Source organism: Sus scrofa, chromosome 13 (assembly GCF_000003025.6).
Source record: "Sus scrofa isolate TJ Tabasco breed Duroc chromosome 13, Sscrofa11.1, whole genome shotgun sequence".
Lineage (NCBI taxonomy): Eukaryota > Metazoa > Chordata > Mammalia > Artiodactyla > Suidae > Sus > Sus scrofa.
In genome coordinates this window covers 203,324,965-203,383,699 of record NC_010455.5, presented here as the reverse complement: position 1 = coordinate 203,383,699, position 58,735 = coordinate 203,324,965, and the positions used below count along the sequence as shown (strand labels likewise).

The following is a 58,735-nucleotide window of genomic DNA, read 5'->3' as shown; positions in this document are numbered from 1 at the left end:
ATCACAACATAAAGGTTTGGAAGCAAATGTGGCCCCCCATCCGCAGGATTCTTCCGTGGTCCCAGAGAAGCTGTGTCCCCATGCAACTCAAGGGCTTAACTTAGAGGTCAGATCGTCCATCTGATGATGATAAATCTCTCCTCAGCTATTCATTTATAATCTTTAAATCTCGCTCACGTTTGCTGACTCACACGACAGAAAAGGTTTTATTGAAGTTGTCCTCCATTTTTTTTAATTAACACAAATCACGTCATAGCAACAAGTATTTAAAAAACAGTTCTTGGAATTCCCATTGTGGCTCGGCAGAAAAGTCTCTTCAGAAGGGCTGGCACAGGGATGTTTATGTAAACAGCCAGAAAATAAACCAGTTAACTCTTAATACAGGCTAGGACATTTATAGAGAAGTAATGCGTGTGCATAGAGGGTTGTAACGTCAGCTCGGGTGCCATTCCATTGACCACAGAAGGGCAGCTCTAACCACAGAAATGTGTTTGCTCACAGTTCCAGAGGCCGGAAGTTCAAGATCAAAGAGCCAGAAAATTCGATTCCTGGTGAGCTCTCCCCGTGGCTTTCCGAAGGCTTCTCTTTCTGTGCTGAGGGCCTTTCCTCCATGGGCATGTGCTCAGAGAGAAATTTTTTTTTTTTTTTTTTTTTTTGCTTTTTAGGGCCACACCCATGGCATGTGGAGGTTCCCAGGCTAGGGGTCGAATCAGAGCTGCAGCTGCCAGCCTACACCACAGGCACAGCAACATGCAACCTGAGCTGTATCTTCGACCTACACCACAGCTCATGGCAATGCTGGATCCGTAACCCACTGAGTGAGGCCAGGGATGGAATCCATATCCTCTTGGTTAGTAGTTGGGTTCTTTACCGCTGGGCCACAGTGGGGACTCTGAGAGAGAACTCTTTGTGTCTCCTCTTCTTATAGGGATGCCACCCCCACTGGATCAGGGCCCCACCCTTAGGACCTCATGTAACCCTAATTACCTCCCAAAGGCCCCACCTCCAAATACCATCATATCGGGGCCAGGGCTTCAACACATGAATTTAGGGGGAGATACAATTCAGCCCATGGCAATGGTCCTGCCCTTTGATGCAGTAATGTCTCTTTTTAGAATCTATCCTAAGGGATGATTCCAATCTATGGAAAAACGTGTACATAAAGATTTTTCCTTGCAGAAAAAAAATACAGAACTCACCTAAAATGTGCAACAGAGGTAAGGGGCCTGAGGATGACAAAGGCACCCAAAGAAATAGTGCGTAGGCAGTAACCATGGCAGTTACAACGATTGGGCAGCAAGAGGAAGAACATTGATAACTCAACGACGGGCGATTTTTTTTTTTTTAAGTGAGACGGGTTGAGTAAATCTGGTTAGGATTGAACTGAGCTTGGGTTGTTTTAGTTATTGTTACCATTAGGGACTAAACTCCCCCTCTCCAAACCCATATGTGGAAGCCTAACCTCCAGTAACTCAGAACATCACTGCATTTGGAGATGGGACCTTTGAAGAGGGAATAAAAGTTAAATGAACTCCTAAGAGAGGACACTAATCCAATCTGACTGGTGTCCTTGTAAGAACGGGAGAGACACCAGGAATGCGATGTATAGAGGAAAGGGCGTGTAAGGACACGGTCAGAAGCCAAGGGGAGACCAACCCTGCCGACACCTTGATCTTGGACTTCCAGCCTCCCAGAATGGTGAGAACAGAAATGTCTGCTGCTTTAAGCCACCCAGTGGGTATTGCTTTGTTAACAGCAGCTCAAGCTGAAGAATCCAGTTATCTTCAGGGAACCAGCCTTCCCTAAAACGCCCTGGGTGCAGGTGGGGCTGGGGTGCAGAAGGGTTTTCCTCCATGTTCCTTCCCCACCCGCAGCTTCCACTGAGTTTTCCCGGGCTTCTGGGAGCTGGCGGGAGGAGGTGGCAGGCATCGCGGTCCACCAGCAGGGTGTCAGATTGGGATGGTCCTGTGTGCGGGTGACTGGAGCGCCTGTCTCTGAGCCCCCTTCCCAGGAAGGCCAAGCTGCTCTGTGTCCGCAGGGAGTCTTATACGAGAGCGCTCCCTCCCCAACCCCAGCCCCAGAGATGCTAAGAGGGCAGGTGTCCTGTAGGATTCCAGGCCCACTGCTGTCCCCGCCCCGCCCCACCCCTTCCCCCAGAGAGAGGTCTCTCTTCTTGCCTTCCCTAGGCAGCAGCAGGTGCTACCTGCCCCTGGGAGGCTACAAAGCCTGCTGCCTCCTCTCCCTGCAGCTGAAGGCGACTGCTTAGAGTGAAGGACTAGGCACGGGGGTGGAGCTTCCTGCCTGCCCCCGCTCCACCTCCTACACACCCTGCCTCCCCGCCACCCAACATTGTCATCTGCAGACGGGCCCCAGCCTTCCCTAACAGGGTCCACAGAAGTGAGTCTGGGGGGAGTGTGAAGCCTCTCCCATCCCAACTCTCGCTGCAGCCATGCTGGTCCATGCTGGGCTGTGGCAATTATTGAAAAGTTCTGCTGGTTTCAGAGTTCCCATTGTGGCTCAGAGGGTTAAGAAGCCAACTAGTTATCCATAATAATGTGGGTTCCATCCCTGGCCTCACTCAGTGGGTTAGAGATCCCGCGGTTGCCATGAGCTGTGGTGTAGGTTGCAGATGGCTCAGATCCTGTGTTGCTGTCGCTCTGATGCAGGTTGGCAGCGGCAGCTCGGATTCCACTCCTAGCCTGGGAACTTCCATATGCTGCGGGTGCGGCCCTAAAATGCAAAGTTTTGCTGATGTCTTTGAAACACGTTTGTGGCAGAGGTGACTTCCTCTCTGTTCTGACGCAGTCCTTGTGTCCTGACTTTTCCAGGGGGACAGACTCTGCCCCCTTGGATTTCAGGTTACTCAGCTGCCCCTCTGATGGGTTCGAGACAAGCTGTGATTTTGTACTTATCTGGCTTTTTCTCAAGAAAGTCTGTGGGATTTCTTTCTAGCTCTCTATATCCTAGGCAGAAGGGAACCCCTACCCAATTTTAAGTGGTGCGTTTGCCGCAAGGAAAGGCTGAATTCAGTACCTACAGAAGTGTGTTTTGCAGACCAGACAATGTTCAGCCCAGCACTCTAATTACCAAGAGGCTCCAACGTCAGTGATAATTCTCCAGCGCTCAAAAAAATTCGAAGGAATATGCGACATCCGGTTAAGAAAGCCCACGGATGGGTAAAGACGAAATGGATACTTAAACACTGCTAAATAATGTGTGTGGGGGGGTCCCTCTCTTTTCCCTCTGCCAAACCGCCTTCAGAAGCCACATGTGATGCCATGGAATGGGGGGAACACAGAGATACCTTAAAGCTAAAAGGACATTCACAGGCGGAGAGTCACAGGCAGAGAGTCAAAGGCGCTCACGCTTTCAGATGCAACGCCATATGTGTAACCATTACTTTGCAATGGCCATTTTACTTTTCTGGAATGAAAGTCATGGATAGCATAACTACTTGCCTACATTTCGAGATTAGAGGCGTTCTCCTTGTGGCTTAGCGGAAATGAATCTGACTAGCATCCATGAGGATGCAGGTTCGATCCCTGGCGTCACTCAGTGGGTTAAGGATCCAGTGTTACTGTGAGCTGTGCTATAGGTCACAGACGCAGCTCGGATCCTGAGTTGCTGTGGCTGTGGCATAGGTTGGCAGCTGTAGCTCCAATTCGACTCCTTGCCTGGGAGCCTCCATATGCTGCAGGTGTGGCCCTAAAAACAGACCAAAAAAAAAGATTAGAAAACTCCCAAATGTTCTATGATATAAAGGAGATAGAAAAGAGAAGTTATTTATAAAACAGCAAAAATAACACCCAGTAGGACTACACTAGCAGACACAGGAAGCAGTCACATCCCAGAATCCATGCTAAGAATTGCTAGGGAGGTGGCGACTTCAATCCAGATAAATCCCTGTGCGTTGTATGAGCAACTCAAACCCCCTGACAGGCAGCACGATTCGTGACTCGGTTTCCCAAAATGGCTAATAACCCTTGAGGAAGCTCCTCCCCAGACCAAGTTTAATTTTCCCTTGATTTTCAAGGCAGCTGCGTTTGTGGAAAATCCAGTGTACTTTCATGCATGGCACATATACTTCAGGATTTTATTGATGGTGAAATAGGTCTTGTGAAAAATGGGCTCAGATTTATCAGTCATGGAGACAAATGTCCGATGGGACATTTGCAAGTTACGCAGGCTTCTCCCAAGTACTGTAGGACATCTGACCCCCGCCCTCAACTGAAAGTCACCAGCACCTGCCAACCAGTAAGAAGTTCAAGCACCGCCCATGCAGACCGAGGCGCCACCCCTTTGACCAAGAGGCCCTGACTCGGCCGAACCAGGCAACGCAGCCAAGGTCACAGGGCACGTTGGCTACAAGCCCGGTTTGCTCCTTTATAGGCTGTTTCCTCTACATCATGCATCTGGGAGCCTCCGGACTCTGCAAAGGGAAGCCCCAACTCTGCAGTGACCCCACCTGCCAAACCATCACGGTCACAACCTTACAGGTGCACCTTTCAGGCTCAGGTGTGTCCCCTGGCTGGAGGTACAGGGGGCTCAGGTGAGCCACCGAGGAGAGAAGAGAGGGGCCACTGACATGCATTAGTCAACAGACCTCAACAGCCTAAAGGTTCTGACTCTGCCCTTGGCCTGAAAGTGGCCGCAGAAAACGCAGAAATTCTGGCTGGATATGATAAGACCTCACTTGCGGACACTAAAATTTGAATTTCACAGAATTTTCACATGTCATGAAATAGTCTTCATTCAATTTACTGTTTAGTCACTTAAAAATGTAAAAACCATTCTTAGTTCATGGGCCCTGTAAACATAAGCAGTGGCTGACTTTGGCTCATGAGCTGTAGGGGGCTGGCCCCCATGGTAGACAAAAAACCCATGTCAGCCCCCTTCCCCTGGTCTTCACACACACACACACACACACACCAGAACACACACATCATACACACATACACAAACACAGAACACACATGTGCACTCACACACATAACACACACACATATACCACAAACACAGAAAACACGCATGAGTGCATCACATAGACACGCATACACACACCACGCAACCGTTAAGAGGCTACTGCTGTAATATGAGCCTTTTGCTGACTACATTTCACTTAATTCTGTCCAATTTGTACTTTCTGAGAAAAAACAAAACCAAACCAGATCAACCGTAATCCTTAAAATTAGTTTTTGATTTAGACAATAATGGGCTATTATTTGAACCACCCCAGACTTTATTAGCCATGAAATTGAAGCCTGGTATTACCAACAGTTCTCAAATTAAGTTACCCCATGAAATAGCATACATTCTTAAGCCCTCTGAAGAGACGTCTGTACTTCCTTCCCCCCCGCCCCCAGACCTGACTGCAATCTCATGAATTTCCTGCACTGTCAACACAGTATGATTACGAGGCCAGGCACGAATCTCTCAGTCCGAAGCCACTGGCTGAGCAATGATTTCCACAATCTTCCCCCCAGCCCGCGGATTCTGACTCCCATTGCAGTTTTAGAAATAACACGTCTCACCCAACGAACGAGGGAAGGCAGTGGTGGGGTTGTTTCAGCTCAGAACCCAGCCTGCTGCCTCCCTCCAGCTCTGTGTCTTCCAGGCTGGAGCACCAGCTTCATAAATGTTGGAGAGCAAGTCTCCCCCGAGGCCCTGGCCTATGGTATGATTTACAGGTAGCTGGGGTGAAAATTAAATATTTACCATCTGCAGGGGACGCAGCTCCCTCCAAATGCTGCAGGGAGTGGGTTGGAGGGGGAGCTGCGCACACTCAGAGGGGGCAGCCTTGTTCCAACAGCTGGAACAACTGGGCCGTGTCAGATGAGGACAGGGCTGGGGCGTGTGTGTGTGTGTGTGTGTGTGTGTGTGTGTAGGTGTGAACATCCACAGGAAGGTAAACACAAGAAGGAGGGACCCCAGGGGCCACCGTTCAAGCCCTTCATTCTCCCGATGTGTCACCAAAGACTTGACCCAAGACCGCTCAAGTTCAATGCAGCCAAACTCCTTTCCTCTCGTGTGTATCCTCTTCTGGTAAATGGATTCATCTTATAGGGAGGAAAAAGCAGAACCCTGCTAGGCAGACCCCTTTCCCTGTTCTATTACAAGCACGTTCGCCAAGGCTGATTTCTTTTCTTTTATTTCTTTTTACAGCTGCGCCTGTGGCACAGGGAAGTTCCCAGGCTAAGTGCTGAATCAGAGCCGCAGCTGAGACTCCACCACAGCCACAGCAACACCAGATCTGAGATGCATCCGAAACCTGCACTGCAGATTGCAGCAATGCTGGGTCCTTAACACACTGAGCCACAGTGGGAACTCCCCCCTGCCTTGATTTCTGTTTCCTAAATGTCGTCAGACCTTCCTGGCTGGGTATGTTCCGCCCGCCTCACCCACACAGTCACCCCTTCTCCCTCCTGTCTGAGGCCATCAATGGGCTCCCTGACCCAGTGGCTCTGGTTGGGCTTGGCGAATAGGACAGTAAAGAGGTGGCATGTTTGTCACCTGACTTCCTCCCTGCCAGGTTTCCATGGCTTGGCCATGTCACTCTACCTACAGCCCAGCAACAGTCAGGGGCCCTCTCCAGCAGCCTGGGATGCTCCTCTCCACCCCCCACTGCCAGGGATGGTGACAGCTCCTCAGACCTATGGGTTCTGCTGCAGTCCTGCTGGACCACCATCTAACCCATCCCACCTGCCCCTAGAATCTTCCTCCTGTCTTGTGCCCACCTGCTTCTCCTATCTCCAAACACCACCTTCTCACCTGCTCACCTCTTTGCAGAGGACAGGTATTCTTACCCAAGGGCATCATATGCGCATAAATGGTAGGTTCGGAGGCTGACACCGCATCTCCTATACACTCGGCAAAATCTATTCACGTTACGCCATCACCGTCTAGGAATTGGCCACCCAACTTTAATGCACCTGATGGTTTTTCAAGATCAAGACCACTCAGAACAAAGGAAGTGCTTCTGTTGGAGCTTTTTAATATCCTTGATGTTGACATTATGAGGTGAGTCCTACTCTTAAGTAAACCATGGAAGATTCTTGATTTTATGGGCATGCTTGGAATCTGACAGCATAACCAAGGTCAAAGACCCCTGGAAGGAGGGGGTGTGGTCTCCCTGCTGGGATCTTATGACTCAAGACTTGGAGGAATATTCGTTGAAATATCTGTAGCCTCATCAGCCACTCATTAGCAGAGAGCCATACTGATCTTTCTGAGAAACACCTTCGGCCAGGAGTTTTGACTCCTCTGGCTCCATCCCCTCCAGGCTGCTTCAGCTGTCTGCATTGCAGGAGTGAGAGATGAATTTACCACATCAGCAAAATCCCATTATCAGTTGAGAGCTGCCCTGGGGTTTGCAGGATCCCTAAATAGAAACTGGCAAGTACACAAACCTAACACTGAGAGGTTGCGTGTTTGTGTGAAAGGGCTCAGCCTCGACACCTCAAGGTCATTTCTAAGTAGCTGGCTCTTGGTCAGCACTGTCCAAAAAAACTTCCTGCAGCAATGAACCCTGTAGTCTTCGTCTCCAGTAACAGGAGCCACCAGCCACATGTGGTATGGAGCTCTTGCCACGTGGCTTGTGGGATTGAAGAAATAAATATTTTATTTGAATTCAAAACTGTTTAAATGCAAATAGTCCGTGTGCCTATGGTGTTGAACAGGGCAGCTCTAGAGAGTTCTGTTCATCAAATGTGTATACCTCTTGCGAAATAAGAACTAGCCAGGGATCCCTTTGAGAAAATGTACTCCTGGAATAAGTTACTGGAAAACCAATTCATTGGTGACCCAGGAAACGTCCCAGAGTCTGATAAGTGCAAAAATATTATAGACTGATTCATCAAGCATCTAGCAAGTTGGAGAAATTTCTAGCAAGATCATTTGGCATGGCTCTCCAGGCTTTAAACCTGAAAGTTCAGTTATACTCTAGGCAACACTCCCCTCTCCACCTGCCTCCTAAAATAACCACAGGAGTATGATTCTTATAGCAGGCAGATGGCAAATATTCATTATACTTCAGTATGCTGTCTTCCTCAGTATTGACCTACTTGATATCAGTATTGACTCAACACCTAGAGAATGCTAGGCTCTGTAAAGGTTACAAAAGGAATAAATGACATGGCATTTGTCTTGTCTTGGGATCTGGGTTCTGTTGCAATTTAGGGAGAGAAAACTATGAAGCAAAAAACATGGAGCTCACTCATGGAACAGCTTAGCTTCAAGGGTCCCCTGAACCTGGTGTTTCTGCTTGACTGGTACCCATTCAAGGATGGTGGCAGGAGACAGATCACATTGACAGGAAGTAAGGAAGTCCTTGTAGTAAGTCTGAGCTTCGTTTTTAAGCAACTGAACTGTTAAGTTCTCCAATAAAAAGGACTAAGGCTCTTAGGAAAGTGATATAGCATTATTCATGGGGTTTTGATATTTTGCATTTTTAGTTCCACTCTAAAGAAAGGAGGCTGTCCATTCTCTCACATTAGGGACAGTCTCCGAAGAGGTGATCCATTTTTCAGGATCCTGTAGGTGGCGGTGATATCTAAAATATACACCAACCTGTACGGCAGGAACATTACCCAGTCAGATATATCGGTACCACCCAATCAGAATGGATACCCCATGGGCACCGCCCAGTCAGAACAGATACAGAACAGAACTCAGCCCCATGTTGTGCTAGCCAATACTCCCTGAGCTTGTTGATTCATAGGAGAGGTCCAGGGTAAAGAGTTGAATGTGACTGAAGATAAAAAAATATCTTACCAATCACAATAGCGCACAGGTGCAGCTCACTTTATTACCCTTTGCTTTATGGCGCTTCATAAACATGGCGTTATTCATAAGGAAGGTTTCTGACAACCCAGCACGAGCCTATTCGCACCATTTTCTCAACAGCATTTATTCACGTCACGTCTCTATGTCACATTTTGGTATCTCACAATATTGCAAGCTTCTCCATGATTGTTATACTTGTTACCGTTGTGGATGAAAAATGTGGCCTGCCAAACCAGTGGACAAAGGAGGCTGTGGCCGTCCAGCCATGAGCTGGCCCCTCCTTCCACCGAGGTGATCCCTGAAGGAACTCGGGATGGGAAAGAACAGGACACCAGCTCTAGACAGCTGAGGTGCACATCAAAGGAATGACTTCACTGAGCCCAGACTCTTGCATCTTCCATGCGTAGAAAAGTGCTTCAAGACACATCCATCCAGTTTTCTTTAATTAACAGTAATCGTAGGATGTTCCAACTGCCTGGTCTTTGTTGCAAAACTCCTTTATATTTTGTCTTCTCCCTTACCTGTTTGGAGCCACTCCTTAGCACTATCTTAGAGGCGGACTCTCAGGCTTGAAGTCCTCAGAAAGTCTGCCAGAAAAACCATCCTTCTCAATGGTTAGGTTGTATTTTTTTTTCCAGTGGACGTGGTGATCTGTGATCTTTGATGCGACTATGGCAAAAACTGTCCCAACTCACGGAAGGCTCAGATGATGGGGAGCTTTTGCAATAAAATATTTTTTTAATTAAGGCACATGCACAGTTTTTGTAAACATAATGCTGTTGCACACCTAATCGTCTACCGTACAGGGCAACCCTAACTTTCACACGCTCTGGGCAACAGCAGACTTCATGTGACTGGCTTTATTGCTGTGGTCTGAGACTGAACCTGCAATATCGCTGAGGTCTGCCTGTATAGACTTCGCTCTCATTGGATGAGCGTGCAGGGGTGCTGCGTGATAAGGAACATCTCTGTTAGAAGGGAACCTCAAAGAGACAACAGGCCGGAGCGCCGAGACTTCAAGTGGGTGTTATTGACCAGCAGACTGGCCAGGAGCACTGAGCGAGAACTCAGGCTCCCTGCCCCTTAGGGAGCAGTTGGTTATAAAGGAAAAGGGGTAGTTTCTATATTCAGCACAGGTTTCTTCTTCTTTTTTTCATTTGTTTGTTTGTTTGTTTGCTGAGTCAGTATTCAAGGGTTGGGGAAGGCACTCCCCTTGGAATGTGGTAAGGGGTTGGGGTAGGGGGGTAGAGGGAAGTTGTAAAGGAACAGTCCATGACAATGACTGTTTAACTGGTCTCCAAGGCAACCCATTGTTGGGGGAGGGATCAGTCTTCTAGACTGTAAGTCTGATTAGAGTTTTGGTGGCGCCTCCTAGCAAGTCCTGTCCGATTCCCCACCTAAGCATCATCACGATGAATTTGTATCTTTTACCAGGTAACTTTAGAGAATTCACTAGAATCTTAATACTTTTTAAAAGTCCAATGTGGAGTCCCCATCATGGCTCAGTGGTTACACAAACCCAACTAGGATCCATGAGGATGCAGGTTTGATCCCTGGTCTTGCTCAGTGGGTTAAGGATCCTCCAGCGTTGCTGTGAGCTGTGGTGCAGGTCACAGGTGCAGCTCAGATCTGGTATTGCTGTGGCTCTGGCCTAAGCCGGCAGCTGTCGCTCCGATATGACCTCTAGCCTGGGAACTTCCATGTGCCGTGGGTGCAGCCCTAAAAAGCAAAAAATAAAAAATTTTTGAAAAATCAAATGTTACTTTGGCAATAGCGTGGTTGGGCCTGAGGGCTTCAGAGACGTTGCCAATCACCTACCATCATAGAAATCTATACCAACCAGGGCAGAGCTCAGCCAAGTAATCAAACAATAGTCTGGCCTCGAGGCTAAATGTGAACCAGTGGGATAAACAGTGAAATACACTGAGAATCTCTACACAGAAACAGAAAAAAAAAAAAGTTGTTCTTTTTTTTTTCCCCTTTTAGGGCCGCTCCTGTGGTATATGGAGGTTCCCAGGCTAAGGGTCAGATCAGAACCACAGCTTCCAGCCTACACCACAGCCACAGCAACGCAGGATCCGAGCCGCTTCTGTGACCTACACCACAGCTCATGGCAATGCCGGATCCTTTAACCCAATGCATGAGGCCAGGGATTGAACCCACATCCTTATGGATACTAATCAGGTTCTTAACAGCTGAGCCACAACAGGAACTCCAGAAAAAAAGAAGTTTTATGGAAGTCTCCTGCTTTGCTTCTTGGAAAATGCTTGATTCCTAAACTCTCTGATTCTTTAAACTACCACCTGAATTGTAAAGATTTAAGAAAACAACACATGGAGTTCCCATTGTGGCTTCGGGGGTTAAGGACCTGACTAGAGTCCAGAAGGATGCGGGTTCAATCCCTCATCTCACTCAGTGGGTTAAGGATCCAATGGTGCTGTGTGGCTGTGGTGGAGGCCGGCAGCTATAGCTCCAGTTCGACCCCTAGACTGGGAACCTCCGTATGCCACAGGTGTGGCCGTTACAAAGAAGAGAAAAGAAAGAGAGGCCGTACAAGTTTTTTGGTGTTTTTGCTTTTATTTATGAAAGACTATATTGCCCATCTCCAGTTTTTTCATGGCTGGGGGTAGGACGCCTACGAAATATAGGTCACATTTAATGCATCTGACGACATGAGAGCAAAACTGACAAGGCAGCAGATGACAACAAGGTCTTCACGGAAATACCCCCAAATCAGAAGATATTTTGCTTTAGTGCACATCAGCCTTAGCATTTAATACCATTTATAACCTATGAGTTCTGATTTTCTGGGCAATTTTAAATGTCTGATTGATCCTAAGTTTTAATCCCCCTTTTTTTTCACAAATAATATGCAATATTACCCACATATATAAAACATACATAAATATCATCTTCATGGGATTTAAGATAATAAAAACTTCTTCTTCTTCTTCTTTGTCTTTTTAGGGCCACACCCACGGCATTTGGAGAGTCCCAGGCTAGGGATTGAATCAGAGCTGCAGCTGCCAGCCTACACCACAGCCACAGTAACACCAGATCTGAGCCTCATCTGCGACCTACACCACAGTTCACGGCAATGCCGGATCCTTAACCCACTGAGCGAGGCCAGGGATCAAACCCTCAACCTCATGGTTCCTAGTTGGATTTGCTTCTGCTGCACCACAACAGGAACTCCTAAGATAATAAAATCTTCCTACATGTCCTGTGGGACATAGACTCATCTACCAGTTGTCGGGTTGCAAGCAGGAGTGTTGCGTGATGGGAAACACGATTGCAATGAATTTGCAGCTTGTACCCAGTAAATACGAAATGCGCTGAAATCTTGAAAAGTTCTAAAGGTCAAAATCCACTTTAAAAGCTGGGAAAGTGGATGCCCTTTCTCCCTCTGAGGTATCTGTTGAGACAACGCCAATGTCGCTTCTTCTGGGTCATGGTGGCACAGCTGGAGCCCAGCCTTAGGATGGCAGACAGCGATGATGGAACATGGGTCATCAGCCAAGAGCCACGTGCAGCCAAAGCGACGCCTGTACTATACCAAAGTCGCATTCCTGACCTTCTTAGGACTGGCCACGTTAAAGGACACCTGTGGACGACTTGCTGGGCCCGGCTGGCGGTGATCCAGTCCCTGGAGACAGAAAGAAAAGGGTCAATTTAGTTCGCCAAGATCCCGTAAAAGGCACATTTGAGAAAGAAGCTCCCCTCATCAGCTAAGATAAAACGAGGCTGCAGAGAAGAACGCAAGTGTCCACAGGTCTTTTTATGATTTTCAATAACACACACTCCAGACATTTCCCAAGATCGGGCCCTAAAGAGTGATCCTGTTCAAAGAATCCAGGATTTGTATGAAGGCAAATTATGGCCAAGAGTCACTGTTTTGTTTTATTTTCCAATATTCCTATGGAAATGTTCACCACTGAATGAATATATAAAATGTCTCTAGCCTTCTTTTGTGTGTGTGTGTGTGTGTGTGTGTGTGTGTTCTCGTCCACCACATGAGGAAATTCCTGGGCCAGAGATGCAACCCGAACTACAATAGCAACCCAAGCCACAGCAGTGACAATGCCAGATCCTTAACCCACTGCACCACCAGGGAACTCCAAAGCCTTCCTTAAATAATGCACAATCTCTAAAGGAAGGGGAGAAACTTGAAGAACTGACTCCTTGTCAATCACCCATCTATCTCCTTGGACAGCGTTCCTGGGACTTCCATCCTCAGTCTGGAAGGTCCTCGCAAGCGTACCACTCGCTCCGCTGAGGGGCCGATGCCCATGGAAGAATGGTGATGGATTGAAAGGCATGCAGCTTATTTTCCTGCCCGTCCTGAGCACGCCGGCTCAGCTCCCAGGGCACCACGGCTGCACTTAACATCATAAATAATGTAACTGAGCACCATCAATAATTGACAACACAATGGAATGTCAGCGAGGCTCAGGAAGGGAATCACTCTGGTCTGAATTCATTGACTCCCAGTCACAGCAGGAAAGCTTGGGGCTGATGGCGCTGCCTCAGCATCACACATTAAGGACGATGCTCCAGATGTGACCACGCCTGGGATTTTTGCTGTGGTTCGCCCTTTGTTCCCATGGTTGCACAAACAATCGTTACTTTCTAAATGTAGCAGGAGTTGATTTCTGGGTTTCTCAAGAGAGGCGAGATTTGTTAGGAAGACAGGATCTAGGTTTCATGTTGTTCATAAGCTTCCCCCCAAAACTGATGCACTTGGGAGGAAAGACACAGAATTGCTTCAAAATAGCCAGGAAAAAAAAAAAAGATGGACTGACAGTGAGTCAAGGAGAGGAAAAGGAGGACTCTTTGTTTTAAATATTCATCAAGATGGGAAATATTTCCAAACCCCATGGCTTCATATAAAAATAAAAGTCCTGTAGTTTCCACTGTGGCTCAGCAGGTTAAGAACCCGACTAGTATCTGTGAGGACGCAGGTTCCATCCCTGGCCTTGCTCAGTGGGTTAAGGATCCGGGGTTTTTTATATCTATTCTTTTTCAGATTCTTTTCCCTAATAGGTTATTACAAAATATTGAGTATAGTTTCCTGTGCTGTCACGTAGGACCTTGTTGGCTGTCTATTTTATGTATAGTGTGTATCTGATAATCCCAAACTCCTAATTTATCTGTCGCCTCGCTTCCCCTGTGGTAATCATAAGTTTGTTGTCTAGGTCTGTGGGACTATTTCTGTTTTGTAAATAAGTTCATTTGCATCATTTTCTGCATTCCACATATAAGAATATCATATGATTCTTGTCTGTTCCCTCCCTCCTTTAAGTGCCTCGCAAGCGGCAACCTCCAGGGTACCTCTCACATCCACGTTCTCCAAATGGGCAGCCTGGAGACAGGGCCTGAGCCCAGGCCTGCAGGGCGCCCTTTGCTTAATGATCAAAGACGGGCCTCTTCAGAAATTTGCTCGTCCTGGAGTTCCCACTGTGGCTCAGCAGGAACCCAACCAGCATCCATGAGGATGCAGGTTTGATCCCTAGCCTCGTTCACTGGGTTAAGGATCTGATGTTGCCGAGAGCTGTGGTGTAGGTTGCAGACGGGGCTCATATCTGGCATTTTGCTGTGGCTTTGGCATCAGCCAGCAGCTGCAGCTTCGATTTGACCCCCTGGCCCAGAAACTTCCATATGCCGAAAGTGGGGCCCTTATAAGCAAAAACAAAAACAAAAAGAAAGACAAGAAAAGAAATGTGCTTGTCCTAAGTTCTTTTGCCTATAAACACCCAGCTATTTAAAAACGCTTTGTCAGAGTCCAGCTCAGGCAAAAATAGTTCCTCTTCCTCGCATCCTGTTTGTTTCTCAAGGACCTTGCTGCTCTGGCCAAGAGGCTCTGCTCCCTGAGAAGCCCTGCAAACACTTCAAGAAACACAGGAGTGTGTTATCAACTCCAGGGGCCCACACCTCAGTGGCCACTGCTCTATTTCCACCGATAGATTATTCAACTGGTTACATGTTTAAGTAGCAGAAACGTCTTCAATTTCTCACCCTGCCTATTTTCAAAACAACACTTGAAGCTTAAGACGCATCCGTTCAGGGCTCCCAACATCATTCTCCCTTCCTGTAGCCAAACGGATCTCGTGCCCCCTTTTCCCTCATTGAATCATCTGACGGGACCCCCTTCTGCATCTCCTCCCACCCCCGCCCCCTCCTCCACCCCAGACCTGTGTCCTTGGTGGAAGGACGCACAGCAGAAAAAGGTAACCACAGAAAAGCCAGAGAAACAGCAATTGGCTTAAATGTGTTCTGGGGGTGCCCACGCTTGGCGCTGGGGGGTGAGGGCGTGAGAACATCCCTTCTCAGCCCGCAGCCCCCACTCGGTCCGGGAGTGGGGTCTTGACAGGAAATACCCTTCACAGTCTGGCACTTACTCCCTCCTTCCACCCAATCACCCCTTGGAGGGGAAAGTGTTGCAATCTCGCCCACCAAAGATATCTGTGCCGAAGAGAGCTTCCTTAATGGGAAGGACTTTATCTCTCTTTTCCTGCCTCCCAGCCCGAGGAAGCAGCTTGAACGTCCGCGGAGCTCACGATCTGTCACCCAGACCCGTCTGCTTTTGTGCCACAGACCCCTCCTCCCCTGTCTTCCCGCCCAGCCACCTTAGTTGCAAATAGCATCATTTAGTTCCTCCCGATTCATGGCTGAGCATCAGTCCGAGCCCCCTCCCACCCCTCCACCCCCCTCAAAAGGCCTGGGAGGCACACATCACTGGCAAGATGGATGGAGGAAGCTGAATCCCAACGGCAGTGAGGATATTACAGCCTGGAGCAGCCTGGAAACGCCAGTGAACATCTATGCCAGGAAAGAAGAACGGCTTCGAAGGCTCCCGAGCAGCAGCAGCGCCTCAGGCCCACAGCGACTCAGAGACAGAACAAAGCCAAGACCACAAGATCCAGCGAGCTGCCCACACCCCTGTCTGTGGCTCTGGCTTTCCCGAAAGCTAAACGGGGGGAACAGACGTCCTTATTGGGGACACCACCGCCCAAGCACGTCCTAGTACTTCTCCTTTGAGGCTGCATCGGCATAGGCCAGAAAATGGTCCTGTTTAGGTACATACTCGCCTAATGCATTTTGGATATAACGAATCATATTTTCTGCATTTGAACCTAATTCATGAGTGACAACCGATGCGGACTCCATGTCTGAAAATGAACGTCCTGTGTCCTCAAGCTTCCTAATTAACTTTTATTTTCATTATTTTATTTTACGTTATTTTATTTTTTGGCTCCCCCGCAGTCCATGGAATTCCCAGGCCAGGGATCAGATCCAAGCTGCAGTTGCATCCTATGCACAGCCGGCCAGAGATCGAACCTGCATCTCAGCGCTACAGAGACACTGCTGATCCCCTTGTGCCACAGCGGGAACCCTGTTTTCTTTAAGTTAATGTCCCTTGGAAAGAAGGGCGCCCATCAAACATTTCTTAACAACCAGCAGTGTCTGCACTTGGGACTCTGCCTGGAGCCCCACACGCACATATCCGCATCTTCTGGGTGGATGTCTGACGGATACCGCAAGGTTACCAGCCCCCAACTAAAGTTCCCGTCTTTCCCTCCAAAACCCATTACCAAGGGACAGTCACTGCCTGGCCCCATTGGTCCGGGTGACTTGGAGGTAAGCAAAGGCCACGTGTTTCCATCATGAACAGAAAACGAGCACCGTTTTATAATCATCTACCACAAAGCAAGGGTTTTTAAATGGAAAAAAAAAAAAATCCCAAAGAAGGAAGAAGATCTGAATTGCCTGGTGAGGTGGCCTGCTGCCGCGCTGCTCGGGAACACTGGATTCGGAGCCCTTCGGAGGCAGAGAAGCTGCAACAGAAAAACGAGGTTTAGAGTCGTAAGTGACAAACCCACATCACCCGTTCATTCCAACCATTCTGATTTGGGAAGAAATACACCTGCTTTTACGTAATCCCCCTGGCCTCAATAATCCTCAACCACAAAGCTGGGTTTTTTTGTTTTGTTTTGTTTTTGAAGTTTACTTGAGGTTACACACTTTCAGGACTTTATTTTTCTAATGAGATAAAACTAGAGCAAGCTGGCTCCAAATCGATTCCCTTCTCGGCACGTTGGTCTCATCGAGAGGCAAGATGAACTCGTAGTTTTAACAGCTGACCGAGGACGAGGAACACAAGGGAAATGGGTGAACAGGAGCCAGAGAGCTTCAGTCTGGGCTATGATTCTGGTCAAGGTACTTGATTGATCGCTCAAAATACTAATGAAGAAATATTTTATCATAGGAAGTTTCACAAGAGGCCATGGTGGAATTATCAAAGGAAACTGTGCAGGCTTTGTGGAATTCTCTTGACTCTGAAGCACACAACTTGGAAGGTACATGGTGGCAGCCTCGGGAAAATGGAGAGAATGGAGCTGCCGAGAATGAGTCTCCTCAGAGTTCCCTGGTGGCTCCATGGGTTAAGGACCTAGCATTGTCATCGATGTGGTGCAGTTACTGCCATGGTGTGGGTTTGATCCCTGGCCCGGGAACTTCCACGTGCCGTGGTTACAACCAAACAAACCAACAAAAATATAGCCCAAATCCTAGTGGAAAAATGGTTTGGGAGCCTCTTCACAAGAACTGATTAGGAGTTCCCATTGTGGCACAGGTTCGATCCCTGGCCTTGCTCAGTGGGTTAAGGACCCAGCGTTGCCGTTGAGTCGTGGTATAGGTCACAACTCAGATCCCCTGTTGTAGGCCGGCAGCTGCAGCTCCAATTTGACCCTTAGCCTGGGAACCCCCATTTGCCATGGGTGCAGCCCTAAAGAGTGGGGGGGGGAGGAAAAGAAATAATTTATTAACCAAAAATTTTCCCATGGAATTTGTCTTGCCAGAAAATTTTTAGGACAGGGTCTTCCTTCCCAACTGCTAAGGAGTAATTTGTAGGGCCTCTCTCTCTCCCTCTCTCTCTCTTTTTCTCTCTCTCTCTATATATATATATACACACACACACACCCCGCTTTCAGAAGATCTCAGTTCAAATCCCATCCCTGCTGCTCACTAGTGACAGTGGCTTCAGAGACACCCCCTATTATTACTTTAAAATGAGAATTAAAAGATTTCTTGCTCGGTTTCAGATTTAATTGACATTTTGGGGAAGTTACCCTAAATATATTAAAATGCCTCCTCACAGACTTTAAGGTAGAAGAATTTTCCTTTAACGAGAAAGCATAGGGTGTTCCCTTTGTGGCTCAGGGGTAATGAACTTGACTATTATCCATGAGGATGCAGGTTTGATCCCTGGCCTCGCTCAGTGGGTTAAGGATCTGGCGTTGCCCTGAGCTGTGGTGGAGGTCACAGATGCAGCTCAAATCCCATGTTGCTGTGGCTGTGGCATAGGCTGGCAGCTGCAGCTCAGATTCAACCCCTAGCAGGAACTTTCATATGCCGAGAGGAGAGCCCTGAAAAGACAAAAAAAAAAAAGAGAGAGAGAGAGCGAAAGCATGAAAAGAAATATATATTATTTTTAAAAACTCTGAGATTTCCACCTCACTTTGTTTTAAACTTTAGACAGATAGGTGGATTTTTACTGCTATCTTCTCCTAGAATATGTCCAGTCCTGCAATGTCTCGTTCTCTAAAAGTTACCCCTAAAATAGGGACCACCAAAAGCTAAGGCAGCTGCCTCGAGAAGCCAGTGTTTGGTGAGCCGGTCCCTCCCCCAACACGTCCCCTCCCACGTCCTTCTGGCCCCAGCTGGTCACTCACTTGTGGTCCTTGGCTCGTCTGAGCTGTAGCCATAGTTTTCTTTTCCACTTTTTGTCTGAAAAGTTTCTGTGTTGGTCTTCACACTTGCAGATTTCCTAGAATTAGATCATTTTAAAAAGCCAAACATTAATCAACAATGGATGTTCAGATCACAGACTCTAGTCTCCAGATAGTACTCGACTCTCAGAAACCAGTGACCAAAAAAAGCAGGGTTGGCCAGCGAGACCCGCAGGCCAAATCCCGCCCACCCTCTGTTTTATAAATAAAGTTTTATTGGAAGCCCTCTGCCTCCATATCGTCCATGGCTGCTTCCCTATTACAGCAGCGGAGTCGAAGAGTTGTGACAGAGCGTGGGTGGCCCACACAACCAGAAACACTCGCTATCTGGCCCTTTATAGAAAAAGTATGCCAACCTCTGAAATAAAGCAAAAATTGGTGCAGTCTCCCTGAGGAAGGAAGTTGGGCAATGGCTATCCAAAATTGTTAAATATTTGTGCTTGACCCCCAAGAAATGATTATAGGGGGAAATAAAATAAGCAAGGATACGGACAAAGATTTACTTGAAAGAACTTCATTCCTGAGCTATTTTTACCAGCAAAACTGCAAACGGCCCATATGCCGTAGGGGACAACTACGGCAAATGACAACACACCTCTAAACAGAAGTCTGTGCCACCTGCAAAACTTGTCATTTGAGAGGTCTCATAAACTGCTGGTAGAAGGGTGAACTGCGACACCTGCTTTGGAAATGGAGAGACAGAATCATCCCGGGATGACCACTTGCCTCCCGGATGACCGACCAGCAGACGATCCCCGATGGACTACAACGCAGGAATGAGTACTGGTCTACACCTCGCCAAAGTCGCTTAGTGGATCTTTTAGCAACATTCGTCATGGCCCCAAATGCCCTTTTAAAAAAATCTTAGTGGAGTAGAGTTGAATGACAATGTTGTGTTAGTCTCAGGTGTACAGCAAAGTGAATCAATTATATATATACATACATATATATGTATCTGTATATATACATACACACATATATGTGTGTATATATGTATATATGTGTGTGTGTATACATAGATACATATATATATATTCATTCCTTTTCATTCTTTTCCCATAGAGGTTACTACAGTCTATTGAATAATGAGAACCTTCTGTATAAACAAATGCCTTTTTTTTTTTTTTTTTTTTGGTATTTTTCTAGGGCCGCATGTGCGGCATATGGAAGTTCCCAGACTAGGGGTTGAATTGGAGCTGTAGCCACCAGCCTACCCCACAGCCACAGCAATGTGGGATCCGAGCTGCATCTGCAACCTACACCACAGCTCACGGCAATGCCGGATCCTTAATCCACTGAGCAGGGCCAGGGATCGAACCCGCAACCTCATGGTTCCTAGTCGGATTCGTTTCCGCTGAGCCACAACGGGAACTCCTCTTGTACCTATCTTTATTTAAATCTTTTCTCTAAGATAAACATGCACAGATTCTCTAGGAATAAAGTACATATGTTCTTTTCGTGCAGAAGTCCACGAGCAGCTGGTGTTAGCGCTGTTGACACAGTGGGAGGGGAAGCGGATAAAATCTGGGGGCCTGGGGCAGGTGGGTCTCAGGGTGAGAGCTGCACTCAGGCCCTAAGCAAGATCAGCTGGTTCACATTCGGACCCTCCCACTCTCTGGACAAGAGCCCCGGGCACACGACTTTACCTCTCTGTATCCCCGTTTCTTCATCTACAAAATGGAAATGTAGCCTCCTAAAAATCATTGTGAGAATGAGGGAAGAAAACCTCCACCAAGGTAGACTAGGGCCTGGCACGCGTGTTAGGCTCTCAGCACATGCCAGCTCCTACCGTCACCACCTTTGTCGTGGCTATTGCTATTGTTATTATTGTCCTCTGCCCGTTGCCCTGAATAGCTGTTGATCCCTGTACTGTGTTTCAAAATCACCTAAGATCCCAGAGAATGGAAATGACATTACACAGTCAATAATGGTGGACTGAAGAATGCAGACTGCCACCCCGCTAGTGACAGCAGTCAAGAGAAATTCCCGAGTAACCACCAAGGTCAGTTTCCTGTCATCTCCTCTTGCCCTAAATCAGGCCCCAAAGGCGTATGTTCAGATTGCTGCTTTGCACATGAAAAATTGCTCAGCATCACCAATTATTAGAGAAATGCCAATCAAAACTACACTGAGGTACCACGTCACCGGGCTGAATGGCCATCATCAAAAAGTCTACAAACAATAAGTGCTGGAGAGAGTGTGTAGAAAAGGGGACCCTCCTACACTGTTGGTGGGAATGGAAATGGGTGTAACTACTATGGAGAACAGTGTGGAGTTTCCTTAAAGAGCTAATTATAGAACTACTATATGATCCCACAATCTCACTCCTGGGCATCTACCCAGAGAAAACCGTAATTTGAAAGGATACATGCACCCCCAATGTTCACTGTAGGACTATTTACAACAGCCAAGACATGGAAGCAACCTAAATGTCCATTGACAGAGGAATGGATAAAGAAGATGTGGTACACATATGCCATGGAATATTACTCAGCCATCAAAAAGAATGAAATAATGCCATTTGCAGCAACATGGATGGACCCAGAGAGTCTCATGCTAAGTGAAGTAAGTCAGACAAAGACTAATAAAAAATGATACAGGTTGCTGCTTTGTGGGGTCCTCAGAGAAAGGGAACACTATCCCCAGAGAGGGACTGGAGTTGAGGGAGAATTGATAACATCTGTTACGTGATGATCACATATTCCTTCTTTCTCCACATATAGCCCGAAGATATTTTAAATCCCAGCAGTTCAAAAACTAAAACTATCTAATAAAACACTGAAAACCAGCTGCAGTTATTTTCGTTTTAGCACCCTCAACAAAACCACAACGGTCTAAAAATCCCTCCCCTGTGTGCATTTATAATTATGTAAATAGTGCAGACATTCAAACTGGTGATCATACATCCTTGACATAGTTCCCTTTAAAGTGCTTGCAGCTGCTCCTGGACAGCTGTGAGAATGGCAGGAATTTTTCCATCCCTCCCCACTAGGCAGTAGAAGCAGTGAACACTCCTAGTCTGTCCACCTGGTCAGGTTCACTGCCTTAAGCCACCCAGCTGGTCTCACTGTCTCCACACCCACCCCCCAAATTCTAGCAGGACTACTGCCCTGTTGTTTAATGTCCTGGAAATAAATGGCCCTTGCATCCCTAGCCTTGACTCAAGCAGGAGGGCCAGCAGTGGTGCTGCAGAGCGTCCTCTTGTGGAAAAAGCTGCAAATGCCAGACACCAGGGAACAATCAGCTCCACTTCCCTAAGTGAGCAAGTCAAATTTCCACAGTAGGAACCCACCTATCTTATTCTACAGTTAATGTTGCCCTTTGAGTTTGTGATTGGCATACATGTTTTTCAGGGTTCTCTGTTTTCAATAACTAATTTTGAGTAACACAATCCTAAAATCCTACAACTGTGTGTGTACGGGTGGGTTGGTTTTCGTTCATGTTCTTATTTTCAGAAAACTGACATGATCTCAAACTCACCTTATTTGACTTTGATAACTAGACTCTGCAAAAAAAAAAAGGAAAAAAATTGCATTAGCAAAATCTTGGAGGTTACTCTGCAAATAAAATCTCATCAATTTTTATAAGCCCCCTGATTTTAAATACTCATATTACTGAGCAATTGTGACTCAGGAGGTATTAAGTTCCCTCACAGTGAACTATCAAATGACTTCCAAGCATAAGGAAGGCAGAATCCACTATTCACGGCCACAAACATGAGTGTTCATGATACCTGAGGGCCTATCAAGTACCGAGTGAACACTGAACTTGATTCCTGGGGTTATGAAGACACCATCCGTCCACCATGAAGAGATGTTCTGCTCCCAGTCCTTGCTGTCAATCATTACTCAGTGCTTGCTCTGTCCAAGCATCATGGAAGCACCGTGCAAGGTATCATCGCCTCATTTAATGGCCAGCACCAACCCAAGAGGCAGATGTTAGCATGAGAATATTTTTAACAACCGAGACACTATTCAGTGAGGACATATCCTTAACAGATAAGGAATTACGTGGCTTAAGCAGTACTTCTCTTTCGCTCTAAAATATATTTTCAATCCACATGTAGCAGTGCTATCCATTCATACCGTTGTGTCCACCGCCCAAACGCTGTCATTCAATTCTAACACGTTTAATCAGTGGGCTCCTGGACCGGAGGGAATTTGGCCTTTGACCATGGGACGTATCAGAGCCCACACTGCAATCCTCCTTGACGGTCTGATGCTAAAGCCACTGTGCTTGCTTTACATCTCTGCCTTCCTGTCTGGGCCTCCTAGGCATTGTACTTCACTGAGATCCAAAAAAATAGTCATTTTCCTTATTTTTAGATAATATTCTCACTATTTTCACTTCTAATAACACCTCCTGATTCACATGCCACACTGAAACTCAGATGCAATCTTACTTGAACTGAAGGAGAAAGACTGCCTGGTCGCCCTCTGGCAATAGAAGCGTTCGTGTTCCCATAGGGGGTGGGCTGCAGGAGAGGGGCCCCTGCTCCCCCTGCTCTGGAAGCTGCCACCCCAAGGCCTCCAGGCCAGGCTGAGTGGGGTCCCCAGCCGTCCTCAGTCCCCACTAAACCAGTCAGAGCAAGGAGAATTCTCCAGGCACCAATAAAACAGAGGACCTGGAAAGTCCTTTTGAAAACCCTTGGTGTTTAATATTTGTAAGCATGGAAATAATTGTCATGGGGAAATCCAGGACTTCACTGGATCCTTTATAAGTATGTCAAGGTGAAGGGTCGTGTCCATGGTGAATCAGCTTTTCAAAGTTAAATAAAGGGTAAAATCTAGGAGAGATCACACAAATTCTATTCATTTATTTAATTCCCATAACACATCTATAGCATAGTACTTTTCCCCATTTTGGAATCAGAATCAGAAACACCCACCGCCACCCCCGCCAGCCAGTGCATGTCCTGTGTGGGCCACCAAGCATCGTACACCTTCTCACTAGGCTGTGTGGATCAGACAAAAGCCTGAGAGGAGCAGAGATGCAGACAACCAGAATGTTCTCCATCAGGCTCTCACAGCTAATGTCGAAAATAATGATCTGAAGGCACAATTCTAGTGACTTCTGAGTTAAAATTTAAGTTATCCAGGAGTTTTCACTAAGATCCAGTGTTTTGTTTTGTTTTGTTTTTGAGCGATGCACCTGTGGCATATACAATAAAAATAAATTTCCAGGTAAAAACAAATTTCCATCAAATCTAGGTCAACACGTGCTGACGACTTTCCATTTCTGCTTTTTAGTAAGGGTATATCACAGAATAAATTCCCCAAGGACAGACCAAATCCATGCAGGAGCTGAGTCTAGATCATTAGCCAACTTAAGGCTGGACCATGCACTTCACACGAAATATCTCACTAAGGGAGCTCTTCCGAGAAAAAAGCGTTAGATAATACAGCCTGGCAGACACGCAAAACGGCTCATCGAATGGCAGTTAGTGTTAGTAAAAGTAAAAGCATACGTATCTGTCCTTGGCCCAGCACAGTGGGTTAAGAATCCAGCAGTGCCACAGCTGTGGTGTAGGTCACAGCTGCGGCTTGGGTTTGATTCCTGGCCAGGGAGTGTCCCTATGCCACAGGTGCAGCTGAAAATTAAACATGTTTTTAAAAAAGGGTAATTAACCTGACATGTAGCCAAACATCAAAACTCTGACTTTAAGAAAAATTTAACTATAGAAAATATTCAAATAGGAGTCGGTGAAGCTGTTAGGAGAGAAAGGCAAGGATAGACACACACACTCAACACCTAGACTGTGGTTTCTGACATCAAGAGCTAACTGATTCCAAAATACGCCCACCCTGATCTTGAGTCTACCCCCCACAGAAGGCCACTGCCTTCATGAATCTTGGAATAGCTCAGAAGACCTCATTCAGAAGACGTGTAATTATTTTTGCTAATTTTATTTGCACCGTTTTTGTTAACAAAAGACATATTTTGCTTTCTCCCACTACGACAATAGTTCCCTGCAGAAGGAGAGTCAGAAGTCTACGAAATAGAAAATAATCTTTTGGGAGTTCCCACTGTGGCTCAGCAGTAACAAACCCAGCTGGTATCCATCAGGTTGCGGGTTCAATCCTTGGCCCCGCTCAGTGGGTTGAGGATCCGGTGTTGCCGTGAGCTGGTAACAGGTGCAGCTCAGCTCCTGAGTTGCTGTGGCTGTGTCGGAGGTAGGCAGCTGCAGCTCCAATTCGACCCTAGCCTGGGAACTTCCACATGCCGCATGTTCAGCCCTTAAAATAATAATAATAATAATAATAATAATCTTTTGATGTGTTCAAGTAGATAAGTATTATTCTAGAAAAAAAAAGCAGCATCTACACAACAGATTACAATAGTCTTAGAGCCTTGCAAATAAGCACAAAACTCAAACAGTCAGTATCTTTGGTGAGAAAAGCACCACCTCTTCACAGTGTGAAGATCTGTCTTCCCAGGGGTTGCCCCGGGTCCCAGAGGAACGGTTTCCTTCCTTGAGAAAGTCATTTTCCGGTCTATGAATTTCACGCATTTCCTTTCGAGGACTCTAAATGTTACTATATCTTTCGAAAGAGTTGATGAGCCAGTGAACTACAATGCTTGTACCAAAAGTTCAAGTATACATACACATCTATATGAACAACAAAAAAAATTACCTTCTTTCTCTCTCCTGGAGGCACAACAGCAGCAGAATATTATAATCAGAACAATTATCAGGATGGAAAGCAATGACAGTGAGACTGCAAGTAGAGCTATGGCCCAGGTAGGCAAGGACGTACCTGGTTTATCAACACTGCCTATAAGGTCAAAAGGAGAAAAAAATATATTTTAGTGATGCTTGCCACTGCCAAGGGTGTGTAATCACTGATTCTGCCTACAAATTAGGTTATGTTTTCCAACTACGTTGTGACTCTTTGATCTGCTATGACCAAGTGTCAAAGGTCCGGTCCCTTTCAATGGGCTTAAATATTCAATGGGCTTAAATACTCAATGGTCTAGAGTACCTTCTATTATGGGGTCTGCTGCTGCCAGTAAATGCCTGCTTAGTAACGCATCCAAGCTGTCTTTGATTTACACCTCAAATCAAAGAGAGGTAGATAAGGCCAGGCTGGGCCATGACTCCTTGGGGTTGGAGCAGTGATTTCCATGTTCTGACAACCTTGACTTACACAGGAAATGCATATTGACCAAGGATATGCCCAGGAGTAGGACTGCTGGATAAAAACTATAATTTGAAAAGATACATGCACCCCAGTGTTCACTGCAGCGCTATTTACAGTAGCTAAGACATGGGAACAACCTAAGTGTCCATCAACAGAGGAGTGGATGAAGATGTGGTATGTATATACAATGGAATACTACTCAGCCATAAAAAAGAATGAAATAATGCCATTTGCAGCCACATGGATGGATCTAGAGATTATCATACTAAGTGAAGTAAGTCAAAAAGAGAAAGATAAATACTACATAATGTCACTTATTTGTGGACTCTAAAATATGACCCAGATGAACTTATCAATGAAACAGAGACAGACTCACAGACATAAACAGACTTGTGATTGCTGAGGGGGAGGGAGGAGAGGGGAGGGATGGATTGGGAGTTTGGGATTAGCAGATGCGAACTATTATACAGAGGGTGGATACACAACAAGGTCTTACTGTCCAGCACAGGGAAGTCTAGTCAATATCCTGTACAGATCATAATAGAAAAGAACATGAAAAAGAATTTATACTGAGTCACTTTTCTGTATATGGGAGACTAACACAACACTGTAAATCACTATACTTCAATAAAATAAATTTTTCAAAAAACGAAATGCGTACTGAGCAGCTACTTCTGGACAAGGCTGAAAGGATGACCTTGGTTCTAATTTCCATCTCCCCACCCACAGGGAGTCAAAGCCCAGAGGAAATCAGGATGAAGTGTCACTCCGGAAGGAATTTAGTGCAAGGCTGCACCGCCCCTGCAATTCACTCCTCACCTAGAAATCGCCCTGCCCGGCTCTCCAAGACCCGCCTTCCTTCGTATTTACTTTGCCCTCTTGTTTTATTCTGTAGTCATGGAGATGGGAGAGAGGATGGATGGGGGGCAGGGCAAGCAGGAAAGAAAAGGGAGGTGAGGTATCTCTTGTTAGCTATTTTGTTCCAATCTGCACAGAGATTAACCCACATATAACTGACACCAGCATCTATTGAGTTTTTCATGTCACGCCTTGTCATCAACTCATTTTTAGGATGGAAACAAATGAGATATTTTGAAATTACTATAATCTTTTTTTTTTTTTTTTTTTTTTTTTTGCTTTTTAGGGCCACACTTGTGGCATATGGAAGTTCCCAGGCAGGCCAGGGGTTGAATCAGAGCTGTAACTGCTGGCCTACACCACAGCCACAGTAACTAGGGATCTGAACTGCATCTGTGACCTACACCACAGCTCGTGGCAATGTTGGATCCCCAACCCACAGATCGATGCCAGGGATCGAACCTGCATCCTCATGGACACTAGTCGGATTCATTTCTACTGCACCACAACGGGAACTCCTGCTGTAATCTTATTTACATTGATTTATCCAGTAGTACTTTCACAATACAAAGATTTTTTCTGCCCTAGAAAGTAATTACAATGATGGTGTGTTTTCCAGTGTGTTGATGGCAATGACATTTTCCTTAAAAAGAGTTTGAATGTACATTACTTTGAATACAGTTCTGAAAAAGCGATTGTGCAAAAGGCATTTACTAATGAAGCAAACGAGAAGGAGTTAAAATTTGCAGTTATCATGTTAGTGATTATCATGTGAATTTCTGGACTAAATAAAAATATGCCGTCAAAAAATAAAGAGGGGAGGAAGCTGGGGAAAGAAGGAAAGAGAAGAAAAGCCATTTTGATTTTTTACAGCCATGTCTTAGCCAGAACTTTCCAATACATGTCACGTGGTGGTCTAAATTCAACTTTAATTTGATGTAAATTATATACAATTAAATACTCAGCGCCAGTCACACTGGCCACAAGTCAAAGGTTCAGGTACCACTGATGTAGAACCTTGCTTCATCTGGGAAAGTCCTGTGGGACAGCGCCGCCTAGCCATGGGCTTAGGGAACTGCACTGATGTTTCAAAGAGCACTTATCTGGCATTTTACTTCCCCAACTGAAGAAGGTTGAAGTCAAACCTTGTTTATGCTGGGTAGCATCTCAGTGTAAATTTGTGCTATTCCATTAGATGCTAGTCATTAGGAAAACATTAAAACAACAGACTTCCTGTGAAGGAAGATAGGGTTTGCCTTGACATCAATGGCTTCCAGCACTTTGGAACCAGAGGTTGCAGCTGAAAAAAATCTGTTGGATGTTCTTACTTCGAGTTTTCCTTGAAATCATAGTTTTCTATTCCTGTGTCAAATGCTCAGAATAGGTTGTAGGAATGGCGAGAGATGATCCCTAATGCGCTGGCGTCCGGACATCTGGGTGCAAGGGTCCCACGACAGAACAATCCACAGAATTATCTCTAAGCAAGTGCTAAAATTCAGAGAACGTTGTGTTTTGAAGAACAATATCATATAAAACGATATTTGCTGGAAGTTCCCTTGCGGCACAGCAGGTTAAGAATCCAGCATCGCCAAAGCGTGGTATGGGTCTCAACGGCGGTGCAGCTTCCATCCCTGGCCCAGGAATTTCCACATGCTGCAGGTACAGAAAAAAAAAAAAAAAGATATCTGCCCTTTGCCTTTCATGCAAAGCGTCCCTGAGTTACCTACAATGGTTTTTTTGTATCTCCCTTTTTATCGTCTCACATTCAACACCATCTTAAACATCTATCAAATTGGCCACTGTCACCTCCCTTCGTCTTACACTTCTGCTCTTAACTAGCTTAGTTCCTAGACTTCTTTTCCTTATACTCCAAGTACACACACAAGTTGGCCACTTTGAACAAATGAATAGATACACAGCTGGATGGATGGATGGATGGATGGACAGATAAAAGAGTCTGAGTTTCCTTCTGACTCTACACGGAAAAGAGAAATCTGTACACCAGGCAGTCAGCTGCAGCTGAGCCAGGCCAAGACACGTCTCTGTTCCCATATTAAGATGCTCAGAGAAGAATTACAGGACTTTAGAAAAACTAGAACTAGTGCCATCTATCTCCACATCAACCACCATTTTTCTGAGGTGAGCTGGGATAGATAAGGATAAGAAACTACAATAAGGTAGCACCTCACACAGCTCAGCAGGGCTATCAGCAAAAAGTCTGCAAATAATAAATGCTGGAGAGGATGTGGAAAAAAGGGAACCCACCTAAACTGTTGGTGGGAATGTAAGTGGATGCAGCCACTATGGGAACAGTATGAAGGTTCCTTAAAAACTAATTATAGAACTGTCACATGATCCAGCAATCCCACTCAAGGGCATATATCTTGAAAAAAAACTATAATTTGAAAGGTACATGCACTTCTATGTTCATAGCAGCACTCTTCACAATAGCCAAGACAAGGAAGTAGCCTGAGTGTTCATTGATAGATGAAAAGATAAAGATGTGGTACATATACACAGTGGAATATTACTCAGCCTTAAAAAATGAAATAATACCATTTGCAGCAACATGGATGGAACTAGACCGTTGAAGTAAGTCAGAAAGAGAAAGACAAATATATGATATCACTTCTACATGTAATCTTAAAAAAATGACACAAATGAATTTATATACAAAACATAAACAGACTCACAGACATAAAGAAAAAATTTATGGTTACCAAATGGGAAAGGTGGGGGGTGGGGGTGGGGAGGGATGAATTAGGAGGTTGGGATTAACAGATACAAACTACTGTATATAAAATAGATAAACAACAACGACCTACTGTACAGCACAGGGAACTATACTCGATATCTTATAATAACCTATAATGGAGAAGAATCTGATAAAGAACACACACACACACACGTGTATATAACCGAATCACTTTGCCGTACACCTGAAACTAACACAATGTTGTGAATCAACTATACTTCAATAAAAATTTTAAAAAGCAAAAGGGTTCCAGGAGTTCTCATCATGGCACTGCGGAAACAAATCCAACTAGGAACCATGAAGTTGTGGGTTCGATCCCTGGCCTTGATCAGTGGGTTAAGGATCTGGCATTACCGTGAGTTGTGCTGTAGGTCACAGATGCAGCTCAGATCTGATGTTGCTGTGGCTCTGGTGCAGCTGTAGTTCTGATTCGACCCCTAGCCTAGAAACCTCCATAAGCTACGAGCGTGGCCCTAAAAAAGCAGAAAAAAAAAAAGTAAAAAAAGAAAAAGAGTTCCCCTCCCCCCAAAAAATGAAGGAAGAAGGAACAGGATGATACTGTTCCCATGTCACCCCTCGCCAGCCCCATGAGTGGACCTTTAAAACCAGCCACCCCTTCTCGTCCAGAGAGGAATGGGGCTGCCCCCTGCTCTACCGAGAACAGAACCCCAAGCCTCCCCCCGAAAGCTTGCTGTACACAGGGACTCACTCAAAGCCCACCTCCTGTGATGCAGAGTCAGGGTGTGGAATGGCCCCCCAGGGATTCTACTCCAGGTGGCTGGTGACTCACGTTGAGATCCCTGTGTGCAGCCAAACTGTAAACCCTGCCCGAGCGACCTGGCACATTGCAGGGCGCCCCCCTACCCTGCCTCCCACAGACATGACGATAAAAGTATCAAGCCGAGAATTACACTCAGGATATTCACAATCTGGGCTTTAAAAGCAGACCACGCTATGGAAGCTTCGTGACTGACAAAGAGCTTTGGGCTTCGTGTCAGTGGAACTAGTCCAAGCTCATGGTCACCATGGACCTGAGCTCCCTTTGGCCTCTGGCTCAGTCACTGGCAACCATTCTTGCCCCACCAGGCTGCTCAGAGACTCGAGGGGTGCGGGTCAAAATGCCCAGCCCGGAGAGGTCCAGCATACACGTTCGAGTTGCCGTGGTCGTTTTAAATTTGGTCTGACCATCTCTTTTACAAACTCAAGTTTGCAAATAATAGAAGCTTTCATAATAAGCGAGCCGGCAGGGGCTAAATGTTAAGGTCAGGTTCAAGATTCAAGAGAGAGGCTTGAAATTCTCACTGGAAAAACGTCAACACGCTGTTGACTGACTCAAACCCTCTCTATCAGGGGCGTTTCCTTCCCCTGCTGGAGAAAACTCTCAGCGTGCCAGCGTCTGTCACCTGAGTCCTGGCACGAGAACCTTTCCTCTGATGGCGCACAGGAGGGCCTGTTTAAAGGAAGGGAGGCCACCTCGCTGGGGCTGGAGACAGAATCAAGGAAGACAGCAGGTCTTAGCGTGTCTCGCCTTCCTCTTGGCCCTTAATTCAACCACCAAGTTCAATAAAGAGATGCCTGCACCCACCTAAAAGCCCCACGTTCTCACCAAGAGGGCAGCTGGCATCAGGAACCATGTGGCTCATTTTTTTTTTTCTTTTTAAGGCCACACCCACAGTATATGGAAGTTCCCAGGCTAGGGGTTGAATCAGAGCTGTAATCGCTGGCCTACACCACAGCCACAGCTGTGCCAGGTTCAAGCCGCATCTGTGGCTCACGGCACACCAGATCCTTAACCCTCTGAGTGAGGCCAGGGATCGAACCCCCATCCTCATGGATACTAGTTGGGTTCTTAACCCACTGAGCCACAACAGGAACTCCCACCCGGCTCATTCTTTCGCTTCCTATCTGCTGTGACACGCTCCAGTGGGGGCCGAATCTCCCATGATGTGTCACACATAAGACCCATGCCCTCTCTCTACTCCAGCGGAGCCCCAAGTGAGGTGTGTGCTCCATGAAGAGATGAGATTTGGGACTGGAGCTACACTGGACAATCTTTCTTCTTTTCACAGCAACTTTTGTCATCTTGTACTCGCCTACACACGCGCGTGCATATGTATCCTGGGCATTTTTGTTTAGTGTGTGTTAGAAAGAGCGAGAAAGAGGCAGCAATGGGACTGATGAGATCTCAAGCAGGCTTATCAACCCACGGAGGGTCCCGGAGCACTGAGCAGAGAGAACGCAGGCTCCCCGCAGCTTAGGGAGCTGTGCTAAAACGAGAAACTCCCCCTTTCCTTGGATAACTAGCTGCTCCCTAAGCTGCAGGGAGCCTGCGTTCTCTCTGCTCAGGGCTCCCAGCCACTCCGTGGGTCGATAAATCTGCGTGAGGTCTCATCGCTCCCGCCTCTGCCTCCTTCTTCCCTCGCCGTTTCTAACAGTAGGAGGCTAATTTTTATTTTATTTTATTTCATTTCTTTTTCTTCTTGTGGCATGTGGCGTTCCCAGGCCAGGGATCCGATCTGAGCCTCAGGTGCAACCTACACTGCAGCTGCAGCAGCACTGGATCCTTAACCCACTGTGTCCCTGTGCCAGGTGGGGGATGGAATCTGGGTCCCAGCCCTCCAGAGACACCATGGATCCTGCTGCACCACAGCAGGAAGTCCAAGGCTGATTTTTTTTTTTCCCCTTCTTTTTAGGGCCAAACCTGTGGCGTATGGAAGTTCCCAGGCTAGGGGTCAAATAGAAGCTATAGCTGCCAGCCTTCACCACAGCCACAGCAATGCCAGATCTGAGTCATATCTACGACCTATACCACAGCTCATGGCAACACCGGATCTTTAACCCATTGAGCAAGACCAGGGATCGAACCTGCATCCTCATGGAAATTAGTAAGGTTTGTTACCACAGAGCCGCAATGAGAACTCCCCAAGGCTAATCTTTTTTTCTTTTTGTCTTTTTGTCTTTTCTAGTGTTGTCCCCACAGCATATGGAGATTCCGAGGCGAGGGGTCGAATAGGAGCTGTAGTCACCGGCCTACACCACAGCCACAGCAACGTGGGATCCTTAACCCACTAAGCAAGGCCAGGGATCAGACCCAATACCTCATCGTTCCTAGGCGGATTCATGAACCACTGAGCCACGATGGGAACTCCCAGCCCAAGGCTAATTTTTAAATGAGCACCTTTACAGTGGGTGAAAAGAAAAATAAACAAATAGTCAAAAGAAAAATAAACAAAAGTCCTATACGGATAAAGCAAACACTGTGACAGTGGAGAGAACACAGACTCTTGGGGTGGTCTCATGGGAACCCAGCCTCTAGGTCACACAGATGAGACTCAAGACCAGCAGACCCAGTGCACGGGGACAAGGGTCCTCAGAGCCAGAAGCGTCCTGGGGCCCTGACTCCTGTCTGGGGAATAGACGTTGGGTCTCCCTGCTGGGAGAATCCTTCTGGGGAAGTGACAGCCCGGGTCTCAGAAGGAAGCAGGGGTCCAGGTGGACAGCGGTCCCCACCTTGCACCTTAGGGAAGGGGGTGGGTGTGAGGACTCAAGGCGAAAGGCAGCTTTGCTGGCCAGGATGGGCACACGGTACCCGAGAGCCCACACGGTGACTCAGGAAGGCCCCGAAGTTCAACCCCAAAACTCCAAGTTCAACCCCGTTCGCCTTCCTCCCTACACACAACTGTGTGCCCGTCAGGGCCGTGTGACTGAATTTACTGTGCGACTTTAATCTCAACTCCAAGACTGGCCTTTTCCCATCTGTCAAGAAAAGCAAAATAGAATTTCCCAGGTGTTCCTGCAGGAACGCTCAGAGCTTCAAAAGGGCACATAGAATTTCTCCAAACCATTGGGATGACGACAAAATGTCACGCCAGCATGTGCTGAGCACGCTCCTGTGCTGACTGGAAGGGACACGGGAGGTCCTGGAATCCAAGACAAATGGAAACTGTCACCCACACTCCTGACCCGTGGGCACGGGGGCAGGACTGTGCTAAGGGCTTTCAGTGTTTTAGCTTGCTTACTTCTCAGACCAACAGCAACCCTGTGAGGTAGGTGTTATTGTCATCTCAGTTTCAGAGATGAGAAAACGGAGGCACAGAGAGGTTAAGTGACTCGCCTAAAGTCACACAGCGAGTTAGTAGGCAAGCTGGGTTTGAGTCCAGGCTGTCTGGTCTCCAAGGTTGTGTGAAGAGTGGCACCGGATGAGGCTGAGGGTGGGACAGGAGGATTTTTCCATGTCAGTAGCCCCTAATCCTGACTGCTCAGTAGAGTAATTTGGCAACTCTTTTTTTTTTTTTTTCTTTTCAGGGCCACACCTGCAACATACAGAAGTTCCCAGGCTTGGAGTCCAATCGGAGATATCACTGCCAGCCTACACCACAACCACAGCAATGCCAGATCCAAGCCATATCTGTGACGTACACCATAGCTCACGGCAACACCAGATCCTTAACCCATGGAGTAAGGCCAGGGATCAAACCTGCGTCCTCACAGACACTATGTCTGGTTCTCAACCCACTGAGCCACAATGGGAACTCCAGGAGCTTTTTTTAACATGCCAATTTCCAGGCTCTACAGAGACCCAGTAAATCAGAACCTCTGGGGTGGGGCCTGACGGTCAGCATATATGTCCAAGCTCCCTTGACAGGCAGCCAGCAGAGGGAATATCTGCCCTTTCTCCTCTTCCCGTTTTACAGGCAAGAAAACTGAGCCCTGAAGGTCAATGACTTGCCCCACATCACAGAGCTAGTGCCAGTTACCACCAGGACTATCACGCCAGCCACTCTTGTCTGCCCTTGAAACTGCCTTCTCACTAAACTCACATCATACCAGGAATCATTACATTCTCCAGGGTGTTCCTGTGTCCTAAAAATACGGCTTCACTGTAACATTTCTGCAACACGGTACCAGCCTACACACTTGTAAGTATGTGGGGAAAACGATCCAGACGGTCAGACAGCATTTTGAGGGAGCTTAGCTCAAGGCAGGCACCGGGGGCTTTCACCTTCTGGTGGCACATATGTCTGCAGTGCCTGAAGTTTTTATTACCTCTGTAAAGGAGAAAATCGAATTTTTAAAAAGCATTTGCATCAGCCCTTTCACGACATTTTTCTTTAAAGAATCAAAAAGTACTTCCTAGAACCTTTTGGGTTGAATTCTTTAGGCTTCCTAAGCAGCCAGTGTCATTCTTCTTTCAAGGACTCAGAAGGATTAATCCAGAAATGAGCACAAATTCCTCCCACTTTTAGGAACCCGGGGACAGGACTGATGTTTTTGTCTGGTTCCTGAAGAAGCTGGAAGAGGAACAGCCTATTGCACCCTCAGCATTTCGTAAACATGGCTTTGCTTCTAGAAGCTGGCTCCCTGCCAGCTCCATCAGCCAAGACAGTAATGAGGTCTTCAGCTACTAAAACGTGCATAAAACATACTACACGCTGCCAGCCGCCAGCTGCTCTAGCTCCTGATGAATAATGTAGAGACGAATTACCCTTCTCCAAATGAGTCCAGCGACATCAGACTCATCCCAACGCACCCACCACGCTTTCCTGGGAGACTGGCAGGACTCCAGCCAAGAAGAATTCAGTGGAATTAAATCTGATTAAGAAACAGAATGCCCCCTGCCCTTCCCCTACAAAGAAAAACCTTGCAGGCAAGCTAATCTCTAAATCCATTTTTATGGGGCATCACCATGAGACCAGAGCTCTTGGCCGCACAATTACCTTGTTAAGATGTGTGGTTTAAACAATTTTGTTCCATTTGGAGCTAATGGACTCTTTTTTTTTTTTTTTTTTTAATCTTCCCTTGCAAAGCCTGGACCATCATTTGTCATATTTAAATTGCTTAAAAGCAAGCAGGGTTGGCTCCTTGGAGAAAGGGCTGATTCCAGGTTTGACCGGGGGAAAAACAAAGAAAGTTCGGGATATCTTAGTGAGCTAAGTATTCAAAACCCAAGAGGGACACGTCAGGAGGACAGCAGAGCCAGATGGAAGGGACGCCCACTGGCCAAACCTGGAGCAATCTGAGCATCAAAAAGAAAAGTGACAGGAAAAAAGTATAACATATTGGGTAAGAATGAAGCCATACTACAGCTGTAGAAAAGAAGAAGAAAAAGGAGAAGAAGAAGAAGGAAGGAAGGAAGGAAGAAAAGGAAGAAAAGGAAAGAGCTGTCCCTTTTTCACAGAAGAATGTCAACTAATAAAAATAGGAAAGTGATGGGACAGAAAATCACTCTTTACAATCATCACAGAAATAAGAGATTCAGACAATGACCCCCAGAAGCTAGGAGAGGGGCCTGAGGGAGGTACTTCGGCAGCCCCAGCAAAGGTATACACCTTGCAGTGACCACTCGCACAGAGGGCAGAATGGACGGGTAAGCAGATGCCAGGGACAGCCAAGGCCACCTCCGCCATCTGCTGTGGATGTGGGCAAGTTCCAAACAGCACGTCCCTGTCATCACCTGTCTTTACAACAGGACTAACAACAGCATCCACTCCTGGGAACGTCGTGCAGGTTAATTTGGTTAATATCTGAGAACCGCTTAAAACAGTACCTTTACACATTAAGACCTATGTAGTGCTTTTTTAAAAATAATTGCTGTTATTATTGCTGTTATTCTTGCTATGGCTGTAGTTTTGTCCCAAACTTCGGAAGATCTTAAGTAAAGGTGTCGGTGTAGTGGCAAGAGTTTTGGACCAAGAGAACAGCTCCTCCTGGCTTCGGGACCCCTCTGCGCCATCAGCGTAAGACCTGGAACAGAGCATCGTACTCCTCCAGGCCCCCCTTCCTTCCCTCTTTTGTAAAATGAAGGCATTAAAGTCAACCTCCAGCCCCCACCCCTGTGCTGTGGCCCAAGTGACCTCCGAGCAGGCTCAGAAGGCCCAGTGAAGGTGTGTGGTCAGGGCTCGAGTTTGCCAAGGATCCTACAGCAGATTCTCTTTGGGATCTTGGTGTTAAACGTATGTCATTTGTGTAGTTAAAAAAAAAAAAAAAATTTAAAAAAAAGCAAAATATATAGAGAGACCTGATACTTTCAAATATATTGTGAACTGCTGGGTAAAAACAATGAACCCTCCTAATTTCACTAGGACTGGAAGGAATCCTTGAGAAGATGCACCCACCCGCCTCAGATTAGAAGTGCTCACTTCCCACGGGCCCTGGGGGAGGGGATCAGACGGGAGTTATGTGTGAAAGCTTGAGAAAACACTGAATTGAAGTACCTCTATCTGAACTTGATGCTATTTTATAAGTAATGGTCAAGATTCTTAGTGGTTTCCACAGGTAAGTAGAAAAGAGGGAAATGGAGTTCCCTGGTGGCCTAGCAGGTTAAGGAGCTGGCGTTGTCACTGCTGCGGCTCAGGTCACTGCTATGGCATGGGTTCAATCCCTGTCCCAGGAACTTCTACATGCCCCAGTCTTGGCAAAAGAAAGAAAGGAGGGAAAGAGAGAGAGAAAGGAAGGAAGAAGGAAGGAGGGAAGGAAGGAAGGAAGGAAGGAAGGAAGGAAGGAAGAAAGAAAGAAAGAAAGAAAGAAAGAAAGGAAGGAAGGAAGGAAGGAAGGAAGGAAGGAAGGAAGGAAGGAAGGAAAGTTTGAGAGAGAGAAAGTGAGAAAGATTGAGAGAGAAAGTGAGAAAGAAAGATTGAGAAAGTGAGAAAGAAAAAGAAAAAAGTAAGAGAGAAAGTGAAAGAAAGAAGAAGAAAGAGAAAGAGATAAAGGGAAAGAGCAAGAGAGAGAAAAAAAGAAAAGAGAAAGAAGGAAACCCATGAAGACGCAATTTCAGAACTGAAATTACAAGGTCATTAAGCTGACACAGTCACTGGTCCCGCCACCATCCCTACCTGAAATCAAGGTCCACCCGCGATCTTCCCGGGCATCGCTGATTAAGCAGTACGACATACAAACTACAAAGCGCACAATAATAATTCACTCTGTATAAAGCAAAGAGGCTTCACTTACCCAAGGGAGGCTGAACCACCGTAAGATTTACAGTTACGGACTCTTGCAGGGGCAGCCCCTTCATGTCCGCGACACAAGTCACAGAGCCACTGCCCAGTGGCGTGAGAGCCAGGACACTCACTGCACTTTGAAGGTCATCGGGCTCCGGAGCAGAGTCATAGCTCGAATGGCTCACGGGAGCCCCGATCTCCCAGGAAATATCCGGGAGTGGGGTCCAGCCCCAAGCGCGGCAGGTCACATTACAAGGCTCTTCCGCAAGGACTACGAGGCTGCCTCCGGGAATGAGCAGCGCCCCCATGACTAGAGAGGAAAAGAGAGATGTTCGGGGGGAATGATCGCACACCAGAGTCGTTCAAATTCTCCCTTCAAATCACATCGCATGAGTGCAGTCTTCCCCAGCCCAAACCGGCTGTGTCTGTATCCAGAAACCCTAACTCAGGTTTTATCTGTGTTTTATTCGTACCTGTCAGTTCACAGAAAACGGTGAGACGGCTCACCATGAAACAGATGGATTTCAGAGACAATGAATAAATAAAATCAGGGAGTTTCCACTATGATTCAACAGCTTAAGAACCCAACATAGCATCTGAGAGGATGCAGGCCTAATCCCTGGCCTCGATTTGTGGGTTAAGGACCTGGCATTGCCACCAGCTGTGGCATAGGCCACAGGTTCGGCTCAGATGCAGTGTTGCTGTGGCTGAGAGGTAGGCTGGCAGCTGCAGCTTCCCAGCCTGGGAACTTCTATATGCTGCAGATGTGGCCATAAGAAGCAAAACAAAAAAAGGAAAAAGGAAAAAGAAAAAATCTGTATCCAGGAGTTCCCTGGTGGCCCAGCAGGTTAGGGATGTGGCATTGTCACCACCGTAGCTTGGGTCATTGCTTCGACGCAGGTTTGATCCCTGGCCTGGGAACTTCTGCATGCTGTGGACATGGCCAAACCAAAAAAAAAAAAAAAAAAAAAAAAAAAAAAAAAAAAAAAATCAAGATCCAGGGGGATATAAATACATGGGAAAGAGAGAGCAGATGTGCCCAAATGCAGCGCTATGCGATTATGCCAGGGGAACTGTGAAGCTGTCCTGTGCTCTCCCTGGAGCCAAAGCAAAAGAGAAAACAAGCTGTACATCCCTTTTTTTTTTTTAGGGCTGCACCTGCCCTTAGTTTCCAGGTTGAATCGGAGCTGCAGCTGCAGGCCTATGCCACAGCCATGGCAACATCAGATCCGAGCCACATCTGAGCCCTCACCACAGCTCATGGCAACAGTGGATCCTTAGCCTACTGAGCGAGGCCCAGGGATCGAACCCATGTCCTCATGGATACTAGTCAGATTCATTTTCCGCTGTGTTACAACAGGAGCTCCAAGTTTTATGTTCTTTTCATTGTAGGGAACACGGGTCTCAGAGTTCAAGGGAAGCAAAGCTCTCTTAGCCTTTGGTCAGTCAGATTCATTTTATTTTTTTAATCTTTTTATTCCTTTTGTATTTATTTATTTTACAATCAGCATATATTACTCTTTGGCAACAACCATGGCATGCACAAGTGCCTGGCCCAGGAATCAAACTGTGGCCATAGCAGTGACCTAAGCCACTGCAGTGACACACCAGATACTGTGTGACCTGTATTGTCACACTGAAACTCCTCATTTTATTTCTGAGTCACACATTTTTAAATATAATTCCTATCATAGTACCTTAGAATACTTTTCGAGGCAGAAATTAAATAAAAATCTAATCCAATGTAATTAAAGAAATAACTACCTGAAATCATGTTATCAGAATATATCAAAGTTTTTAGTAAGAACCCACTCACATATGCCAGTGCTTATCCTGTAAATACCCCACCTGAAAAGAGCACCTGTAGGTGCTCATGCTACTCAGCTAACCTGAGGATGGACCCTGGTAAAGACACAGCCTTAGTGAAATACACAGTCATTGAAAGATTCAAACAGAAATATCCTAAAACCCCTGCTACGTAATCTAGTGGAAAGAACACTGGACTAAGAATCGAAAAATCTGTTCTCGACCCCGGCTTTCCCACAAAATTGCCATTACGTGGGGCAAGTCACTGAAATTTTCAGGCTCTCTGTTTTCTACCTGGTGAGCAAGGTGGTGGTTTCAAACTCGATCGCTGGTTTTCCAACACTTTGGTCTCAGTACATTTTATACTCCTAAAACCACTGAGGATGCCAAAGACCTTTGGTTTATGTGGGTTCTATCAAGTCTCACATTTGAAATTGAATTACATATTTGCTTATTTTTAAATATTTATTTTAAAACAGCATTAAGAACCCTTACCTGCTAATATGGATAAACACAGTTTTATGAAAAAAAATCTATATTTTAAGCTAAAATACATGAGGAGAAAGACATTGTTTTCTATTTATGCAAATCTCTTTAACATCAGGCTAGATTCTCATATCTGCTTCTGTGGCAGTCTGTTGCTTTCTCTGGGGTATTTAAAGAAAATCCGACTTCTTTATATGGAGGTACAGTTGGAAAGGTGAAGAGGCTTTTCAGATAATCATGGATATTCTTTGATACGAGACCAGCACTCAACAGGTAGTGGTTTCTTAATGGTGAGTAAACCGTATAAAGGAACTTTCATTCTGTATCATTAGAATCCATGGCTCCATCTGGTACTTTGAATGAATGGATCTTTAACACTTGCATGATTTTGTATCTTTAACACTTGCATGATTTTGTATCACTTGGAAAACACTGTCACACTGAGTTATATAGTGGGAAACTCCCTGTACGCTGGTGATAAGGAGTGAACTATGGTAACTGATGTAATGAAACTAACATCTTGGTATCACTATGGAAACAGTCAGACCTCAGGGCACCAGGAAGAATCTAGGGACCCCTGGGAGTTTCCAGACTAGACTGGGCTGGATCAACTCTGAAAGCTCTTCTTCCTCTGAAATTTCAGATTTCCAATTACTCCTTTCGTGAACAGAGTCTTGGAATAAGTAAAGCACCTTAGCTAATTCAAGGATTACTGCAAATGCAACAATGAGAGGGGAACAGATTCACAGACTCATCCCTTAAGGCTAAAGGTTTGTACTTTTTTTTTTTTTTTAGGGCCATACGGAGGTTCCCAAGCTAGGGATCAAATCAGAGCTGTAGCTGCCAGCCTATACCACAGCCCCAGCAACATGGGATCTGAAGCTTGTCTGTGGCCTACACCACGGCTCATGGCAACACTGGATCCTTAACTCACTGAGCAAGGCCAGGGATCAAACCTGCATCCTTATGGATACTAGTCAAATTCGTTTCTGCTGAGCCACTACGGGAACTATGGGAACTCCTCCTGAACCTATTCTTTTTTACTCATTAATTGTTTCATTGATGCAGAGGTTTGAGAAGACAGAAACTGGGAGAGATGGATTGCTTCAGTTAGTAACAAATAAATTGAACTCAAGTCTCACTGGCCCTCAAAACACAAGAGGTCTAGAGTTGGGTGAGTGATTAATTGGTGGATTGGGCAATAAATGGACAAATGCAGCAATCTGAAGCATTTCCTTTTCAGTATCTGTGATTCACCCTTTTCCATGGGCTTTCACAAAGGTCATCCAGTGGCATGACAGATACTTTACACAGGGTGATGGCTAGAACATTCACATAGACTTCGGATGACTCAACCCGGAGTTATGTAAGTTCTCTTTATTTTTTCTTACTGATACAGGGGAGGGGGAAAAAACAATCTTTGGAAAATTCACTTTCTAAAACTAGATGTTTCCTCCTTTTTCATGATTCTTTTCCCTTGAAGAGACCCTGTTGCCCAGAGAACTTTGGTTCCTCTAAGAGCAAAGTGCCATCAGACCAGAACGACCAGGGTAAATGGATGGAGCTCGGTCCCAATCTACGGGTTCCTTCCACGTGACCTTGGGGAAGGCTCTAACTTCCCCAGATGAGTGTTCGTCCATCCATTTTTTTTTCTTTTTTTTTTTATTACTCAAATGAATTTATCACATCTGTAGTTGTCGTCCATCCATGTTAAAACCAAAAGCTACAGTAATTATTAATGTGTGAAAATGCATGTTAGGGATATTCAGACAACTTTACAGGTGCATGGCTTTGGGAGAGTTGCTATAAAACCTCATGGATTTGTGACTCTGATATGCCATAAGTGTAACAATAATGCCATGCCTCTGACCCTGTTTCCTTGATCATGGGATGCCCTTCTCTGGCTTCCTCACTCTGCCTGTCATCTCCAGACCTCCAAGGCACATATCATGTGGCACCTGCTCCGTGGACTCATCCTTCAAAGCCTTTCCAAGTGTCTCATCTCTCTTCCCAGTTTGAACCTGAGTTGTCTCCTTCTCATTGCCCTTGCATTATCCACTCTTCCTATGAGGTTCTTCAGGGAATAAGAACCTTATTGGGTGCCTTATTCCATTCATCCTTAAGTCCCCCTCAAACACCTAACTCAATGGCATGCTCCTATTGGGAACATAATAAAAAAATAGCCAATGACTGTATTAAGATTGCTTTGGACCAGTTGCTGTTCTAAAGGCTTAATACAGACCTACTCGTTTGGTCCCATAACTGCTCCATGATGAGGAAACTATTGCTCCAGGTCATTAGTTACATGCCCAAGGTCACACAGTTAACCAGTGATAAAGCTGGAACTTGAACCTATCAGGCTTCCATGACTCTATGGTTAACCACTAGTCCACCCTGGACCCCTAGCTTCAGGTGCAATAAATTGAAAATAACAAGTCCTCAAACCACCCTCAGTCATTTGGAGTCCTCAAACCACCCTCAGTCATTTTTTTTTTAATCCAATCTTCCCAAAAAACTGTGATGTGGGCAGAGGAGCCTTATATCCACTTTAAAGATGAAGAAATTGAGCCATTTCAGGAGTCACCAAGGTAGGGAATTGATGAAAACAGAGCCAGAACTCATATCTTTTCTTCCTTGTCCTGTGTTCTTTCCTTTATATCACCAAGTGATTATAACAATTTGATTGTGCAAATTGGGCTAATCATCCAGGTAACCTCACAAAATCACTTATTTAGAGACTATACTTGTGCCCCTCATTAGACCACACAAAATTAGACACATCAAAGTAAAGATACAACAATTTGGCTAATTTAAAAAAAAAAAAGCAAGTGGAAATAGGTAGATATGTATCTCCTCCAAACGTTATTAAATTCAATTTGACAGCAGTATGAATAGAGACCAAATCATTGGAAATTTCTCCTAGGCAAGAAAATAAATAGACATAAGAAAAACTTTCAAAGAAACAATGTGATCTGTTATAAGCAACTCTGCCATAGAAATCAGGAACTCCAAAAGCTCTAATCCATCTATAAACAGCAAAGAATTACATTATTAAGGACTGTAAAGTGATTAACTTTAATAAAAATGTTCTGAACCCTCAGACGCTTTCATTTTTTCACTATATAGCATAATCTTCAGCACCTCAAAATTACCTTTCATCCCACAACTGCCCTATGATGAAAATGAACAAATGATACAAGGAAAAATAAATTATCCATTATTACTCACTTTGTTTATTTTCTCTAAAAGACTTGGGTTTAGCAAACACACACCTTTGGTTATAAGCATCACTGGGGACAGAAAGGGGTTAAAGATGAGGGAAATCCAGCTGGAAAGAGGAGAAAGTTAGGGCATGATTCAAAGCCGATAAATGATGGCAGGCAAAGAAATAGAGTTAGGTCCATGAAAAACTCGAGAAAGGACAATGAATCCCAGAATTCCAGGATGTACTTCCAGAAAATCTATTACTGCAAAAATGGGTCAGATGGAAAAGTGATTGAACACTGTCTTTCATAGTCCTAATAAGAGAAAAAGAAAAGGAGGCGTCCCAGTCGTGGCACAGTGGAAATGAATCCTACTAGGAACCATGAGCTTGTGGGTTCCATCCCAACCTTGCTCAGTGGATTAAGGATCTGGCATTGCCATGAGCTGTGGTGTGGGCTGCAGATGCAGCATGGATCCCACGTTGCTGGGGCTGTGGTGTAGGCCAGCAGCTATAGCTCTGATTGGACCCCTGGCTTGAGAGCCTCCACATGCCAAGAGCGGGGCCCGAAAAAAGAAAAAAAAAAAAAAAAAAAGGGAAGATGGAAGGGTAGAGCGAGAGAAGCAGGAAGAAAAGAAGTAAAGGAGTCAGTGAGGAAGGGAGGACAGAAATAAACACACAACAAAATAGTAAACAGTAGTCAGTTCAGAGTAATTCTAAGCATCTTACCAACGGAAGGGGGGCCCACATGTAAAAGAAGGGCGGAAAGGCGGGAGGAGGAAGGGAGGGAGACAGTAAATAAACAAAACGTCCCTCAGTTCAGAGTAACTCCAAGCACTGCACCAGCTGAAGGTCAGCCTGTATGTCCCCACATATGACACGAACCTCCCTTCCAGCCCCCTGACGTTTAACCCAGCAGACGCCAAACGCCATCCATCAAAGCCACCTGCGTACACACCTTGGACGGAAAGGAAAGCGGATCCATCCCGGTCACTGTTCTGGAGGCTGCATTTGACCTGCCCGGCATCACTGAGCTGCACGTCATGGATGATCATCTCAGAGATGAAGTTACCGCCCTCTTCATAACTTGCAGACGTGAATCGGTCGTTGGTGATGATGGGCTCGGTGGGCGTGACGCTCAGAACCACCGTGCCTTTCAGAGCCCACATGATGAGCTTCCAGCCCTGGGAGATGGTGCAGTTGAAGCGAGCCTCCGAGCCCTTCACCACCGTGACGTTCCTGGGACCCTCTAAGATTTCATTGCCGGATCCACAAGCTAAAAGACAACCAATTTTTCAAGGTGCTGAGGACATGACTCGCCAGAGGTCAACTGTGCAATGTAACCCTTCTGGGTACCAGTTGGGACCCTGGGTGCCCTCCAAAGGCTCAGCCTCGGGGTCCTGATGATCACAACCCCAGGTCTCGGGTAGATCAGGAGCTTCCGATGGACAGGAAGCCACGCCCACCCCTCCTCCCCAAGCCCCTCCCCTCACTTCACAGTCCTCGGAACTGCCCACGGGATTGGGAGTGGAGGAAGCGGCGGCCCTCTTTCACCTCTGGAGGAATGTTCCTGAAGTACCTGACCCCAACCTGTCCCAAGAAGCCACCACGATAGCCCAGCTCGGTTACTCCAGGCAAGGTTTTCAGCCTCGCTATTCAATGAGACTTTTCCTCCCAGTGAAGTGGGAAGGACCTTTGACTTCCACCACCGAGATCCCACAGTTCAGAGGGGAAAGTGGAAAGTAGCTTCTCTTCACATGGACGGTGGGGCCCCCAGCTTGCCCCGACCAAGGTCCACTACCCTTAGGATGGAATGCCACGCCCCTCTTACCAAGGACTGGAAGGAAGAGACAGTGGGGAGATAGAGAGAGGGAGGACGCTACACAGGAGGATGCAGGAGAGGGTCCCTTAGTGAGAACGCTGGAGGATGCACTTGGAGCCGCGTGGAGCATCTCACCACATCCAGGGTTGGGTTTAAAGCGCCAGCAGGTGGGCAGGTGGCTCGAAAGCAAAAGACTGGACTGGGGAGTGAGTCCTGCCTCACGGGGCCAGTTATCACCCTCCTGGGTGCCCACTGCCCTCAGCTGCAGAACAGGGGCACTAGCACTGATGCCAAGCAGGACGCTGCGGAGCCTTCCTGGGGACAGACCCTCCCCTGCCCCACATCCCCTGCCTCTTGTTTCTAGAAAAGCTCTCACCTCCTAGGCCTGCCCTGCGTTCCAAAGAGCAAATTTAATCAGAGGAGTGAAAAAACGCAGAACCCAAGGAAGACAGTCAAACAAGACAAAATAATAACAGTTTAGCCACAAAACAAAGTCAAGGAAACTTAGGTCCTTCCTGGAGGCTATAAATAACATCCTGAGCCATGTGCTTGGCTTTTTTTGCAGATACCAAACCCCCACCAAGTGGAAGGCGTTAACCACATGCTGACCTCAAGCCCAGAGACCCCAGATGGGCTGGAACCAGAAGGCTGATGGTGTCGACTCCCAATGACCTCACCACCCGCCAATCAGAAGACAGTGCATGAGCTGACCGTGAACCCCATGCCTCTCCCTCACACTGCCTTTTAAATCCCTTCCCTGAAAGGCACCAGGGAATTTGGGTCTTCTGAGTATTAGCTATCTGTGCTCCCTGTTTGGCCCCCTGAATAAATACTGCACTTTCCTTCATACCACCTGGTGTCAGTAGACTGGCCTGGCTACACACTGGGTGAAGGGACCCAAGTTGAGTTGGGTGAAAGTACAGAGCAACTTTTTTTAAGAACCACAGACTTCGGAGTTCCTGTTGTGGCTCAGTGGGTGACGAACCTGACTAGTGTCCATGGGGATATAGGTTCGATCCCTGGCCTCATTCAGTAGGTTAAGAATCCGGCATTGCCATGAGCTGTGGTATAGGTTGAAGATTCGGCTCAGATCCCTCATTGCTGTGGCTGTGGTGCAGGCCAGGAGCTGCAGCTCTGATGTGACCCCTAGCCTGGGAGCTTCCATATGCTGCTGGTACAGCCCTAAAAATCAGGGGCAAAAAACAAAAACAAACAAAAAAACAACCACAGACTTTGAAAACAAATATATGGCTACCAAAGGGGACAGGTGTGGGTGGAGGGACTGGTACAGGCACAGGGGTTTGGACAGGGGGGTTGGGACGGGTACATGCACCCTGAGGTCTATGGAATGATTGGCCAACAGGGATCTACCGCACAGCACAGGGAATTCTACCCAGGCTTCTGTGATCATCTATGTGGGAAAAGAATCTGAAAGAGAATGGATGTGTGGACATGTATAGTTGAATCACGCTGTGGTGCAGCAGAAATATCGCAATATTGTAAATCAATCAGACTTCAATAAAACTTTAAAAATCAAAAAATAAAATAAAGATCCAAATGAGACCATCCCTGTAAAGCTCTTAACATGGCCCCAAGCGCTCAGGAAACAGTCACGGTTCTGTGACTTGCAGGACAAGCCAAGAAAATCATAAATGAAAATAAAATGCTATTCACCGCGTTCCACCTGTTGCTCACCAGACACACTCTGACACCGGTTTTAACTGGAACGGCAACTTCCGGCTGGCCTTCCACACTGCAGGCACCAAAACCTCTCCAGCTCCTGGGAAGTCAGGCGGAACCACTCAAGACGGAGCGTGTTCTGCTCCTGAAGAACTCAGGGAAGCGTTGGGCTATTTAGGCCTGGTTTCCTTATCTCCCCGGAAGAGCCACTGGGTGGCCAGTGTCTTCCTAGACTTTCCCGTGTTTGTGATGATAAGTCAAAGTAGAATTTGCATAGCACTAGGTAGCCTTCAAGATCTCTGATTCTCATCTTTCACCACTTATGGGTAATGCTGAGGAACAAAAGGACCCCCCCCCCACCAACATCCAGGACCTGTGATCACAGGGGTGGTGCTGAGACAGAGCATGGGACCTGGCCCCGCTGAACTGTCTCTCTTTCCTGCTCTTTCCTCTCTGAGCTCACTCAGAGTTTGTAGCAAAAAGACCCCACCCCCTTGGTTTCTTCTCGACCACACCTGCACCATCAGTAAGATTGCAACACGTTGCTATTACCTTCGGGAGCCGCGAGATCTCTGGGGACCCGCCCGACAGCCCCCATCCACATGGGCTGCCCCCACATAAACGCAGCCTCGCTTTCGCTCCAATCAAGGTCAAGTGCCAGGCAGGTTCTAAAAGAATCTCGTACGGCCCTAAGGGGAGTTAGGCAAGGGAGGAACCTCCCTGTCAGATGCTCATTGTCCTATCAGTACTCACCTGAGTACCCAGAATGCACTGCGGGGATGCGCACCCCTGCAAGGCCAGGCCAGTGGGACAGAAGGGGCTGCACAGACGGCCCCCTGAAGCCAGTGGGACAGTCAAGAAGAGCCCTGAAGTTTCCAAAGAGGCAGAACTGAGGGAGGGCAGAACAAACTGGGGCTCATCCTAAATATATGATCACTGCTCTTTGCTGTGCCTCTGGGCAAGAGAGAAAGAGAGGAAGCATGACCCTAAATAAGGACTCACAGTGGGCAACCTCCCTGACCCCTGGGCATGGCTCTTTGATCCAAGGATCCCTTTGATCCAGGATTTTTTAAAAAAGGGAAAAAGCCTGAGGAAGGGTAGTCAGAAATGACTCCCCAGGGAGGCCACAGCCGCTGTGCCAGCTTGGCTCTCCTTCAAACCCTGGACAGCATCTTCAGAAGAAAGACAGGAGCTACTGTTGTGGCTCAGCCGGTTAAGAATCCGACTAGTATCTACAAGGATGCTGGTTCGATCCCTGGTCCCTCTTAGTGGGTTAAGGATCCAGTGTTGCCACAAGCTGTGATGTGGGTTGCAGATGCGGCTCAGGGCTGGCATTGCTGTGGCTGTGGTGTAGGCCAGCAGCTGCAGTTCCAATTGGACCCCTAGCCTGGGAACCTCCATATGCCATGGGTGCAGCCCTCCCCTGCACACACACACACACACAAAAAGGACACAAGAACACCCTACACCCCAAGGATGTGTTCTCCTATCCACTGTGATAACAACATCCTGCCCCACTCCTGACTGGGGTGCATGGGAGCAGAATGAGGAGAGCCTGAGGGGCAGGGGCTAGGACTGCTGGGGCCACGAGACTGGGCACACCCCACCAGCAACTCAGCCCAGGCCCCTCCAACCAGGAGAGCAAAGCACCAGAAACCCTGGTTCTGCCACTGCCCAGTGCCGGATGGGTCTTTCACTTCAGAACACCGCTCACTCCTGGCCAGCCCTTAAGGACTCTGTGGGCTACACGTGGAACCAAAAATGCACACAGGTACCCATAGACCTTACTGTGCAGTTGGGGAGGTGGGAGGGAGGGAGGAAGGGGCCTGGGCCACATGGAAAGTCTTCCAATTTGAACTTGGCCTTTCTTTCTTTCTTTTTTTTCTTTTTAGGGCTGCACATGCAGCATATGGTTCCCAGGCTAGGGGTCCAACTGGAGCTGCAGCTGCCGCCTATGCCACCGCCACAGCAATGCCAGATCCAAGCTAGATCTGTGACCTATGCTGAAGCTAGCGGCAATGCTGGATCTTTAACCCACTGATCGAGGCCGGGGATTGAACCCACAACCTCTTGGATACTAGTAGGGTTTGTTACGGTTGAGCCACAGTAGGAACTCCTGAACTTGGCCCTTCTTCTTCTTCTTCTTTTTTTTTTTTTTTTTTTTTTTTTTCTTTTTAGGGCCACATCTGCAGCATATGGAAGCTCCCAGGCTTAGGGTCTGATCAGAGCTGCAACTGCAGGCTCACACCACAACCAAGGCAATGCCAGATCCTTGACCCACTGAGCAGGGCCAGGGATCAAACCCACAACCTCTTGGATACTAGTCGGATTTGTTACCATTGAGCCAAAACTGGAACTCCTGAACTTGGCCTTCTGATGAAACAGGAGGCACTAAATCTTAAAACTAACCTCCCCTGACATTGCTGCCTGCGATCTTTGCCAGAACAACAACTGGGAACTGGCCTCCAGCTTTGCCTTATGACTCAGCGGCTGTATTTCTGGTAACGTGAGGCCCTGGAATCTCGCAGCTCCCTCCCTGTATCCTATCAGCTGTGGGTATGTAACCTGCCCTACACAGAATAAATATGTGAAAACTGTAAACAAGACCTTTCATCACACAGTCCCCACCTCAACACAAAAGACTCCTTTCCTCTTTGTTCTCTGTTCACGTGGTGGAGCAAAGGCCCACGTCAAGGGCAGAGTCCTGGGAACGTTCAGTGTCCCCCCAGCCACCCCCGGCCACCAGCTACAGTGACCACCCAACACTGGGTCCTCACTTGGAGAAGCTGGTCCACTGGCAAGATTCTTACTCCAGCATCTTCAATTCCAAGTCCAAGGCTTCAGCCCCGCCCCCTCGCCCTCCTTCCGCCCCAAAGACCCTCCTCCATCAGCATCTCTGTGTAAAGGTCTGGTCGCCACCCAGGGTTGAGAAGCTTCTCTTCTACCCACTGTGTCCTTACATCTGCAAAACTAAAATCGCTCACAGTCACAGGTGGACCAGCTGCCTGGCTCCTCCACAGACTCGTCCTAAGCATGAGTACCATTTTTCTGCAATGGCTTTTCCTCCGCTCCCTAAAGTAGCAGCTGGGTGTCTCCCTGGCTGGCATCGGGGGCCCAGAGGGTCTGTCCCAACCCACCCACCTCCTCCTCCTCCTCCACTTGCCTCCTGTCCGGCTTCCCTCCTGCACCTGTGGGCCCTTTGCTGGCTCCCATCCCCTCGTTCATGTGGGAAATGAAGAGAAAAGCAGACAATTAAAAGCAGAAGAGGGAGTGCCCCCGGGGTCTTGTGGTTAGGATTCGGTGTTTTCACCGCTGTGGCCCCAGTTCAGTTCCGGGTCTGAGAATACTGCATACCACAGCTGGAAAAAAAAGAAAGAAAGAAAGAAAAAGAAAAGAAAAAAGAGGAAGGGAAATAAAGCAGAGGGCGGGAGTTCCTGTCGTGGCCCAGTGGTAATGAACCTGACTAGCATCCAAGAGGACACAGGTTCGGTCCCCGGGCCCACTCAATGCATTCAGGATCTGGCGTGGCTGTGGCTGTGGTGTAGACCAGCACCTGCAGCTCCAATTCAACCCCTAGCCTGGGAACTTCCATATGCCTCGGGCGGGGCCCTGAAAAAGTGGGGGCAGTAGAAGGGGTAGAAGGGAAGTGCCCAGCTGGGGCACCTCCAAAGGAGAAAATGAGGGTCAAAAAGACATCAGGGATTGGGGCCGTCAGAAGGAATCTGAGAAATGAAGCAGGGCAGTTCCCCGGTAGAGCCGCAGTGGGAACTCCTGGTGGTGGCAATATTGATTTTTATTGATTAGACTGACTTTTCTATCAACCAAGACCTGTTTCCCCCACGAGGCTCTAATTCCTTTGTTAGCAGAGACTATGCCTGGTTTGGCACATCCAGTGCCTGCAACTCAATGGCGCCTAAGAAGCCCTTAGTGAATATGCTGACAAGAAACACATATGTGTATAATAAAAGCAAAGAAATATGGTCTGGGTAGAGGCCCAACTGCCTCTGAAGAAGGCAGTGGGTCAGGCTGGGGGTGGGAGTGAGAAGGAAAAAGATCAGGCCTGGGAAGGGTAAAGTAAGAACTTTTTTGTCTATGATGTTTTCTTTAGAAAAAAATCTTAAAACGCTTAAGTTTCAAAATGAACATCTGTTAATTCTAGAAGGGGAGGACCTACGTTTAATTTTTATCATTCTCCGTAAGTTACTACTATTTACGTTTTCCCCCAATTATTAAAAATAATAATAATAAGCAAAGAAAAAGGCTGGCTTTGGAGTCAAAAATCTGAGTGTGGACCAAGCACCATCATCCCTTTTGGAGAGACTGCTGGCTACTATTTTTTAAAATTCTAAGTCTTGATTTGTTGTCCTTAAAAAATGCTACCAATCACGGTTTCCCACAGAGGGTTAGCGTGCGATGTGAGGTCTATATGTGTAGCCCTGAAACACGAGAAACACTCACTAGCTGGTAGTTACCTGGATCGGGGCACAGCCACGCAAACCCCCTATGTGCAGAGTGTGAGCTCCTAGGTCTCCGAGAAACATTTCCGACCAATGAGAAACAATTTCAACGAACAGAAAGTGAGTTCAATGACATTTACAAAGAAAAGCCCTTTTCCCTTGAAAGGACAATTCGAGTCACAAATCATTCATCAGTACGTGTCCTACAATGACCCTGTGACATTTCTATAACGCAGAGGAAAAAAAAGGGTTGCACCCATGTGCGTTTTCTGATACCTTCTAAAAACTTCGTTTTAGATAAAGCATCTAAAGTGGATAATGCAATGTTGAACACCGAAACTGCAGACTGTAATATCTGCAATTACTGTGAATAAATTTGGCCTCAACTTTTAGGAAAAAAAAAAAAAGAATAAGAAGCCCTCAGTGAAGTCACTGAGGAAACAAATAGTTTGGTAGGGTCCTGTATGACCCGTCATGCTGAGGACGAGGTGCAGAGGAAGGGGTGGCAGGTGTGTGTGGGGGGTTGCCCTCAGCTGTTCAAAGCCAAGTCTACAAATGGAGGGGCTTCCATCCAGCGCTTTCCAAGAGGAAGCATCCCGGGGGTTCCGACTTTTGCGCTGGACCCCACCCCCACAGGTGCTTGCAGGGGGCTCCAGAATGAGCCCATAATTCTCCCCCGTCCTGGAAGAGCCATCTCCAAGCATCAACCCAAGCCATCCCTGCCTTCGAAACGGTAAAGGGAAGGAGCTCCTGTTGTGGCTCAGTGGGTTAAGAACCCGGCTAGTATCCATAAGGACACGGGTTCGATCTCTGGCCTCGCTCAGTGGGTTAAGGGTCTGGCATTGCTGTGGCTGTGGCTTAGGTTGCACAGGCAGCTCCAATTTGACGTGCAGCCTGGGAACTTCCATGTGTTGCAGGCGCTGCCCTAAAAAAGTTAAAAAAATAAAAAGATAAGACAAAAGACTCAGAAAACCTGTAGACCATCCGTTGTCTGCTAAGCTGCCAGAAGAAACTTTGCCACCGAGATGGCCACGTTGGAGCCGGATCCCTACCACACGTGCTAGGCCTGGCTTGCTGACCCCAAGAGCCCCTGCGATCCACCCAAGCAGGGTCAGTGTTCTCCCCTCCACCCCTCAAGCAAATGCGTGTCAAGCACCTACTTAATGCTCACGCCACGTGCTAAGAGGCAGGGGCTTCCACACACCTCTGCCCCCAAGCACACAGGAGCATCCCAGCCTGGTCCCCTCGGCTTAAGGTGTAAACACACCCAGAGCTAAAATGTATAAAACAGTCCTGACTGCACATAACACACCCTGGTAGTTGCTGTACTATTTTATTCACTGATATCATGAATAGAGGTTTTTTTCTTTGGGTTTTTTTTTGGGGGGGTTGGCTGAACCCGAGCCTCAGCAGCAATGGGAGCCAATGCCGCAACAACACCAGATCCTTAACCCTCTGGGCCATAGGAAGAACTTGGGGGTGGGGGGGGGTGTCGTTTAGTTTTGTTTTTGTCCATGGCATACAGCCACTTGATGGGGGATCTCGGTTCCCAGACCAGGGGTTGTATCCGGGCCACTGTGATGAAAGCGCCAAATCCTAACCACTAGACCACCAGGGAACTCCTTGATAGAGTTTTTTTCTTTTTTCCTTTCCTTTTTTTTTTTTTTTTTTTCAGAGCTGCATCCATGACATGTGGAGGTTCCCAGGCTAGAGGTCAAATCAGAGCTGTAGCTGCCAGCCTACATCACAGCCACAGCAGCACAGGTCTGTGACCTACACCACAGCTCACGGTAATGCCAGATCCTTAACCCACTGAATGAGGCCAGGGATCGAACCTGTGTCTTCATGGATGCTGGTCAGATTCATTTTTGCCAAGCCACGATGGCAACTCCTTCCCAACAGAGTTGTTTCTTTTTTTTTAATTATCTTTCCATCAGAAGTAGAGTGCATAGCTGTATAAAGTGCAAAGCAAGCAGCACCTAGCAATGCAGCAAGAAGTCAGAACAATGGTCACTTTGGGCAGGGGCGGGGGGGAGCTGAATGAAGCACCTGTGAAGTGCCCTTGGGCTCCCTGGTGACACACAAAGGTGCTCCGTGTAAAACTTCATCAACCTGTCCTTTTATAACGTGTGTATTTTCTGCGCGGGTGTTATGCATCAATACAATGCATTAAAACCCCTGGGGTAAGGCCACCTTCAGGCATTTAAAACCTCCTAGGAAAACACATCCATGAAGCAATGAAATCAAGACAAGATATAGTCGAAAGAAAGCTGGGGTATAAGCTCTCGTTACCTGATGACCCCCGGGGTTGGCATGCTCCATCTCCCCGTCTCCTGCAACTCTGATCTGAGACCCTGGCCTGGGACACCTGGAGTCCATTTCCACCGAGACTCTGGGAACCTTCCGGGACGAAGAGGAGCTGTGGGGACAAATGGGAGGTCTCACAGGCAACAGGTCCCTCGCTCTGTCAGTAATGGGAACTGGGATATCACCCGGAAAACTGCAAGCTCAGGAAGGCTTCAGGGAGGAGGTGACGCCGGCGTCACGTCTTCCCTGAAGACCAGATAGAAACGGAAGAGAAAGGTGCCAAAGCAGCCTCCGGGATCAAGGACCGGGATGGAGGAGGACAGGTGGGGTCAGGAGCTCCTGCAGGACCCTTCCGGAGTGGACCCCACAAGGAGGCAGGGTCGGGGGTGGGAAGAGGGCTCAGCATCTTCTGTCAGCCACACACCCCGGTGGCCTCCTCCGAGTCCCTTCACCCACTGCAGCTGGGATGCCCAGGAACTTTCCACCAAGCCCCGAGGTCCCTACCTGCCAGCCCAGCCAGAACGACCAGCGCAGCCAGCACGCCTCGGCAGCTGCCCTCCATCTCGCATAGTCTTCCTCACCTGGGAAAGCAAAGCAGGCAGGTCAGTCTGTCCCTACGCAAAGGGGACCCTCCCAGCTTGTGTCCCTGGACAGATGAGTCGGTGCCTCTCAGCCTGGCCACCGCACCCGCCCCATCTGGGGACTTGACAGGAAAGCAGATTCTCATTCCCACCCCAGACCTGCTGGGTCAGGAAAGCTAAACAGTGTAGCGATCCAGGCTCCTGCTCATATTCGAGACTCGCTCTGAAATCATCCCCCTCCCAAGCCCGTGTACAAATCATGAGAAGCCCATGCTGTACCATGACCGTGGATCTGCTGACCAAGATAGGCTTCCTGAGACCTATTTTTATCACGATGCTTTAATTAGGGAGAAAAAAAATCCTTCTCACAAATTTATATTATCACAAGGGAGAAACAGACGACCAGATGACGACATTAGGAGGTGGAGAGAGGCGTGGAGGCAAAGAAGAGGAGTGATTGTGTGTGTGTGTGTGTGTGTGTGTGTGTGTGTGTGTGTCTGTGTGTGGGTGTGGGTGCGGGGGGTGGGCCGGCAAATGCTTCCAACAGGAGAGAAAGGCTCCTGAGAAGGTGCAAAGGAACAGGCAAAGACATGAGGTGACGGCCAGCTGGGTGTGTGCGGAAGAGCTTCAGAAGCAGCACAGCACATGCAAAGGCCCTGGGGTGGGACGGTGTCTGGGACTGCAGAGAGGGCTCTGGGGCTGGGGCAGAATGAAGGGGGAGAGGAAGGAGAGAGGTCAGGGTGGACCAAGTAGGGCTTTCCTGGCCCCTTGGCAGGACATGGGGATGCTCTCAGATAAAGCTCTCAGTCCTTCCCTCCAGGCTCTTCATTCTTTGATAGCCTTCTTGCCCACTCTCCATTCTTACTTTTTTTTTTTTTGGTCAAGCCTGCATCATATGGAAGTTTCCCAGGCCCAAACCTCCACCCAAGCTGCTGCAGGGACAATGCTGGATCCTTAACCTGCTACGACACAAGAGAACTCCCCCGTATTTGTTTGTTTGTTGTTTGCTTGTTTGTTTCTTAGGGCTGCATGTGCAGCATATAGAAGTTCCTAGGCCAAGGGTCTAATTGGAGCTGCAGCTGCTGGCCTACGCCACAGCCACAACAACTCGGGATCCTAGCCGCATCTGTGACCCACACCACAGCTCACAGCAACACCAGATTCCTTAACCCACTAAACAAGGCCAGGGATCAAACCCACATCCTCATGGATGTTAGTTGGCTTTGTAACTCATCGAGCCACAACAGGGACTCCTCCCTGGAGTTTTTATTTTTATATTTTCCTTCTTGGGGCAGGCCTATCCAAGGCAATCACTAGCCCTGGAGCACTTAAGTGACATCACCTGCTGAACGTATCTGGAACGGACTCCAGCAGCACTGGCTCCTCGGCCTCAGAGGAGGGTATTTTTATCTCAAGCATCCTTGGCTCTCGACCGGACCTGGGGGCAGTCTTCCCTTGGGCTTTGGCATCCACGTGGATTTCACAGCCCTGCTGGCCGGATCCACCCCACGCCTCCAAAGCGGAAGGCAGCAGGTCCCATCCCCCTCGGGAATCTGCTGGTGAGCTGACACACCCACCCTGAGCTCTGTCTCCTGCAGACCCCACTGCAACGCACAAGCAGAAATACAAGAACTGAAATAGACACAGGTACCAACCGCAACATCTCTAGCTGCAGGAGGCACTGAAAGAAAGAGTCTGATGTCTTTTCTAATGTCTTCGGAAAGCAAAATTCAGCCTGTGTAGTAAACCACAACCGCTCACGTGTATAATCTAAGGGTCGCAGGATCCGGGCTGCCAGACCTTCCCACCGCTCAGCCCAGCCCCTTGCAAAGCCTCGAAAACAGACCCAGCAAATCCCTCCAATTCTGCCTCAACACCAAGCTGTACAGTAGCTCAGCACAAACTGAACTGAAATCACAGCCTTCCCAGACCGACTCGAGACCCCCAACAGCCAAGTGCCAAATAAATCATTTACTCATTTTCAAGGTTCGACGGACACAAGCAGACCAGCCAGTGATGCTACGAGTCATCTAGAATGCCTGGCCCTAGCAGAGGAGGGAGGAGGAATCGAGCAGCCAAGCTATAAAAGCCCCACGTTCTACCAAAAGCAATAAACGTGAAGGCTGGACCCCGCTTTATTGAAACTGCAGCAAGAACTTTAGATCCACTCGGAAATACTTCTTGTCACCGATAACCAAGGTCAGACGGGCTGCAGACACAGAATGGGTCACTCAGCTCACTTATTCTCTGTCTGATGGGGGAGTCCACTTCTAAGAGCCCATCGGAACCCCAAGAGCTACGGGAACCCAGACACGGATCTGTGAGGGTTTGGAATTTGAAGGGCATGGACAGGAAGGAAAGGCCATCAAGTTGTTTGCAGGCTGTCACTGAACTCAGGTAAGTCCCTTTCGTCAGAGCAGAGCCTCTGCCAGCTAATTCCAAGTTCCTACCTCTGTAGAGCAGTTTGAGACTTAACTGCTCATTCACCTCCTTACAGAAGACCTGAATCACCTACTTTTCATTGAAAAACTGCAAAGTTTTAAAAAAGTCTTTAATCTTATTCATCTGCATCAAAGAGACAGGATTTAAATGCCAATCCCAGAGTTCCCGTCGTGGCTCAGCGGTATTATGAACCCGACTAGTATCCATGAGGACGCGGGTTTGATCCCTGGCCTCACTCGGTGGGCTAAGGATCCAGCGTTGCCGTGAGCTGTGGTGTAGGTCACAGACTCGGCTCAGATCCCGCATTGCTGTGGCTGTGGTGTAGGCCTGTGGCTGCAGTTCTGATTCAGCCTCTAGCTTGGGAACCTCCAGATGCCACAAGTGCGGCCCTAAAAAGCAAAAAAAGAAAACAAGAAAAGAAACCCTCAGGAGACCTGTCGGGCCCACCAAGCTCGTCTGCTCAGGAAGAAACCTGCTGAACATGACCTGCTTATCTAACCCTAAACACACACACACACACACTCGCACACGCGCGCACGCACACACACACAGACCCCTCGGGTCTGGGTTCTCAGAAATAGCCTGATATCATGAAATCCGAAGGAGGCAGACATCCTGTTTTGGGCATCAGTGTGAAGCCTAAATCCGAAAAGAACAAGGACAGGTGGGAACAAGCTGCAGTAAAATCCACACAAGGGCCTCTCCGAAAACCTCTGTGTGGACATGAAAAGCCCCCCAGGACGCCAGTTCTGGGCACCCCCACATTCAGAGGTGCCTCGGCTCCCCAGGCAGCCTCAGGAAGCTTTAGACCTTCCAGGATGTGGAGCAGGCTCCTTCCCCCCGGGCCTCTCATTAGGGAAGGCCAAGTGGCATTTAAAGTCTGTCCAATGAGCAGCCAGAGTGCCGGGAATTTTCCAGTCTTTGAATCTGAACCCCCCAGCTCCAGCCTGGTCTCTCAAGGCATCCTGAAAACAGCTCCCTGTGAAGGCACGCTCTCGCCTGCTGAGAAACCAGCTCAAATTCCCAAACATTGAAAGAGTAGCCAGATCTTTTAATGTTTAACTCCATGGGGTTTGGGTAACAGAGCTGTGTTGGATCTTCCAGCACGTTCCCCGAGACCAGTGAGCTGCCCACACCGGCTCCCAGGAGGAGATCGGGCACCTGCAGGGGGTCAGCTGGCCACACACCAGGGCCCACAGAGCTGTCTCACCTCGGCGGGGGCCGGGGGTCCACCCCTCGGGGCCTCAGCGAAGGGTCTCCGTTCCCCCAAGGCCTCTCTCTTGCCTCTGTGCTCTCCCCACAGAAAGGCAGGAAGCAATCTGTCAGCCACTGGGAATCCAGACCGTGCTCACCTGTTACCAGGAAGTTGCTCACGTCACAGGGCCGGCTGTGCACAGCGAGGTGGCCTCCCTGCCTGGCACACTTTCCGTTAATCATCAGCCAGCTCTGGAGCCCAGCCCTGCTGACAGCGCCCCCCCACCACCACCTCAGGACCCAGGCTGCCCCTCCGCCCCATGTCCTGCCCCGAGCCTTTCTCAGGTCCCACAGAGCCAGGCTCTTACCCTCCTGCTCCAGCCGGGGGCCTGCAACCCCTTCCTGATCAGGGACGTGGCCATGGACGTGGCCGGCCACCGGCTGACCTTGCTCGCCGGGCTCCAGCACAGGCGCCGGGGCTGGCAGAGCCGGTTCCTTCTTCCAGCCAGGCTCCCACGCAGCCTCCAGAACAGGTTTTTTGTAAAAGAAAAAAAAAGTCCTCAGGGTGAAGTCCTCTGGAATGCAGCTTGAGAAGTCAAGTACATTTGCAGGGGAACAGCTAAGAGGTTTTCTGCAGGCTTCCAAGACCCCACGCCCAGCTCCTCGGAAGTCAAAAAGGAACTTGGCTTTATGGAGCTTTGACAATCCCTGGAAAATTCCCCAAATCCTAAAGCAGCATGGATGGAGCTGTCTGCTCTCTCACTGTCTGTTCTTTGTGGCTCTCTGGCTTGTCTCCCTCGTCACAGTCACATTCTAATCCTGTCCTGGGACTCAAGGTCAAGGGCGTCTGCACAGAACAGGTGCCCACGGAAGGTATGGATTCCTGTACTTGGGGTAAGACCCTGAGGCAAATAAACGGGGCTGGGGGGATGGGGGCAGAATGCTGTCTGCCGGTGGACGGGGATTAGAATATGCCACCCCAAAATAGGCCACTTGGGCAGAAAGATTATTTTTACACTGAAGGCACTGGAGATTCAACAGATAAAGTTAAAAAAAAAAAAAAAAAAGCCTTTAGAGCTTCCCTTTTCTGACTAAAAGCAGCAACTCCTGGGACATAAGGCTGCCAGCAGTTCCCCCCCCCCCAGCCCCCGTACACAAATAAGTCCCCTCTCCAGGGGGGTTGTTTGTTTATTTATTTATTATTGTCTTTTTAGGGCCCCACTGTGGCATATGCATCTTCCCAGACTAGAGGTCAAATCCGAGCTGCATCTGCGACCTATACCACAGCTCACGGCAACACCGGATCCTAACCCACTGAGTGAAGCCAGGGATTGAACCCACATCCTCATGGTTCCCAGTCAGGTTCATTACCACTGCACCACCTTGGGAACTCCTCCTGGAGAGTTTATGAAGAAGACAGACCATTCATAGCCGTATGGACAAATATTACAACTTTCTTAACTCCCATCTGCCCGAAAAGAAAACGGTTCTTCC

The 58,735-nt window shown here is 47.6% G+C and overlaps 1 protein-coding gene across 8 annotated transcripts; it reads right to left on the bottom strand.

Annotated features, from left to right (window-relative positions):
* IGSF5 (immunoglobulin superfamily member 5) lies at positions 11,339–58,315 on the bottom strand. Of its 8 annotated transcripts, none has more exons than XM_021070998.1 (11): positions 57,610–57,701; positions 57,258–57,399; positions 53,529–53,605; positions 53,010–53,136; positions 43,717–44,034; positions 37,275–37,574; positions 25,205–25,345; positions 22,050–22,074; positions 18,513–18,607; positions 16,549–16,616; positions 11,339–12,427 (listed from the first exon to the last, which is right to left on the bottom strand). In XM_021070998.1, exons 5-11 carry the CDS (start codon positions 43,925–43,927, stop codon positions 12,332–12,334), a joined length of 936 nt encoding a protein of 311 aa, XP_020926657.1. In that variant the 5' UTR covers positions 43,928–44,034; positions 53,010–53,136; positions 53,529–53,605; positions 57,258–57,399; positions 57,610–57,701; the 3' UTR covers positions 11,339–12,331. The 8 variants fall into 8 exon arrangements, with proteins under 8 accessions (XP_020926657.1, XP_020926652.1, XP_020926655.1 ...); XM_021070993.1 differs by having other exon boundaries at positions 53,010–53,117; XM_021070996.1 differs by having other exon boundaries at positions 25,328–25,345; positions 53,010–53,117.

Excerpts from the sequence above, each read along its gene's own strand:
- IGSF5 (XM_021070994.1), bottom strand. The coding sequence starts at position 53,586 with ATGGAGGGCAGCTGCCGAGGCGTGCTGGCTGCGCTGGTCGTTCTGGCT. Across the intron at positions 37,575-43,716 it reads CGCTTTCCTTTCCGTCCAAG|TCATGGGGGCGCTGCTCATT; the intron begins GTGTGTACGCAG and ends TTTCCTCTCTAG. Across the intron at positions 18,608-22,049 it reads AGTTATCAAAGTCAAATAAG|GAAATCTGCAAGTGTGAAGA; the intron begins GTGAGTTTGAGA and ends ATCTAATTCTAG.